Here is a 52,528-nt window from a genome sequence, read left to right as displayed (position 1 = left end):
TAAAGGCACCAAAATTTCCCTTTTCTGTTTATTTTGTGGTTGGGGGTGTGGGGATTTGAGGTAGAGGCACCAAATTTGCCCTGTAGCTGCAGGAGCCTTTCCTTAAAACGACTCCCAAGTTTCAAAAAGATTGGACCAGGGGTCCAGTTCTGTGGCCACCCAAAGAGATTCCCCATCTGACCTCCATTGTTTCCAGTGACAAGGGGGAAAAGATCTGATGTTCTTGTCTTGCCATTGGAAACACTGAATGGGGGGAACCCCTCTTTCCTGCTGTTGGGTCTCCGGCAAATTCAAAGCACACTATGTTGTTGTCACTTCTTTTCTGGTGGTTGTGCACCAGCCATATTTTAGTCTGGAAAAAATATATAAATTCATTTGCAAAAACCACTAAGTCCTCATGGGGCGGGGGGGGGGGGGGGGGCAAGCAATGGAAAATCCCATGGGCAGGAGCATGCAGGAGAAGGCTTTTCTAGGCTCCCAAAGATGGAGACTTCTGGGGAAGGGCTGCCAATCTTGGGTTAAGAAATCCCTGACTGTCTGGGGTGGAGCCTGGGAAAGGCAGAGTCTGAGGAGGGGAAGGAATGCAGCAGGAATATGACTCCACCCGGCCCACCTTTTGAAGCTGACATTTTCTTCAGGAAGTTAAGCCAGGTCAGGCGTAGTCAGGAAGTCCAGAGCTGCTACTACCTGGAGGCAGGCAATGGCAAACCACCTTGGAACATCTCTCACTAGGAAAACAAAACTGCAGCAGGATGAGTCAGACTGTTGCCCTTCTATTGCCCCTAAATTTCTCACTGCCCCCTGGATCCTTCCACTGCCCACTTTGTAAGGTAAAGGTATCCCCTGTGCAAGCACCGGGTAATGTAGACCCTTGGGGTGACGCCCTCTAGCATTTTCATGGCAGACTCAATACGGGGTGGTTTGCCAGTGCCTTCCCCAGTCATGACCGTTTACCCCCCAGCAAGCTGGGTCCTCATTTTACCGACCTCGGAAGGATGGAAGGATGAGTCGACCTTGAGCCGGCTGCTGGGATCGCACTCCCAGCCTCATGGGCAGACGGCTTCAGACAGCATGCCGCTGCCTTACCACTCTGCGCCACAAGAGGCTCTGCCCGCTTTGTACCGCCTACTATATACCTGGACAGAGGATATGTTGAGAAACAATAGCTTCAGATTTTGATACTTTTGTTTAATAAAGGTTTCTACGATTTTGTAGCAATACTTTTTGACTTACCTTTGTACACACTTCAGGGTAGGCGGATCATTAGTTTGGCCTCTGAACTGGCCCGTCCCATGGGGATTGTTGTGTCTCACACAGCAGTGGTTTCCAGCAGTATGATTTATGGCGGCTTCACACCAGCTTTGCAGCCCGGTGAGTCTGCTTTCAGCTCTGGCCAGCTCATTCTTTTCAGGTGACAGATGCAGCAGGAGCTGTGGCCAAAATCCTTCATCCAGGTACATACGGCTGTAATTTATTTGTACCGTCGAAGTTTGTGCCTGTATCTTCTGGCTAGGTTGGTAATACAGGGTTCTCAGCTGAGCACAGCACTGCCTAATTTTGTTGTGTCATTTGCACAACACGGTAGGGACTGGGAGCAGGGGAATCTTTAATAAAGAAAGAAATAACTGAGTCATTGGAAAACATCATTAACTTTTATAGCGCCTTCATTTTGGGAGATGATGCCTACATACCAGACGGCGGGGGCGGGGGTGGGGGATCTCCCAAGAAATTAAAACTGACCACTTGAAGGTGAAACCATAGTAGATATGTCAGAAGCACAGTACAGTTGCCATGGCTACCGGGATTTTCGGAGGGAGTTCTGGATGTGCCTGAATTGTACTCGACAATCCTAATTTCATAGGGAGGAAGGGCAGATTTTTGTTCATATGCCTCTTTGATATCAAAAAATCATACAAAACATGGGGATTGTTGGTTTTGTGGGGCTGCTTGTCCATTTTATTCTGTAAGCCACCTCAAGCTGCCATTGTCGGGAGAGGCGGGATATAAATCTAATAATAAATAAATAAGAGCCTCTTGTGGTGTAGAGTGGTAAGGCAGCAGACATGCTGTCTGAAAGCTGCGCCCATGAGGCTGGGAGTTCGATCCCAGCAGCCGGCTCAGGGTTGACTCAGCCTTCCATCCTTCCGAGGTCGGTAAAATGAGTACCCAACTTGCTGCTGGGGGGTAAACGGTAATGACTGGGGAAGGCACTGGCAAACCACCCCGTATTGAGTCTGCCATGAAAACGCTAGAGGGCGTCACCCCAAGGGTCAGACATGACTCGGTGCTTGCACAGGGGATACCTTTACCCTTACCTAAATCAGTACAAGCCCTGCAGCATCAGACCTGTGACCTAGTCAGACCAGTCCAACATCTTGTTTCACATGGTTGCCAACCAGGGAGGGCCAGCGACAGCTCACAGAGCCCTTCCCCTGTTTGGTAGGTGAGGTTGAGAGAGCTCTGAGGGAACTGTGGGTGGCTCAAGGTCACCCAGCTGGCTGCATGTGGAGGAGTGGGGAACTGAACACTGCTCTCTGGATTAGAGGCTGTCCCATTGAACCATGACACCAAGCTGGCTCTTGAAAAAAAAAGTATTTCTCTTGTGCGCTCATAACCATTCCAGAGATGTTTTTAAATAAAACATTAAAAAATCAACAATATAAAAAGACAACATGTAAGCCCGCAATACTTCATGCATGGTATTCTGCTGGTACCATCTTCAGAACTGGATGTCCAGGTCCCTCCTGGCCACTGATGGGGGATGAGGGGTAGGGTCCAGGCTGGGAAAAGTTTGTAGATTCGGCAATGGAACCTGGGGAGTATAATGCCATAGAGTCCTGCTCCAAAGCACCCCATTTTCTCCAGGGAAATTGATCTCTGTAGCTAGAAAAGAGCCATCATTCGAGGGGGGGGGGGGTGTAATCCCCAGGCCCTACCTGGAGGCTGGCATCTCTACTTCAGAGTCGTTCAGCTCTTCCTCTGCCATGTTTCCGCAACCTCACTGCAAAGTGGGTCAAGCCAGGCATAAATTGAACATCAAATAATTAATGCTGTGCAGAAGAGTAGCTAAAAACGTGATCTGGAAATCCTTTTTCAGTGGTGGGGGATTGAGGGCAGTACGAGATCTCTGTAAAATTCGAGCCAGATGGCTGCGATATTGGTTAACGAGCCCACCCTTCATTAGTCAGACACCCCTGCTGAGGTCACTGGTTTGCCGCAGCGGCAAACCGTTCAGAGAGCAGGAAGCAAATAACCAGATTATCTTTTTTGCAGCCTGAATGGAGAGTGCTGGAATGCCATCGAAAGAGCAGTCTCTGTGGCTTGGCAGCTCGGGGGGGGGGGGCAGCCCGTTTCATCCAGTAGCACTGATTTTGAGTGTCTTTTGCTAAGAGTGATCTGTTGTTGTTGTTGTTATCCAGTTCATTGTATGAGAGTATAGCAAAAGTGCTGGAGATCTCTTGGGATTACAACTATTCTCCAGGCTACAGATCAGTTCACTGCAAGAAAATGGGCACTTTATGGCATCATGCCTCACTGATGTCCCTCCCCAGCCCCAAACCTGCCCTCCTCAGACTTTATCCCTAAAATCTTCAGGTATTTCTCAATCTGGAGCAGGGACCCACAGCTCCTGGCCACCACCCAGATCCCTGGATTCCCTTCCCCCACCCCGCATAGTCCCTCCTGGCCCCAACCTGGTGGAATGAGCTCCTGGAAGAGCTGAGGGCCCAGACGGAGCTGTCTAAGTTCTGCAGGGCTCTTCGGCCAGGTCTCTGGTTGGTCAGGAACAACTTGGGCCCCTTCTCTGACCAACGTTGTATCATCAGACGAACCTCCACCCTGTGGTGATTGGCGGAAAATCAGGGAGGATTGGGGACTATGCTGCTGTCTTGGGTTTAAAACTTTTACGGGGTTGATTGGTTTTACTGGGTTTTTATTGGGGGTTTTACTATTTACATGTAAGCCGCCACAAGTCCTCGGAAAGTGGTGGGAAAGAAATCAAATGAATGAATGAACGAACGAACGAATGATACCAGCATTGAGAAGGAGGGGAAGAGAGAGAGAAACTTCTTTTCAATTTAGCAAACCAGAGAATTAGACTGAGAGACGCTGTCATTCCCTCCCCCTTCCACCCCACAGACAGACATAGATACACAGAGAGGTAGGAAGGGGAAGATAATAATATTTAAGGTGCCACATTCTGCTTGGTCCAAAAAGAGAACTCTCCAGTCCTAAGAAACCCTAGAAATAGGAGCTCCAAAAGGAGCTTCATCTAATTTCTGCCATGCCCAGAACCTGTGCTTGTGTGTGTGTGGGTGGGTGTGGGGGGGGGGCACGATCCACCTCTCAGATGGAGAGATGCCTACAGATCAGACACATAGTGTTGGCTGGAAGCCGCATTCCCCTGGCTTCTGTGTTCTTCACCTTTTCTATAGATAACCCCACTACCTTTGTGTGTGTGTGTATTGTGTGCTTGCTGCTTTGAGTGGAGAGGCTTCTTGGAGTAACTTATCCATTGCTTGCTGCTCTAATCTGGATCCTGAAGGCAACTGGTGTCGGAAAACTCCCTAAATTTGGATATCTAGTTCTCTAGGGGCAACAGTGGGGGTACAATGCCTTAAGATTAATAATCCTGACAGGTTCTAGTCTTATATAATATATACAACATGCAGTCTATCCCAAATATCACCTGTATGGCATCACTAGGCATTTTGGGGAGCAGCCCTCGTAGGCCAGCCTAGCCTGATAGGCTCAGAGCTCAGATGCCAAGCAAGGTTGGTGCTTGGATGGGAGATGGCCAAGGAAAACCAGGGTTGCTATTCAGGGGCAGGCAATGGCAAGCCACCTCTGCTCATCCCTTGCCTTGACCACCCCATGGGGTGGGACCTTATGGGGTTGATGGCACACCTCATTATGTCTGGACCATTTATGGCCAAAACCACCATGCCTGGGATTTAAAGACCTGCCTTGAATGTTCTTTCTGCTGAAGCTGAGGGGACCGGTCTATCGCCGGGAGCACCAGACCAAGGAGAGATACTGTAATTCGTTGTGCAAAGCAGCCTGGCATCCCTGGGCCCTTGGCCAACTGTGTCTCCATCTGGCACGTCTGTTCCTGGAACACTGTAAAGAGAAACATTATCTCCAAGAGATGGTGCGAGGCACCCTTCATAAACAGCTGGAGCACATCAGACCGATCATCCGTGTGGCCGAGGAGCGGTGTCTGGTGGCCTCTGATATCCCAGATGTCATAACGTGAGCAGAGGCGAAGAATGTGTTTGCCACAGGAAGGCAATTGAACTCTTGCTCACCCGCTCTGGAGAGATGCGTGCTCTCTCTGCCAGAAGACCAGAATGCAGAGCCATCAAATCAAAAGCATGAATAAAATGCTCCATTCATCCTGATCACCAAATAGGGATCCATTGTACTGTGGAGCTAGAGTTGGCAGCTCTAGGTTGAGACATACCTGAGAATTCAGGGAGTGGGATCTGTGGACAGCAAGGACCTCAGCAGGGTATAATAGCATATAGTCCACCCTCCAAGAGAGAGCCTCTTGTGGCGCAGAGTGGTAAGGCAGCGACATGCTGTCTGAAGCTGTCTGCCCATGAGGTTGGGAGTTTGATCCCAGCAGCCGGCTCAAGGTCGACTCAGCCCTCCATCCTTCCGAGGTCGGTAAAATGAGTACCCAGCTTGCTTGCTGGGGGGTAAACGGTAATGACTGGGGAAGGCACTGGCAAACCACCCCGTATTGAGTCTGCCATGAAAACGCTGGAGGGCGTCACCCCAAGGGTCAGACAAGACTCGGTGCTTGCACAGAGGATACCTTTACCTTTACCTTTTACCACCCTCCAAAGTAGCCATTTTCTCCAAGGGGGTTGATCTTGGTCATCTAGATCCATAGCAGGAGATCCCCAAGTGTCACTTGGGAGATTGGCTACTCCTGCTATAGAGGATTGTCCAACTTGGCTCTCCAGATATCCATGGACTACAGTTCCCATGAGTATGCTAGCAGGGCCTCATGGTAATTGTAGTCACTGGACATCTGGAGAAAGACAGTTTGACCACACATTCCTATGGGGTGTGGAGTGGGAATCTTGCCAAACGGGTGATTTCCCCTCGAAACAAAATGGCAACATGAGCCCTTTTGTGTTGAGGGTTATCCTGCAGGAAAGGGAAAACTAACAGAGCGATACGGCATATGGTGCATACAGCTGGAGATTATACCTTCAAGCTGTGCATTTCAAAATCGTGCACCTCTTTCCTACACTATCTTTCTGGTTACTGGGAGGGCAGTTTGCATGGCCCAGTTGGCCTCATCTCAGAAGTTAAGCAGGGTCAGTCCTGGGGACCAAGACCACCTGCCTTCTCAGCCAGGGGCTTACAGAAATATGAGATTCCTTGGGTGGCTGATGGTTTTTGGATAGGAACAGAAGAGTCAAGCTTCCTCATCCAGGGGTCGGAGTTTCTGTCCTTATCAAATGAGGCTTGACTCTTCTTAATGGTGGACAGTTTATTTGGAATAGGTTTTGGCAAGCCTGGGAAATTACAGGTGTGATGCAGTTGTCTCACATTGCGATGATTGCTCCGGTTTCGCTAACTTGAGTACCCTCTGCTGTAAAAGTGCAAACCTCCATTGTGAAAGAGTACCATGCCATAGAGTCACCCTGCCCAAGCATCCATTTTCTCCAAGGGACCCGATCTCTGTAGCTTGGAGATGAGCTGTAATTCCAAGAGATCTCCAGATCCTACCTGAGAGCTGGCCTCTTGTACCACACACAGGCTGAAGTATTCACAAAACTTCAACACCTCCGGTTTGTCAGAAGGACCAATGGATGTGTGTGCCGTGTGATACAGGCAGAAAACGGTTGTGTGAGACAGCCCACGAAAAAGGAACCAGAAAGGAGATTCTAGAACAGGGGTAGTCAAACTGCGGCCCTCCAGATGTCCATGGACTACAATTCCCAGGAGCCCCTGCCAGCGAATGCTGGCAGGGGCTCCTGGGAATTGTAGTCCATGGACATCTGGAGGGCCGCAGTTTGACTACCCCTGTTCTAGAAGGTTCTGCCCAGTCAATGAGGAAATGATGCATCATTTATAAACCTGTCAGAATCTGTAAATGGCCTCATGTATTTTTGACACCATGTCAACAAATTTAAAGTGAGACCCAGTATCTGATGAAACATGTTTGAAAAAGGGGCAACAAACGCTCTCTGTGACAAACCATCCTTTTGATCGTTAACTAGAAAGGAACGTGAAGTGGGGCATATGGAATGAAGGAAGAATCTCAGTGTGAATGACCCACATCTGCTCCCTGAACTAGCAGCCACAGCAGGGCAGAAAGAATGAGACTTTTCTTCCCTGGTAATTTCAGGGATAAGATGGCATCACACAAGCAAATCCCTTCACAGTCTAGTTGGCACCAAGCAATTTCCCCAACAGTTCATTTGCGTTGATGCTTGCCTGCATTCTGGATCTTCTTTGCGGCTGTATTGTGGAACCAGCAGATCTTCCACATTCAAACATGGTGCTGGCATGCCTCGTAAGCACAAGGGAAGCTAAGAGCCAAAATAAAAGCTGCGGTGGAAGAATTTCCCGTTCTGTGATGTTTAAAGGCAGTTGTAGGGAAAGGGAGCCGAGTCTAATTCTGTCTGAGTCTATCACTCACATGGGTGGGAGAAATTACTACCTTCTTCAGAGCTATTTCCCCCAATGTGAACAGTCTCTTCTCCTGAATTTTCTGCTGGAATGGCTTGATAGTGCCTGCATGTTGACAGAGCAAACAGAGCATTTTCCTTGATGGGGCAAACAGAGCATTTTGCATTGGGAAACTGGTGCAGGGAAAAGTGCTACCCAGTGCAGGTTCCAGATTTTGGAGAACTCTGGGCAGACGGTGTCTGGGGCAACCTTCTGCCCACCTTGCCGCCCTCCTCCTGAACCCCTTCTCAGTAGCCCTCCCACCTCCTGCAGCCACACTCACCTGCAGAGCATCTCTGCCCTTTCCTCCACAGCACTGGTTGTCGTGTGCAGCTGCTGTGCCCAGCCAGGAGAGCTGCCTTTGTGCACCATTTGCATGCAACGTCTCCTGGCCCCAAGAAAGTACGTCTGGCCAAGGAGTTTTCTTTCCTGGCTCCCACTTGGTGAAATGAGCTCCCAGAGGGGACCAGGGCCCTGTTGGAGCTGTCCCAGTTCTGCAGGGCCTGTAAGATGGAGCTCTTGCACAAAGCATTTAGTTGGGGCCAGTGATCCCAATGACATCAAATGGGCCTCCCCTGGATGCCCCCCCCCACACTGGGCCATGTCCTCTGAGAGGCTATCTTGGAAAGCTGCCTGGTGGTGCTGAGATGTTCAGATTTAAACATTGTGATTGATTTATTGTTTGAAGGTTTTTAAGATCCACGGGCTTTCTTCCCTTCCCTTTCCAGAGCACCTCTGATCAATAGATGTTGAGCAATGACTAAAAGAATAGCAAGTGAGTTTCTAAAGGAAACTGTGAGACTGGGATCGGGTCACTCAGCTCTCCCAAATCCCCTCCCTCCCCCGCAGTAGGTTCCTTTAAAGCAGGGGTATTCAAACTGCGGCCCTCCAGATGTCCATGGACTACAATACCCATGAGCCCCTGCCAGCAAATGCTGGCAGGGGCTCCTGGGAATTGTAGTCCATGGACATCTGGAGGGCCACAGTTTGACTACCCCTGCTTTAAAGCAAGATCTCTTCCCCACAAAGACAGATCCGAGCTCATTAAAAAAAAAACATTCTTGATTTTTATTATATTTATTACTGTGGAAATCAGATGTAAAACAGGAAAACATGGAAATTCCTACAGGCCTTGGGCCGGCTCGAAAACGCAACTTCTGTATTATCATCACAGGACTGTTCATTCATGCACGTTTCTAAAAGGTAATATCCAAAATAAATGCTACGGTACAGCTTTGGAGGCTAAAACTAGCTCTATTTTGTACAGAGAACATCACAGTGGGTGATTTTTTTTTTTGACCTATAAAAAAAGGATACAGCCACAAGAACGGAAGGCAGCTTTATAAGCCTGTCAGTCTCCTGACCGTCTGTAGACAGATTCAAGGCCATTTTAACACGGTCAGCGGTCAGAAGTTTTTAAGGTCGGGTCCCTGTGCGATTCCGTGTTAGATCTGCACGCCTTTCCCTTCTTTTGTGTGTCAGACCATTAAGGCCTCTGCTTGGGCATGAGGGGATACAGGGAATATGGCGAAGGCATTATCATTCAGTGAACTTTCACAGACAGATTCTAATTCCAACTTTCGTTTCCCTAGATGCTTTTATGGCCTTTTCGTGCATGGAGAGGTGTGCAGACAGTTAAGTTCTGCTTGACAAGAAGCCACAGCTAAACTTGGGTTCCTCGGAAAGGTATTTTACAAGCACAGGCTTGTCCCCTGCTTCTTGTACAAATCCCCCCCTCCCAAAAAAAATTGCTTATGGTGATTCCTTTATGGAGTTTTCAAAGCAAGAGACATTCAAGAAGAGGATTTGGTTTTTATATCCTCCTTTTCACTACCCGAAGGAGTCTCAAAGTGGCTCACAGCCGCCTTCCCTGCCTTGCCCCACAACAGACGCCCTGCAAGGTAGGTGAGACTGAGAGAGCTGAGACAAACTGCTCTGTGAGATCAGCACTATCAGGGCTGTGACGATTCCAAAGTCACCCAGCTGGCTGCATGTGGAGGAGTGGGGAATCAAATCCGGCTCTCCAGATTAGAAGCTGCTGCTCTTAACCACTGCACCAAGCTGGGGGTCATTTAGGTGCGTTGTCACTGCCCACCGCTTTATAGCAAACCCTGGATTTCCTTGGTGGTCTTCCATCCAAGGACTAACCAAGGTTGACCTTGCTTAGCTTCTGAGATCTGATGAGACGGGGTTGGCAACCGTCTACTCAAATGGAGACATTTTTTCCAAGCTAGAGTGACTGAAAGCCACCTGAAAGCTTGTAAGTCATGGTCTTGAGGGACATGCAAACCAGTGCTAATTCACCCATTCTTTGGGGAATACCTTAAAAAGAGCAGATAGGGAAACGAAAGGCACTGAAGGGATTATTCCTCCTGTTTATGGACTCAATGGGTGCCAAGCCCTGGAGACCCCAGGTCTACACTCAGCAAAAACAGGACCATTGGGAAGAGGGTCACAAGCAGAAGGGTCACCTAGAAAGCCAGAGGAAGTCAATCATTCCATTTTGGGCCATCCAAGCTCCCAAGATGCGGGCAGATAGGCTGTGATCATACCACTTCAGGAGTCCTTAGAGCTAGTCAATGATAAGCATCAAGATAGGTCACACTGACAAAGAGAGATCCTCTCCACTCCCCCCCCCCGCATTTAAAATTGATTTTCATTCAGTATTCATTTGGCTATTTGAATGACATGTGTGGGAGGGTATGTCCCTGTGTGTCAAGTCCCCTCAAGTTGCTTCTGACTTATAGTGACTCTATGAATGAATGACCTCCAAACAATCCTATCACTAACAGCCTTTTTTGTGTCTTACAAACTGGGGTCTGTGTCAGGTGACCAGATTGTCCCACTTTTGGAGGGACATCTGGGGACATCTGGCAAATTGTACTTATGCTGAAATTAAAAAAATATATATATTACAATACTATTTTTGCGTTCTATGAAAATTTTTGTTGCTCCGTATAGACTAAATTTTAATCAAGAGCCTGCCCCCCCCCGTCAATGGTGTCCCCCTTTACCAATGTTAAAATCTGGTCACCTTAGGCCTGTGGCTCTCTTGCCTGAATCAATCATTTAGGTACCTATTTTATTTTACTTTTTTTTTTTTGGGGGGGGGGTGGTTCTACAGGTTGATGGTTTAGCACAAGAGCTATCTGAATCCTCTTCCATCATCCATAACAACATCAGGAAGATTATTTGAATGGTGGCCTCCGTCTGGGAGAATCGTCTGGCAGGGCCGTTCCACTGGACAAGCGGCTTATGGTCCCATCGTTAAAACAGCCTTTTATCCTGGTCAGTGATCAATTCAGGCAACTAAAGCTACTTTGCATTCTGCCCTAATAGAGCAAAGCTGGTCTTTGTCGTTTCTTTCTCTCTGTCTCTCTTTTTAAAGGGTAACACATTTATCACACGAGATGTGCTGGTGCTGTGGACTTTTTGGGAGGTGGGGGGAACCAAAGGAGGTGGGGGAACCAAAGGAGCTCTATTGCTTAGCTACACACACATTTCAGCAGGCATGGGGGCCCATGTATTGTATTCACTATCAGTCCAAAATTTTTGAGTTTTTCAAAAAGGCTATAACGTAGCTGCCCTGTCTTGCCTGCTTTCATCACTCAACAACCTGGAAACTTTATCTTTTGCAATTGTTCTCAGTTTTTTCTTCTTCTTAAAACATAGCTGTATGTATTGGAAACACTAGAATTAGAGGCATAAGTCAGCTGGGTCCAGAGGTGGGGGTCCATTCCGCAGCTAAAAGCAGCTGCAGATTGTTAAGACGGGTCTCGGTTCCCTCCCGAAGCAGACACTTCCATTGTAGGGTTTTTTTTAATGGGATTTACCCCCATGATAAACTCCATCCATGGCTGGAGAGGTCAGCAAATAGATCTGCAGTTTAAAAAGAGCTGGGAATACACGAGTTTCCTCTCTTGTGAACTTCAAGTCCATTAAAATATGTTTTTTTTTCCATGGCTGTTTATGTCCTCTGCTTCTCCATCCCTCCAGAAAACATCCAAGAGGAGTCGTTCTTTGTGACCCAAAGGGTGGAAGGAAATGGACAGAAGGTTCCCTCAATGGGGCTTCGTTTGACAATCCACCACGGCGACAGAGGACGATTTGGGATGGACACAATGTTATCTGAAGGCACGAGAATGAACATCGGAGAATTTGTTTTCCTCATCCGAACGTAGGACAGCAGCCAACGATGCTGCGCACGCTGAGGGGAGAAATACATAAGTGCTAACACAGACAAACGCAGTAAGAGAAGCCAAGCATCAACCACTCTTACCTAAATACTGTTGACAGCTACTACCATTGAAGGAATCCACACAGAAGGTTCACATTTTCAGACATAGCAGGGAATCAAGATTACAGCATCCTGTCATTATGAAGCAGTTACCTGACGACATTATCAAGCATGGCAGCTTACAGATCAATGGGAAGGCGGGAAAGTGAATTGAAAGCAAGTTGCAATGAGAAAGAAACACGGGAATGGGATTTAGTGACGGCATGCCAAAAGAAATGTGAATTCTAGCAGCTGAGAACTAGCTTGGCCAGTCCAGGTTAGAGAACAGAAGAAGTTTTTTATGCCCTGCTTTGCACTGCCTCACAGGGTATCTGTGGGGGGGAGAGGAGGCGACTGTAAGCCGCTTTGAGACTCCTTCGGGTAGAGAAAAGCGGCATATAAGAACCAACCCTTCTTCTTCCTGAATGTTTCTCACAGTGTCTTACAATCGCCTCCCCTTCCTCTCCCCACAACAGACACACTGGGAGATTGAGAGAGCTCTGACAGGACTGCGCCGTCAGAACAGCTCTAAAAGGACTATAACTAGCCCAAGGTCACCCCGCTGGCTGCCAGGGGAAGAGCAGGGAATCAAACATGGCTCGCTAAATTAGGAGCCGCTGCTGTTAACCACTACACCACGCTAACTCAATTGCCATTACCCTCTTGTATTTACAGTTAGCCGAAACACATGATGGATGAGCGATTTTGTTCTTCAAGGAAAAGACTACAGAAACCCAAGGTTGGTTGCCAGTCATGTATTTCCGCTAGACACTCCCTAAAACTGGCTAGGATGAGCAATCCAGAGCAAATGGGTAACTAATTGGTGAATTTATAGGTTACAACCTAAGAGCCTGATTCAACTCCCAGAGGGCTAATTGCCCAGCACTGCCTTGTCCTTGTGCATCTCTGTATAAATATTGTTGGGTTTTAACACCTCTTTACGGCCTTCAGGCATCCAAAAATAAATGTTTACTATGATGTCCTTGGTCCTGGCTTCTTCTCATTTAGCTGCATGCACAGACAATGCGGCCAATCTGTACTGTAGAACCTTTTTATCACCGGGGACTGGTCAACGCTTGACAATTTTACTGAGGCCCAGGGTGTGTGTGTGTAGTCTTTTGCTGAGGAATGTCACCGCTGAGCCCCTGCTCCACTTGCTTTCCCGCCAGCACCCCTGACTTCCTGCCGCCCACTGGGGGCACTGCCAGAAAACATGGCGGCCGCTGGAGAGCACCAAAGGTGAGCCGGTGGCAGAGTGGCAGGGCAGCCCCCGAGGCAGCAGCCAGGGAGGAGGACGAGGAGGAGCCATGGCCCGGTACCAACTGATCCACGGACCAGGGGTTGGGGATGTAGACAATAGCTGCCACACTCCCTCTGCCTAGCAGAGATCTCTTTTCATGTGCATCCCACAAGTGTCGTTTTGACCAGCACTGGTGCAACTAACACTATGCCGGTTGTGCAGTGGGAACTGGCTTGGTGTTGGGTGCCAGATTAATGCACAAATCTGTTTTTTTTTAAATCATATGAAGTAAACTTCTAGCACCATGAACATGTGAAGCAGCCACATGCTGAATCAGTCCCTTGGTTCATCAAAGTCAGCAGCTCCCCAGGGTCTCAGAGCAGAGGTCTTTTGTATCACCTAGATCTAATCCTTTTGGATGGAGATGCCGGGGATTGAACCAGGGACCTTTTGCATGCCGAATGGCTGCTGTACCACTAAACTCAGCCTCTCTTCACATTGGATTTTGCTCCCACAAACAATATAAAAACAAAATTTGGGTGGGTTCAGGATGGAGGAGCTGGAAAGGTGCACTGTATGGAGTAAATAAAGACCGGACAGAGATGACATTTAGAAATTATGAGAAAGTTTTAATGAATTTAAATCTCAAATAGATTTAACACTCAGGAACAATCTGGAGCGAGAAATCCATAATTTAGTACTTAGCCCTTGTGCGATTTGTTTTTTGTTGTTTGTTTTTTAAAGAGAAAATGAGCTTTCCCCTTAAAAAACTGACCAGAAGGGATGGCGGATGCTTTAAGAAAAAAAAATCATAGGAAATGTTCTGTGTTGAGGAAGAAAAATCACACAAATAGGAAACTATTGCAAAAATCGTTGGCGATGCTACAGACTCACAGTATATTCCTACTTACCAGTCGCCGAGTACAATAAAGGCTGTACCCAAGTTCTCTCTTTCTGCATCAGTCTTGCAAATTTACAGTACAATGTATTCACCATGTTAACAGTACAGTATAGTAGTAACACACAAGATACGTTTTGGCAAAAAATCTGGAGTAGGACTTCACCATTGAGATATTATAAGGTATAGTAACCATGTTTGATAAAAGGCTGCCCTCTTCAACCATCTATGGAAACAGATGAACAGAATGGGCTTTCAAACGTTAAAAAAGCATGGATGTCCTATACCACAGGTGGCCAAGCTGTGACTCTCCAGATGTCCTGGGACTACAATTAGTGGCAGGGACTCATAGTAGTCATAGTCCACGGACATCTGGAGAGATGCATTTTCGCCACCCCTGTTTTGTACTGCTCAAATCTGAAACCCATATATGTTGAGAGATTCCACCGGAATAAATAAAATAGTTTCACTGCCCATGTGCACAGAAAGCTACAAGCTGCCCTTGGGCAATTGTGTACAGTCACAGCTCCTGTTTTGACACTCTGGCTCCCTCATAGTAAGACACCCCTCCAATATTCATTCATTCTAGCTCCACTTGAACAATAGCATTCAGCTGCTTTGGATACCGTGGAAGGGTTATCATACCTCTCCTAATTAGGAGTGACCAGCTTATTTATTCTGAGAAAAAGAGCTTTGACTCACAAATGCTTATAATCCCCAGATCTTCTACGGCTCTAAGGTGCTCCTGGAATCCGGTCTAGTTATTCTACCGCAGACCGGCATGGCTGCCCTCTGAAACCACATATTTAAATGGTTCCGCTCCTAAGGACCCATTGAAATTACTGTTAAGTAGGCTGCACCACACATCTGCACACCAGGAGATATGACGCTGGTGGAAGCTCTGGAGCAGGGGTAGTCAAACTGCGGCCCTCCAGCTGTCCATGGACTACAATTCCCATGAGCCCCTGCCAGCATTCGCTGGCAGGGGCTCATGGGAATTGTAGTCCATGGACAGCTGGAGGGCCGCAGTTTGACTACCCCTGCTCTGGAGCATAAGCTCCAGGAATAAAAGGAGCTACTCTGTTCTTAGCACCCCAATCCTAAAAACATGTCTTTTAGGTTTCAATCCAATTGATTCCAATGAAACTGACTGCAACAATTCAGCACTCTTCAGATTGCAGCCTTACAGCGACACAATGCTCATCGCTCTGACGGCGGAGTGCAGCTCAGCTCTAAGTAGGTCTCTTTGCAGTTGGAACTTTGGAATCTAATCCAAAACGCTTCTGCTGCAAGCTGCCTTCGAGGGCTGGAACTGGGCTTGAATTTTTTTAAACACTTGGAAGCCAGCTGGATTGGTGAACTGAAAACAAAACTCCCTGTTTGATGCATGTCTGGTCAAACATGTCTGGGCAGTTTGGACTCTGGTTTTAGGATGCAGTGCACCCCCACATCACTGCTGACATCGGCAGGGATCAGCCTACGCTTCCGTTGAGGCTTTTTCTCCTCCTGCACTCACCCCTTTGTTTGGGATATGCCAATTAATCTGGGGGAAAGAAGAAGAGAACAGCTGGGTTTGTGTCCCCCTGTTTTTTACTATGCAGCTCGGGGAGAGCCAGCTTGGTGTAGTGGTTAGGAGCGCGGACTTCTAACCTGGCGGGTTTGATTCCCTGCTCCTCCTCCACATGCAGCCAGCTGAGTGACCTTGGGCTTGCCACAGCACTGATGAAGCTGGTCTGAGTCTGAGCAGTAATATCAGGGCTCTGTCAGCCTCACCTTCCTCACAGGGCGTCTGTTGTGGGGAGAGGAAATAGAAGGTAAGCCATTTTGAGACTCCTTCGGGTAGAGAAAAGCAGCATATAAGAACCAACTCCTCCTCATCCTCTTCGGAGTCTCAAAGCAGCTTACAATCTCCTACTCCTCCTGTCCCCACAACAGACCCCCCGAGAGGTAGGTGGAGCTGACGGAACTCTGTGAGAACTGTGACTGCCTGAAGGTCACCCAGCTGGCTGCATGGGGAGGAGCAGAGAATCAAGCCCAGTTCTCCAGATTAGAGGCCACCGCTCTTAACCACAACACCAGGTTGGCTCTCCAGAAGGAAAAAGAGGAGAGCTGATGATGGTTGCTCAAGTTTCTCTTCCTTGTTGCATCCTAGGAAGGTTTTTTGCTAATCCCTCCATATGTGGGTGGCTGTTTCCCTTGGGAATGGATCATGTTTTAAATATTTTCTCCAGGGCTAAATACGTATCCAGACTATTTAGCTCCAGATTCTTATTTTTATTTTATGCAGCCCTGTGCCAGGTACAGAACTGTGAGAAGGATCATGGGTTAGTCCAGCATAAGCCATATAAACCTCTTCCACACAATCTGATAACAGCTGTTCAAAATACAAGGGCAACTGTTCAGTTTTTTTTTTTTGGGGGGGGGAGGTTTAGCCGCAGAGTGTTCTCTTTAAAGGGTTGTTTTCAAAGCAACATTTCAAGGATAATTTGCAGGGCCAGAATTCCTTCTGAGAGGTGACCTCCTACCTGACCACTAAAATAGCCTGTTTTTGCTGCAAGGCGAACAACTGAACAAAAAGTGTTAAGAGGTACATGTGACTGCATTTGAGGAGCCCTGCTGATGGCTGGAGACAATGCAGAAATCCTGAACTTCTAAGCATTCAAAGAGCATGGCGAGGAAAACAAATGTTGAGCTCTTTGAAAGTAGGGTTGGGAAATTTCCTTTATAATTCAGTTTTGTTGACCTTGCTGGGAAAAGTCTCAGAAAACACTCAAGTATGTTCCATCTTATAGTGACAGAAGTTCAGAAGAAAGCACATTGGGGATTTTGAACCCAGCTTTTCCTTGCTCCCATCCTTAGTAAACTTCCTTTGTAGGATGAATCCCGGGAATGAGGAGAAGCTACTGGTTAGGTTTAAATGGCTGTGGGCCATTTCGGCTTAACAGCTGACAGGCACACCCACCCTCCTGTTAGGCAGGAATGGCGGCCAGCCATTTAAAAGGAACAGCAGGGTGGGTCTGCCCATTAAATGGCCACAAGACATTAAGCCAACCAAGCAGAGGGAAACAAAACAGGTGGGTTAAATGGCTGCTAACCATTTAACCCTTTCCAGGGGACTCAAACTAGTTGGTTGGGGAATTTTTGGCTCATTTCAAGCCTTGAACTGGACTGGAAATTTACATGCAGAATTAAACTTGGTTGATCTTAAAGGTGTCACTGGATCCACACTTTGTTTTGTTTAGGATCGCACTGTAAGACTAACGTCTTTATTGTCTGCATTTCCGGATAAGTTTTTCAAGTTATTCTCCTTTCCACAAGGAAAGGCACATTTCTTTCTTTCTTTTTTTCCTGAGCATGCAATACCGGCTATTCAAGCCACTCCAGTTTGACTGATTCATCAAAATGAGCAGGAGAAAGGAGGCACAAGGAGGCATGGTAAATTGGAACTGGTGAACAATGGGACGAAGAATTCTAGAGCACGTTAATAGCAGAGCTGAAACATCTTTAACTCTAAAGTAAAGGTGACACTTGCACCGTGAGGCCACAAAGCACTGATTTATAAGCCACACAGGGCTGTCCCTGAAAACAGCAAACCCATGCTGAGCTCTCCTTCCCCTCCCTCTGTAACATGTAGTACAACCCATCCCACATAAGAAGAAAGGGAAGGTATAATGAAATGTGTACTTATTTCAGAGGACGAAGAATGAGATTCTTGACACAAGGGATGTCATTTTCAACAGAATTCCATTTTTTAAATAACACAACTTGGCCCTAAATATTCTCCATTATCAATCTGCGAGAGTGCTGTACCTGAAAATTGTGGGTTTTGTGTCTCTGAAATCCATTATCCTGATCCAATTCTGTTGGGATAATTGAAATATGTCCTGCTTGACTCTGAACAAAAATTATTCCCGAACATCTTTGATTCGTTTTGTGAGATTGCTGATTTCACTTGGCCCACTGGGATTGGGACTTCTGTTCTCTTGAATTAAAAAATAATCAGGTAAGCTGCAATTTGCATTTTTTATCTTCCTCACTTTTCTCTTAGTGGAGCTACCAGATCAATAAAAACCAAGTTATAAAAAGCCATCTCTTAAGCCAGGGGTAGTCAAACTGCGGCCCTCCAGATGTCCATGGACTACAATTCCCAGAAGCCCCTGCCAGCATTCGCTGGCAGGGGCTCATGGGAATTGTAGTCCTTGGACATCTGGAGGGCCGCAGTTTGACTACCCCTGGCTTAAGCCTTTATAAGCAGGTACATCCTACCAATCCATAGAAATGGACAGTGAAGATTGTAAATGTATTTTTATCCCACCCTTCTCCCCAGTGGGAACCCCATAGTGGCTTACAGCTTTCTCCTCTTCTCCAGTTTATCCTCACAACAACCCTGTGAGGTAGGTTATACTGAAAGCATGTGACTGACCTAAGGTCACCCAGGGAGTTTCCATGGCACATGCAGGGATTTGAACCTGGGTCTCCTAGGTCTTAGTCTGAGACTTTAACCACTACACAAGGCTGGCTCTAAATAGGGATATGAGTATGATTAATGAAATGATTAACATGAGTGTCACCATTCTCCAAGTTGCTCCTCTGAGCTTCCCTGTATCAGAAGACCTCTCAATACCCCCTTTCTTAGCAACATGGGAGATTATATGTCCCTAATTAATAGGTGGAAATTACAAAGAAGCAGATCTGATGAGCTGCAATTTAAAATCTTTTGTTATGCAAACAAGTAATGGAGTGTGAAGGGTTAATTCCTCACAGAGCCAAAGAGACTTGAGGATCAGTCTGCTCCAAGGTATCAACTAACCAGAGAAAGATTTGAGAGCTGAATACTGAAGAGAGAGTCAACTGGAATTCAGCCATGACCGAGAATAATCTAGTACTGACAAATCTGAGTCTAGCTCTGACTGAGAAGTACTGTGCTTAGCTCTGACTGAGAGCAGTTTAACACAGACGGGGTACTGGGAAGGTTGGCAGGAGGAGTGGGTAGTTAGGTAAAGACTCTAATTCAGGTCAGGAAAGAGAATGGATCATCTAGTGAGAGAAGAATTTTCCTACCCAGTAAAAGCAGGGAGCTAGTTCTGAAGAGAGATCCCTAGTCTGGTGTGTTTAGAAACTGCCTTTTAAATCCTGAAGAGTCAGATAAAAAAACTCAAGAAAAGCACTGGTGTGTTTAGTGAAGGAGTCTGAGTATTGGGTGTATTCCTCCCTTTTGGAAACCAAAAGCACAAAATATGTTCAATAATGCATAATGGAATGTTTAGGAAATATACTGGAAAAAAAAAGTCTCTCATTTTAAAGATTTTAAGTCAATGGGAAAAGCTTGAGAAACTCTAAGTTTCTTGAAACATATGTGCCTATACTGATTTTACCCTTGATTTCACTTGAGCTTCCCCCTCTATGCTGAATAAAATATTTTATTCTTCAATTTTAAAAAGTCTTAAGTGCTTTCTCAGTGGTTTAAGTTATAGTGGGATCTCAACTATTCCATCAGGTTCCTGGGCATAGCCAGCAGCAAAATCTCATAATGTGACAGGATGGGACCTCCATAGCTCTTCAGAAAAGAAAGAAAGAAAAAGATAAATAGGATTACGCAGTCAGAAAGGGAGAAAAAATGGAAGGAAAATCTTGCAGCTGAGGGAAGGAGGTGGGCTAGGTCATCAAAGCAGATACTGGGAGAAATTTCCTAGGAGCTCCCGAGTGGTGAACACATGAAGTTGTTAGTGGTCAAATGGCACTTCTTAATTTTCCATCAGCACCAAAGCTGACTGGATTTAGCCCGACACCTCTGCTATATGCTGAGATATTGTTTGCATTAATTAAAAAAATAATTAAAAAATTTACTCACAGCATTCATAATCTTTCTAATTCTTTCTTGTATTTAAACACCAAAATTGAATTCTTCACTTCTGGTTGGAGTGTCAGATAAAGAACCACCAGAATTATTAATGCCAGTCACAGAAACGCAGTGATGAACAAGAGCTCCCCCTGACCTGGCCCAAACCTAATGTAATAGTCCAAAAACATTCCAAGGAAATCTGGTACCCACCGAAATTGGTTGGGAGGGAGCTGGGTTTCTAAGATACTGCACCCCAAACTGAAGCACCTTTATGACGGCAGAGATGTCAGCGGTTTCCAAAGGCCCACAACATATTTAGGTCCGGTGTTACAGCATGGATTGAGCTCCCTGGGCAGAAGATCTATCTGCTCTTAGAGCTTCTTATCATGGGAGACAAGGGGCAGATGGTCTCTGACAATCCCTCTCCGAGTAGGCCGTTCACTTGGAATTATATTCCACCAGAACACAAAGAACTTGCAAGAAAGATGGAGCCAGGATGGAACTGTGGCTTTTGGTTTTTATACCCCGCTTTTCACTACCTGAGGGAGTCTCAAAGCAGCTTTCACTTGCGTTCCCTTCCTCTCCCCACAACAGACACCCTGTGAGGGAGGTGGGGCTGAGTGAGCTCTAATTGGGCTGTGATGAGCCCAAGGTCACTCAGCTGGCTGCATGTGGAGGAGAAGTGGGGAATCAAACCTGGCTCTCCAGATTAGAGGCTGCCTTCTTAACCAATACACCAAACCGGTTGAGTGTCACCAAAGAGAACATCTGCACTCCAATCAGGACAGGCTACTCATGCCCAAGTAATTGGTGTTCGGAAGGACCTTTCTCTGCCGGACACCATGGAGAGCTCCTACCAGTCAGAACAGATAATATTGAGCTGGGGGGCCAATAAATATCCCTCTCTTTATGCCTTTGTGTATGTATATAAAGTGCCGTCAAGTTGCAACCAGTTCATGGCAGCCCCAGCAAAGGGCTTTCAAAGCAAGAGAGAAGTAGAGGAGGTTTGTGATTGCCGTCCTCTGCAGAGTCTGCCTTGGTGGTCTCCCTTCCAAGTACCACCCCTGCTTAGTGGCTGAGATTTCACATGATCGGGCTACACCATGCTGCCTTCCCTCCCATCTATGTGCTCTTGGGAGTCTTTAAAAAAATTCTCAGTGTGTTTGGGGATTTAAGAAAAAACAGCTTTTTACTCTTTCTGTGCCAACCTGGCTCAGGCCTATTAAACTCCTACCTCCCTCCTGGCTCCCCTTTGGGGACCGGCTGCGACGCCGACCGTATCACTGTTGAATTACCCACATTAAAAAAAGCCAAACATTCTGTGTAGGATCTACTAGGGCTTTGTCAGTCACCTTATAAAAGGGGGGCTTGATGCCTCTTCACCCTTCCTTCTCGAAAGCAACCAGGACTGCTGCAGCCAACTGGCAATTTGAATTTGTGCTTCGTTGTGCTTGTCTTTTCCTTTGGCAACAGGTCCGGGGCCAAGGACTTTTACTTTAACGCAAAAGCTGTGTGTGCCAACTGCAGAATAAAGACAAATGAGAAGCAATGGCCGCAGGGAGTATCGTGAGTAAATTCTCCACCCTTCACCTCCCCAGTGATGAACTCGGGGGGGGGGGGGGGCTCATTTGCCGCGGATTTCTGGGTGCACACGTACAAAAATGGATACAGATGGACGAGCGTCACCATCCCCACCCACCTTCCCCAAACTTTCAGTCCAACACGGAGGATGCGGTGGGACGGACGCAGCAATTGGGGCGTCTGATGTTCTGCAGCATGGACTGGAAAACTCCGTGTTGCCGCCCCTTCAGTTTCCTGCTTGACGACGTATCCGAAGAAATGGATTTCCGGTTCTGGGCGCTTTGGGACTTTATCAGTTTCTCGTGTTCTCTGATCTGCCTCTGCAAGTGGTTCTGGATGGCAATCCCCAAGGATTCTGGGTCGAGGGAAGCGCCGTAGACTTCCCAGGTCATGCCCTGTTCGTCCCACACGACGTCCCTGACGCGTTTGGACTGCTTGGCCTGCACTTTGGCCTCTGTGCCTGGCCGGGACTCCTTCTTGTTGCCGCTGAAATTCAGTCTGTGCTGAGCAGGGGACGCAGTTTTGGCCTCCTTTCTGAGGTCACTTCCTTTGGCTACCTGAAGCCCCCGAGCCGGAGCGGGACTTCTCCGCGACTCAACGTCCGGACCAGCCCCCAGACGCTGACTGCCCGGCAGTATCACCTCTTTGCTTTGCTCGGGGACTTTCTGCTGTTCTCTCTTTCCAGGGCCAGGACTACAGCCTGCCTGCGGCCTGGCGGCAGCCCCCATTTTACTCCCTTCCAGCTCTTTCGAATGCAGAGGGATGAACTTTTCTTCCCTCTTTGGTTTTACGTCCACGGGGGAACCAGCCGGACCGGTTTCAAGGCCGCTAACAGTCTGGATTTGCAAATGCTGCGGCCGTTTGCTATCGCGAGCGATGCACGCAGCCTGTTCAGGTTCTCGGTGGAGAGATGGAGAAGCCTGGCTGTTTCCTGCGATGCACGGCCCGGGAGCCGGAGCGGCAGAGGGAGGTAGTTTGGTTTTGACTTTCGCGGGTTGCTGATTGCTGCTGCTGACAGTAATCTGGTAAACAGGCCTGGTCTTCGACGAGGCTGAAGAACCGGACGGTTGCTGAGCATCAACATGGCCGCCCGCCAGGCCGGCCTTTTGCGCTTCAACCCTGTCGACGGGTGTTCCTTGAGCACTAGCGGAGGTCAGCGAGCACGGATGCTTCCCGCTGTCCGAAGAAGCCGAGCAGACGGTATCGTGCACTCCCACCGGGGCGCTCTGAACCCTTCCAGCTTGAGTTCCCAACGTATCGATGGCAGCCGCCGCCTGAACATGCATTTCCGGCACGATTCCCGTAGGGGGAGCCGTTTGGAGAAGGGGTGCATAGCCGTCGGCCATTTCCTGTGGCTCCTTCCCGCCGCTTCCTGCGTAAATATCCTGCAACTGCTCTTGCTTCAGTTTTGTCTCGGGATGGGCGTTCTCTCTCAGGAACGCGGCAAAGATACTCGGGCTGGTGGAGGAGGATTTGTTTTCCATGTTGGCCACAGCCTGGACCCCGGCGTCCTGATGGTCCTTGTGCACCGCCTCCGTGACGACCGGGCCGCTGTCCATGTGCACCGTCATGGTACCCGTGTCTTTGAATTTGGAAAGCTCGGCCGCCACCTCCTCCCCGGTCTCTGTCTTGGGGGACGGCTGCGGTGCCCTCTCAAGACTGAGTTGACATTCTGCTTCTGGCACCACCTCGGCATTCTTTCTGTCTGCCGGCTGGGCATCCTTCCTCTCCGGCAGCTCTGCATCCCTGCAAATGGGGGCTTTGCCCTCAAGATCAGAGATGGCTTCAGGTTCCTTTGCTGAAAGCTGAGCCCTCTCAGGACCACTTTTTTCACCTACTGCTGCAGAAGCTTGTGGGGCTGAGGACTGAAGGCATGAAGAAATGCAGCCATGGGCTTCGCTGCCCTTGACACCATCTCCAGGGGTGGAATTTGCCTGCTCCGTGGCCTTACAGCATTGTCCTCTGTCACTGCTCTGCGTAGCCTCATTGGCCTCCTGAGTAGGAAGCCCCTTGACTGCCAGCTGGACTGGGCCAGGGTCCTCTACTGCAGCCAGGCCTCTGGACTCTTTGCTGCCTTCCTGCTCAGAGTTACTGGCTGGTTCCGGCATGGCTGGAGGGCCTTCTTTGGATGGGCTTAGGGACCCAGCAGTCAGCAGGCTTGCTTGATCAGTGCCATGCCCACAGCACCTCTCGTCCCTTCGCTTCTCCTCTACTGTGGCACAGCTCATGTCAGGCAAGTGATCCCCAGCCGGCTGTGCCTTGGCAGGAAGAGGAAAGCCATTTCCGTTCCTCTCTACGCTTGCTTGCTTGCACGGGCGTTTAGGAGAATGCGGCTCTCTCAGGCCATTTTCCTCTTCTGCAGCTGCAATCAAGGAAAGCCTCGCAGATCTCAGAGGATCCGGTACGGTCCCCATGGAAGTGTGGCCAGTCACGGCCAACGGACGGCTTCACGCGTGCGAGTCCGGTGTCCTGCTGAAAAGCGCTTACACAGACAGAGGTAGGGCTGCGGGGAACTCTTGCTCACAAGCAACCTGAAAAAGAAGAAAAGGGACACCGTTCACAACACAATCCCACGGAAGCAGTCCAAGCAGCTCGTGTCAGCACCATGTTCCTGAGCACATTTAAGATGCATGTGTATTTGGGGTGGGGAGAGCAGGATTCGCACTGTGGACTGCATCAGAATCAGGCTCCTCCCCTTTGCACATGCCTCCAGCCTATCTGAACTTAGCAGTTCTAGGAGGAGTGAGGGACAATGAAACATTGCCAGGGAAGGGCACATCTTTGTAGACAGGCTGAAAAAACCCTCTTCCTACCTACTTGTTTAAACCAGAGCCATATTGGGAGAGTGGTGTATACATTTTACTACCACTACTACTACTACTACTACTACTACTGCTACTACTACTACTACTACTACTACTACTAATGTGTTTTGTTTTTTAGAAAGACCACCTCTAGAATACCTGGAATAAGGACAAGTTTTTTCAGCCAAAACCTCCCAAGAAGGCCAGTTCCAGGTGGGTTTTTTTTAAAGGGGGGGGCTGATCAGACTGTGCCCAGCCCCCATCTGCTCATCACCAGGCCCCCCTATGCTCTCCTCCCCCCCCCCGCTGCAGAATCCATTCCTGTCCATGTATCATCCACCCTCCGACCACCTGTGCCCTTTTTCTCTGCACCGTTTGCACCTCCTTGCCCTGCCAATACTGGCCAGGGCGTGCAGCTGGGGGCATGTCACCTGTATCCCTGGGAGCGCCACTCCGGTGCACCATCTATATGCCCTTCCTCAGTCACACTGGGGAGATGGGAGCACAGCCACAGCGAGATGGGCAGGGAGGTGCGTGGGTGGAAGTCAACGGGCCTCGCCAGAAACCCCGGGAGCTGGCAGCTGCCCCCCCTCAAGGCAAGCTGGCACCGGCCCAACCTCGTAGTGTCATGAAGAGCAAGGCCAGGCCCGCTCCCGGCCCCGTCACACCTTGCTGTTCTCATTCAGCGGAATACTGTGGTGGGTCCTCCGATGGTAAATAAAGGGCAATTTCTCACACACAGGGGGGGTCCAAAGGCCCTTTGTTAAAAGCAGCTCCCACTGCCCCCTGGGATGTTTTGCTTTTCTTCTAGCGGCCAAGAATAAAGCGCGTCGAGCTGGGAAAGGAAGTACTGAAATTATTTACTTTGTAATTTTCTGCGGGACTCAAACGCACAAAAGACCTGCACTTTGAAGTCCCTCACCTGGGAGTTCAAACAAGATGGTTATATAAATGTCATCAAAACCAAAATTAAGAGTCTGCATTACCGGAGGGTGCGTCGAACTGTTCAAAGAAAGCTGCTTTCTAGGAGCTAAACCCCCCAAAACAGGCCAATCCAAGACAGAATACAGGTCTCTATAAGTATTTATGTGGCCCCCCAGACTCATTTCCTTGCCCTTCCATAGGGGTAGGCAACCTGTGGTCCTCCAGATGTCCATGGACTACAAAAAAGAACTAGGACAGGGGTAGTCAACCTGTGGTCCTCCAGATGTCCATGGACTACAATTCCCAGGAGCCTCTGCCAGCAAATGCTGTCCATGGACATCTGGAGGACCGCAGGTTGACTACCCCTGACCACATGGATAAAACTGACAGCCGCGGGCTGATCTGAATCAGTTTCCCAGAGCACATTGTGGGTGACCATTATTTCCGCAGAGCTGTGGAACTCCCTGCTGCTGGCTCAGCCTTTCTCTTCTTTAGCCTACGGGAGGGAGCTCTGTTTGAAATGACAAGCTGAGAGCAATTCCTAAGCGCCACGGCCCTTCTGCAAAAGAGAATCCTGGTGCTGTTACTGCTGCTCCTTCAAGGGACAGTGTTCATCCACAGAGTTGGCTGGTGACAAAGTGAATAATGTTTGCTTGCAATAAGGCTGTCAGTTTGATGGCTGAGGGGAAATGCGAAGGTATTGGGAGCTCTGTGCCTTGAGACACGTCCTGTTTGTGGTGTGAGTTTGCTTTTCAGAATGAAAGGACACTGCAGCAATCGCAGGCGTCGAGACATTCATGGAAAGAAAAGCTCAGCCCTCCCCACACGGATCCAGAGCATAATCTGCAGAGACAGCAAAAGCCTCCTCTATCTTTTTTTAATTGTGGGGAGAGGGAAGTCCCCCCTTCCCCTGTTATGTGGTACAGTTGATTTATTTAAAACATTTTTTTTGTGTTGCCTTTGCACAAGGCGGCCAGCTTGGTGTAGTGGTTAGGAGTGCGGACTTCTAATCTGGCAAGCCGGGTTTGATTCCCCGCTCCTCCACATGCAGCCAGCTGGGTGACCTGGGCTTGCCACGGCATTGATCAAGCTGGGCTGAGTCTGAGAAGGAATATCAGGGCTCTCTGAGCCTCACCTACTTCACAGGGTGTCTGTTGTGGGGAGAGGAAAGGGAAGGCGACTGTAAGCCGCTTTGAGCCTCCTTCGGGGAGATAAAAGTGGCATATAAGAACCAACTCTTCTTCTTCCTCAGTAATATCAGGGCTCTCTCAGCCTCACCCACCTCACAGGGTGTCTGTTGTGGAGAGAGGAAAGGGAAGGCGACTGTAAGCCGCTTTGAGCCTCCTTCGGGGAGATAAAAGTGGCATATAAGAACCAACTCTTCTTCTTCCTCAGTAATATCAGGGCTCTCTCAGCCTCACCCACCTCACAGGGTGTCTGTTGTGGGGAGAGGAAAGGGAAGGTGACTGTAAGCCGCTTTGAGCCTCCTTCGGGGAGATAAAAGTGGCATATAAGAACCAACTCTTCTTCTTCCTCAGTAATATCAGGGCTCTCTCAGCCTCACCCACCTCACAGGGTGTCTGTTGTGGGGAGAGGAAAGGGAAGGCGACTGTAAGCCGCTTTGAGCCTCCTTTGGGTAGAGAAAAGCAGCATACAAGAACCAACTCTTCTTCTAAAATACAGTCAAAATTATAAAATTCAGTTAAATAATTAGTGAACAATGGAGCCCTAAAAGGAGGCCTGATACCATTACTGGGGGGTATACCAGTCCAAACAAACCTGGTGGCAAAAGACACAGATAGAGGAAGCTAGACAACGCCCCCTGTGCAGAGAGTTGCCAAGTTTTGGTTTGCGTATCTCGTAACATTTATCCACCCTTTTTAGACAGAAAGGGTGGGGAAAAATGGATAACGAAGAGCCTGAAGCAAAAAACATCCATAAGTATTCGCCTGGAGGAAAATAATCAGTTAAAAATAGTTTTCTTCCTCTTGCTGATCCCTTCATCAATTGCTTCCTGCTTTTTTTCACACTTTCGCTCCCTTCCCACTGCCACAGCAATCCATCAGCGACAATGGGCACCGTGCAATCTCAACAAATTGCTTCCTCTTTTAAACACACACACACACACACTGATCATCCAACCATCCTTTCAAACAAGAAAGCACAGTGTCGCTCAGTCCATTTTCCACAGGATTAAGTCAAGTCATGAAATCTTCAGCGTTTGGAAAATAAGAACTTCTATTTGATTCTTCAACAATTAACGGTATGGATTCACTTTGCATGGTACAGCAAATGTACCTCTGGTACACATGCACTAGCCACTTCTGGTTCAAACGCTTCATACTAGTTTCATCCAGGATCATAGAATCATAGAGCTGGAAGGGGCCATACAGGCCATCTAGTCCAACCCCCTGCTCAATGCAGGATCAGCCTAAAGCATCCAGGATAAGTATCTGTCCAGCTACTGCTTGAAGACTGCCAGTGAGGGGGAGCTCATAACTTCCTTAGGCAGTCAATTCCACTACTGAACTCCTCTGCTGTATCACTGGCAAGCAATTTGGAAGCTTTAAATAAGAGTCAGTAGCTGTTATTGTAGTGTTATAACAATCTATTACCACTATCTACTAGAAGGGGTAGTCAAACTGCGGCCCTCCAGATGTACATGGACTACAATTCCCAGAAGCCCCTGCCAGCATTTGCTGGCAGGGGGCTCCTGGGAATTGTAGTCCATGGACATCTGGAGGGCCGCAGTTTGACTACCCCTGTACTAGATCTTCTGAATTCCTGGTTTTCATGTGTTTTTAAAACTCTCTATCCTGTTTTGGTGCAGGGAAATAAAAGGATAGGTACAATGAAATGGGCTCGTAACATGTAACCTGGGAATTCAGTGAAATAGTAGGTAACGGCAACACATTGTGATAATGGCAATAAATGCCGGAGAGTCGAGGAAGGAAAGAAAAATGGTGTTCCAGGGGTGGAAGGGGATGGCGGAAGCAGGAGCGTACAGTTCTGACGTGGGCAAAATCTTCAGATTGAGAGTCTTGCCATCTGCATGGAGTGAAAACCATCATTGGCTGTGAGCTTTCCCAAAAGGCTGCATCATATTCAGTTCAGGAAAAAGCAAAGTAGGGAAAACGCCAAAAAGTGAATAATGAAAGGATGAAATCGTATGGCTGCTCCAAAATTTATCCCACTCCAGTCTGGATGCCAAACCGGAGCAAAACCTCATGTGGAAGCAACCTCAGCTGTAATTATGAATTCAGATTCCTGGATTCCTAAATGAACATAGCCAATAGATGTCTTCTGATTTTTAAAATGTGAAATCCTGAATTTTTGGCGACAGGTCTGAATTGAAACCCAAGGAAGATAGCAAAAGAGAATATTTAATATTTACTGTGACCCTTTTAATGAGCTGTCCTCCTATAACCCCAGAAAGTAACTTAATAGAACACCCTGGTCACATCAATTTTCGGTTTTCTACAGCTATATCTCTGAGCAAACAAAAGGTAGATTCATTACCGGCAAGTTGTAATAAGAAGAATCCTTGAGGACCAAAATCTGTTTACCTAACAAACAATTGAACTATTGTCCACAGCAACCATTTCAGCAATGCATCATTTTGCTCAAGGCTAAGCTGGTAAGTAGGGACAATTAAGGGAAGTTGAAGGCTGGCTCATTCACACTGTTCATTCTTTGCGGTTTCCATCTTGGTGACAAAACTTCCCAACAACAGTGATATTCATAGGAGTGTCTGTTACTCGTTACTCTTGAAGTCACCGCTGACTTATGGAAACCTTGTTGGGTTTTCCAAGAAAAAGACATTCAGAGGAGGTTAGTCAATGCCTGTCTCTGATTGGGGACCTTGGGCTTCTTGGGTGATCTCCTAAAGGTAAAGGTAAAGGTATCCCCTGTGCAAGCACCGAGTCATGTCTGACCCTTGGGGTGACGCCCTCTAGCATTTTCATGGCAGACTCAATACGGGGTGGTTTGCCAGTGCCTTCCCCAGTCATTACCGTTTACCCCCCAGCAAGCTGGGTACTCATTTTACCGACCTCGGAAGGATGGAAGGCTTTCCTACTAATGATCTCCTACTAATGCGCTAACTAGGATAGTGCCTGCTTAGTTTCCAAGATCCAAAGAGATTGGGCTAGGCTGGCTCATCCAGGATGATCCTCCCTTTCAAACACAAGCAACCTATAATTCTTTATGTGCCACCATGTTGGCCACCAAGCAAGCATTGCTACGGGGTGGGGGGAGGGACTGGAATATATGCTCTGTAGTTCATGAACGGTGCACTAAACCTTTCATTTGTTTGGATCGTTCTTTGATTATAATGAATTGTTAAAGCCTAAAGGAAGTACAAAGTAAAGCTGGCTGATAATAAACGCTGGGACAATTACATTCCCTGTCATTGATTACAGGCTAATACATGCAATTTCCATGCAACCGAAGGGTTTCCTTCAGGCGAGATGTCTGGGCAGAACTACACAACTGAGTTAAGTATGCAGTTACTAGGCTGCAGTGTGTGTGTAAGAGGAGTATGTTGGCAAGAGCCTTGAATTGCAGTTCTTGATACAGATGAGCCTCTTGTGGTGCAGAGTGGTAAGGCAGCAGACACGCAGTCTGAAAGCTCTGCCCATGGGGCTGGGAGTTCGATCCCAGCAGCCGGCTCAAGGTCGACTCAGCCTTCCATCCTTCCGAGGTCGGTAAAATGAGTACCCAGCTTGCTGGGGGGTAAACGGTAATGATTGGGGAAGGGAATGGTAAACCATCCCGTATTGAGTCTGCCATGAAAACGCTAGAGGGCGTCACCCCAAGGGTCAGGCATGACCCGGTGCTTGCACAGGGGATACCTTTACCTTTATCAAGTATAGGAAAAAGATGATGGTGATGCTCAGGGCAAAGGAAGTAGTCAATCATCTATTCCAGAGAGGCACAGAGGTAAGCATCGCTGCATCCCCATGATCAGATGGGCACTGTTTGCTTTTAAACTTGCTCTATTTAGTTTTAAATGCAGAAGGGATTTCCTGGAGTTGAATTTTGGGTATGAGAATCATTTATCCAAATTTTGTACTTTAGGTGCTGCTGAAAGAGAAGCAGGAATGATCTCTAACCTACAGAAGACAAAGTATTTATAATACCTTCCAACTTTCAAGTTAAACGTTTGAGAGCAGTCAGATTTAAATGCTTGTTTGTTTTTTTTTAGCTTACAGGAGTTATCCTAATTGAAATAGATCCCAGGGGTGATTTTGCTGTGATTAATGAAAGACAGAAAAGCAGTACAAATGAATATATGGAACTGGACTCAGACTTTGTTCTACTTCTTCAGACCAACATGGCTACCCACCTGAATTACTCTTAATGTAATCCCCTCCAATATCCAGCCTATATCCTTGCCTGTAATTTAAACCCATTTTTGTGAGTCCTATCCTCTGCTGCCTGAACAGCTGTCTGCCTTCTTCTAAGTAACAGCCTTTTAAATACTTAAAGAAGTTTCCAACTTGTTTATTGTTGAGAAATCTCTGAAACATTCTTCAGACTTCTGGAAACCCCAGAAGTGGCAGGATTGTGCAGAATATGGTTGGGAAGCAGAGCTTCAGCTTTTGAAACATCAAGGTACAATACCACAAGTCTGCATATTGTTAGGAGACTCAATGAATTGTTTAGATTGGAGAGGAATATAAAGTAAAGGTATCCCCTGTGCAAACACCAAGTCATGTCTGACCCTTGGGGTGACGCCCTCTAGTGTTTTCATGGCAGACTCAATACGGGGTAGTTTGCCAGTGCCTTCCCCAGTCATTACCCTTTACCCCCCAGCAAGCTGGGTACTCATTTTACCGACCTCAGAAGGATGGAAGGCTGAGTCAACCTTGAGCCGGCTGCTGGGATTGAACTCCCAGCCTCATGGGCAGAGCTTTCAGACTGCATGCCTGCTGCCTTACCACCCTGCACCACAAGAGGCTCTTGGAGAGGAATATGGACACCTACTAATGCAATGTTGAATCTAACCAGCTTTTTGCTGGTTAAAAACAAGAAAAGGAGGAGTTTCCCATTGACCAAAGAAATAAGCTATGCAGGGGATTACAGGAGCTGCATGAACAAAAGCCATGTGTGGTAAGAAGGGAAATTGCGCGTGATGAATGAAAACGCTGGCTGGATGCAAAGCTCAACTGGGCTGGCGACTCGTTGCAGCGTTGAAGTTCTTAGCTTTAGTTGCATAATGCTTGGCCAAATGACGGACAGATTCTGCATAGATCAGGCTTGCTTTGATATTCTAGTGTTTCAGCAAGAACGGGTCTGACGTATTAGAGGTGAAGGAAAATGCATTATTCTGCCCCATTGGACATATTCGTAACTTCTGTTGGCAGGGCCTGCATGAGCAAAAAAATGAGGAACTGCAGTCCAGTGAGGGAACATTGCCTAGATATGCAGGGTTCTTTTTTCCAAAATGTTTTAACCCCTGCAGCCTGAGTGCCTGCAAATACCCATTTTCAGAGACAACACAATAGATTTTAGGGCAGGGTTGCAAGTCACAGGCTAGCCTCTCGCCTGAGGTAAGCAAGAATTGCCTCCAGGCTAAATGGAAAAAAAGCATTGGAAGAGCTTTTATCTCTTAGGTAGCAAATGATTAACACATATATGGGCAGGGCAAGCCAGTTACGGATGGTGTGATCCTGAACAGAGTTACAGGGTGCAGCTCTACTTAGGTTTGCACTGTAAATGATTTTTTTTTTTTTTTGCAGGCTAGTAACTTGTGTGCATGTATTCAATATAGGCAGGGATTCACAGGGATGCCTGAAATAGATTTACGGCTGGGCCTTTGTTAGTCTTCTGCATTACATAAATCTTCCAGGCCTTTCACACTCGCTGCATGGCCAGATAATCCTGTGTCATTCTAGTGATTTAGAACTGGAATTAGAGTATGCATTTGGCTTGTTTACACAAGGAAGCCATTCTGTGGGACACTGCAAGACGCAGCTATTTGAAGCACTCTCTCTTTTACAACGGAACTATTCCACAGAACTTTTGTGGAAACCTGAGCAAAGCCGGTTGGGCGCACACAGGGGGGTTTTACACTGCTTTTAAATGCATTTTTATATCTGCTGCAAGCCATTGTAATGTTAATGCATCTCTGAACGGCCTGTGTCTCTTAACTGTGACCTGGAAAAATAGCAGATACCCCAGGAGTTAAAATCTGCCTTACCTTGGTTGCTTGAAAAATCTGAAAATTATTGTCATTAATAGTTTGATTCTTCTCCTGCTTTTCCTACATGGAGCTCTCTGGACAAGGTATAGGGTTCCAGTTAAAATTTTATCCTCACAATATGTGAAGAAGGCAGAGTCAAAGAGAAGGGGAAGACAATGAGCTGTTTTTGACCTGGTGGAATGAGCTCCTGGAAGAACTGAGGGCCCAGCAGGAGTTCTTACAGTTCCGCAGGGCCTGCAAGATGGAGCTCTTCTGCCAGGTCTTCGGTTGAGGCCAAGGCGTGGAAGATCAGAGGGGCCCCTCCAGGTCAGGCAAGCTTATTCATCTATTTACCTGGATAGTCGGCACCCCCTTAGTTCACCCCTGAGGCATAGAGGGGGCTATTGGATTTGGGGATGGGATTTTGCCACTGGGTTGTTATTAAGTATCTGATCCGATGAAGAACCGAGAATCTTTTTTCCCTTGTCATTGGAATCCAAGCCACAGAAGGGCTTCAGCCAAAATGGACTTGGGCCGAATCCAAAATGGCCCCCTTTTTTTTGCACACGCCTACTTGTCCTATTGTACATTGAGAAATTTAAATAACCAATCTACAAATGAGATGTGAGTTCACTGTTCTTGAGACCATTTTTAATGTACTTTATTGTACAGCCTGTTCTATACACAGTTTTCGCATTTTGTATTTAGTTTTCCCACTTGGCCGTGAAACCTTGCTGAGAGACCTTGGTCCAGTTCTCGGCCCATCCTACCTCATAGGGTTGTTGTGAGGATAAAACAGAGGCGAGGAAAATGATGGAAGCCACTATCGTCCCCCCCCCCCAAATGGAGAGAAAAGTTGGACAGAAAGTAAACCAAAGCAAATCCTATCAGGTGCACGTACTACCTCTGATGTTCTTAATTTGCACAAATGTCATATTGTGCAAACAGGGGCAGGACGTGCACATATCTTGCATGTGCACACATGTCCTAATGAGGCTCCCACCAAAACCCCAGAGATTATTTCATGCAGACTGAAGCCACCCATGCATGCAAAAATACCTGTGTTGGGGTGACCACACACATTGGGCAGGGTCAGGCATACTTGTTGGGCCTCTGAGACCTAGGAATATCAGATCCAAAAAAAGAACTAGTACAGTTGTGTGGTACGGGTGGCCCAGGCTGGCCTGACCGCTTCAGATCCCAAAACTAAGGAGAATTAGTCCGGGCTAGTACTTGGATGGGAGGTCACCAACGAAGTCCAGGAGCACTACGGAGAGGCAGGAAATGACAAGCTGCCTCTCTTGTCTTAAAGCCCCATCAGGGGTGGCGGTAAATCAGCAGTGACTTGGCAGCATTTCTCACACCACATTACTAGGTTGCCTAACTTCTCTTATCCCATAGTAAAATGTTTGGGATGAGTGCTTTTGTTGCTGAAGCTTATTTTAGGTTCTGCCACAGTCTCCGGCATGATTCACAACGGCAGCCAGAGGGGTATTAACACCCACTTCCCTGAAAGCGAGTTGTGCAAGTCGCAGTCCTATATTAACGGTTCTAGAGAGGAGCCCAGGTTGACTCAGCAACTCAGCAGGTAGCATGCAGCTTGGCCTGCTGTGACACAACTTCTCAAGTGGCTCCCGAAAGTCTCACAAAATCCGAGTCATGCACTCGAGGTCACAGATAGATGTTTTCGTAATTACCCTGCAATGCAGACTACAGCTGGGTCAACACTTTTTTGCTTGTGGTAATGGGCTGCAGCCTGGACTGCTAGGCCCCATAAAATGTCTCCCCCTCCCCCCTCCCCAATGCTTCAATCTTAGGGCCCAGAGTGCCCCCGGAATTTATTTTATTTATTTATTAGATTTGTATAGCGCCCTCCCCGAAGGAAGAAGAAGAATGATGAATGGAAAAATTAAACATTAAAGTAAACTCATACTGATAGCCCAGTGGGTTGGGCGGAACTGCAGTGGGTGCCATCTGATCTCCAGAAAACAGACATTAATTCCTCTGGAAAAGATTGCTGCTCTGGAGAATAAACACTATAAGAGCCTTTTTCAGCTGTTTGACCATGGAGGAGCCCCCTGAAATATTTTTCAGGTTTTGAAGCACCCCGGAAGTGGTGACATGGCCCTTCAGAGAAGTGGGTGTGCAAGTAAGATGTGGGAATCCATCCATCCATCCATCCATCCATCCATCCATCCATCCATCCATCCATCCATCCATCCATCCATCCATCCATCCATCCATCCATCCATCCGTCATTTACCATTTTTCGATTGTGGAGAAAGAGGCTTATAAAGCAACAGGGGATGTGGGTTCCGGTGATAAATAATGATGTCAACAGCCAATTGGATTTCTGGGAAAGGCCACGTAACCCCTGGGGAGCTCTTGCATAACCCCAAGGTTACCCGAAACCCTGCTGGGGAATCCCTGCTGTATGGCATTATTCCTTGCTGAGGTCCTTCCCTTCCCCAGGCTCTACCCCCAAATCTCAAACTCTACTTGTAAGTCTCCAGGAGCGCCCCAAGCTGCAGCTGGCTATCCTATGGGGATCCTAGAGGGGATTTAAGGGGCTGCAGCATCACCTTCCCACAGAAGTGGCACTTGGTTATTCTCCCACCCCACCCACCCACCCCCGTCCTGTATTGCATACCTGCATTTTCACTGGTAACCTAGAAGTCAAATGACAGCACTCAAACTCCCAGAGCTGCCGTGAAGATAAAAATCAATAATGTTTGCAAAACACTCGGCTGCTCAATTCTTTTATGTCAGTTAATATAATTGCTGCCGAGTGTGGGAGCCTCGAAAACAGGATTTAAAACCCCAACGTTGGCATCTTTGATGTTTGCTCTGAATTACATAAGACTTAATTTTTTCCATGACTCATGAATATGAGCAGGGAAGGGCTTGGGTTCAAACCCAACTGCTTAGAGCAGGGGTAGTCAAACTGCGGCCCTCCAGATGTCCATGGACTACAATTCCCAGAAGCCCCTGCCAGCATTCGCTGGCAGGGGCTCCTGGGAATTGTAGTCCATGGACATCTGGAGGGCCGCAGTTTGACTAGAAGAAGAAGAAAAAGAGTTGGTTCTTATATACCGCTTTTCCCTACCCGAAGGAGGCTCAAAGCGGCTTACAGTCGCCTTCCCATTCCTCTCCTACCCCTGGCTTAGAGACTCAGCTACTTCAGCACTGTAAGTTGTGGTGACGTCTCTAAACCACTTGTAAGCCCGGCTTTTCTTTATCTATGCTCAAGCCACTCTTGCTGCTAGAGTTAATGTTTGAGTGGCCATGGGACATGCATGGAGGATACAGGTGGCATCGCACAGAAAGTGGTGGCTGAATTCGAGTAACATTTACCTAGGTGCACTACGGGAAAATGTGCATCATGAATGCAAAGGCACGCTTTGCAGAGATCGGCATACCTCCCAGGCACAGACAAAGCACCCAGTTGTGAATATTGAGTCACTGCCCTATTTGGTCCTCAAATCTCCTATTTGGTCCTCAGACAGTACACCAGTCATTGGGCTGTTATTAGTCTAGGCATGCTGGCCATGCTGTAGCAGATTGGATTCTAACGCCTACTGAGACATCTATGGATAGGCAAGGAAGCTCTGCTTCTAAGGAAAAATGGTCTATGTGTACTTCGGATGGGGAGGTATCGACCTAAAATGTTAACATAGGGTTGGGTGCTTTGGCGGCCGAAGCGGCCGAAGCAGCGACACATAATTATTATATCAATATCCTCTTAGCTGTGGCTGGCCAATGAGAGAGCCTGGAGGTGGTTGTTGCTCCAGCTCTCTCTCTGTGAGGAATTTTAACCCTTTACTTACTTGTTACTTCAGCACTAAGAACCTCACTATTATAATGCTGTCTGTCACAAGGGGCTTCCATACTCTTTCTCTGGGGCCCTTTCCCCACTTACACTGGCCACCACAAAATTTGTTTCACACTTGTTGGGCCAATTTCTGGATAAGGTAAAGGTATCCCCTGTGCAAGCACCAGGCCATGCCTGACCCTTGGGGTGACACCCTCTAGCGTTTTCTTGGCAGACTCAATACGGGGTGGTTTGCCAGTGCCTTCCCCAGTCATTACCATTTATGGATAGCTATATGCTATTCCTGAGGAGGCTGGCCTATGGGAAATGGATTTAGAAAGCCACCCCCCACACTAATGTCCCCTTTGTGGCCATGGCCACATTTTGTTAACCATGAAAAAGTCCCTTTGAATGATAATTTTGTAGAAACTGATTCTCTTCACAGAAACAGATCTTCACAGAAAAGATCTTCACAGGGATCTCCCGGCACAAAGTTCCTTGCCATTATATTCACTTTCTTCTTCAGTTTCCAAATTAAACTGTACGTCACTCCAACCAAATTGTCCCCTCAGCTTTGATTGAGAGGTGGGCGGTTTTTAAAATGAATTTTGAATCCTCCTCTGCTAGCTTGAAAAGGAGGTCACTGACAGATCCTTAGTTGCTCACAGAGCACCGTCTCTCACATGAGCTGAATTTAACTAAAGGGCCCTCCTTCGTTTTCTCACCCCTTAGGCCACTTTTTGATCTGGAGCTGGCAATTAAAAGCCAGCATGCCATAGCCTGTCCTTCCGCTCCGGTAGCCTCAGGAACCAGGGTCACGGAAGGCACATTACTCAGCTATGCTCCTTCCCAGCTGCTTCCCAGGACCCAAGGCCAGTTTGAACATTTATAGGCCAAGTGGAAGCTGCTGTTTGAACCAGGGCAGTTAATGCTGACTGGAATCAAAATGGGGAGTGAGAGGAGGCAACTGTTTCCGATAGTCATTCCATGGAAAAACCATGACAATTCTTCTCTATTATATGCAGGATTTTAAATTGGGAGGGGGGGACCCACATGTTTGCTCCTTTCCAGACATACCGGTGGTAAACCGTGACTGAAGGATCAAGCTTTTTCACTATCACACTTGTTGATATCTCTGGTGACATAGGTTTATTTATTTTTATTTTTTAAATTTATTTTATTTGTTTCATTTCTATACTACCCTCCCTTACAGCTCGGGGCAGCTTACAATAAACATCTGCACCTTTCAGAGTTATGGTTTGTAGCCCGTAGTAAATAGAACACAAGTACATGAGAACAGTTTGAAATTGTAACATTTTGAACATAACAGTACAGAAAATATCAACATTTCAGCTCATAACAATTCCAAACTTAATCGCTATTTAACAATTCATAACGCTCAGTGGCTGGTCAGGCATTGCCCTATTTTGTCTCGGTTTGGCATAGCTGGTGATTGGGAGGTGACTTCTGGGTTGGCGTTCTGCTGGCCTCAACCAAAGGCTTGGCGGAAGAGCACCATTTTGCAGGCCCCGCAGAAGTGTTTTAGAGCCCGCAGTGCCCTGATCTAGTCTGGGAGCTCATTCTACCAAGTGGGGGCCAGCATGGAGAAGGCCCTGGTTCTGGTTGAGGCCAGGCATGCCTCTTTGGGGCCAGGGATCACCAGTTTGTTGGCTCTTGAGGAGTGTAGAGCTCATGGAGGGGTATAAGCAGAGAGGCGGTCCCTCAAGTACAAAGGGCTCAGACTGCATTTGGCCTTGCAGGTGATTACCAAGACCTTAAGCCTGATCTGGAATTCAACAGGTAACCAGCAGAGCTGTTGGAGCGTGGGCCAAATGTGGACCCTCCAGGGCAGGGGTAGTCAAACTGCGGCCCTCCAGATGTCCATGGACTACAATTCACTGGCAGGGGCTCATGGGAAATGTCCATGGACATCTGGAGCACCGCAGTTTGACTACCGCTGCTCCAGAGTGTTCCTGTGGGAACCCCAGCTGATGTGTTCTATTCTACCTGTATTTTCTGGAGCAGGGATCAGGGTAAACCTGTGTAGAGTGAGTTGCAGAAATCTATTATAGAGTTGACCGTCATGTGGATCACTGTGGCTCAGGTTTCTGGTGCAAGGTTGGGTGCTGGTAGCTTGGTGCAGATGGAAGAATTCCATCCATGCTACTCTTGTGACCCATTCCTCCACAGAGAGGGAGGTGTCAAAGTTCACGCCCAAGTTCCTGGCTGAGTGGGCAACTGATAGTTGTACTCCACCCACGTAGGGCAGACGCGCTTCCTCATGGGGACCCTTTCTACCAAACCACAGGACCTCCGTCTTAGAGGGACTGAGTTTCAGATGGCTCTGTTTGAGCCAGCCTGCCACTGCTTCAAGACATCTGGTTAATGAGTCTGGGGGAGATTCAGGGCGGCCCTCCATCAGGAGGAAGAGCTGAGTGCTGTTGGCATATTGATGACATCCCAGTCTGAACCTCTGTACCAGCTGGGCTAGAGGGCGCATAAAGATATTGAACAGGATTGGGGAGAAAACCACGCCCCTGTGGCACTCTTCATGGCAGCCACAGGATTGGTTCTCTCCAATAGCTACCCTCTGTCCGCGACCCCAGAGAAAGGAAATCAGCCACTGAAGGGCTGTCCCGTATATCCCGGTGTCAGTGAGGTGGTGAGCCAATAGCTCTGGGTTCATTGTGTTGAATGCTTCTGTGAGGTCAAGCAATACGAGCAGCGCTGACAAGCCTCTGTTTAGCTGGTGGCGAAGGCCGTCCATCAGGGTGACCAGTGCGTTCTCAACCCCATGGCCAGGCTGGAAGATGTGATGTCAATGAAAAAAAAATAGAAAAGGCCTCATACAGCTGTGACACCCCAAGCTAAATACAGCCTAAAAGCCTTGTATGGAGTCCCACTGGCAGCTCTATGCCCTGCCAGTTTTCACTGCCTGCCTAGAATTGTTGAAATAGGAGGGTTTTCAGAACACCCGGCAAGTACGTTAAAGGGGCTGGTGGGCTGTGTTCAGATTGGTGACCTTGTAGGCCTGCGACAAGGAGAGGGATGGTGGGAAGACCATGCTCAAAAGTCACCTAGGAAATGCCTGCTCCACAGAGCTGAAATCCGTCTCTTCCCTCTTCTTAGGTTATCGCTGCCTCACTGCAAACATTCAGTTTTCCTACTAACCACCTTGCTACAGACGTCATCCTTTGCTACTCTCATGGAAAACAGACACACGCTCCCTGGTTAATATTCCATCAATAGCATGATCTTCAGGGTCTATTTATTAGAGATCTTGTTTTCTGCCAACATGGATTCTGACAGGCTTTCTGGATATTATGAAACAATAGCTGGAAATACATAAACTCAAGTTCTACCCAACCGGCTAACTTCACAAGTTAAGTAAGCAACTACAAACACGGGAGAAGGTCTGGATTGATTTTATTTACAGGCCAAGAGCTGGGCTGGCCAGCAGCAATATGTCAAGAACAATACCCAAACATAACAGCCAACTTCCTACTTAGCTAGAACAACATGGCACTGTCTAGACAAAAACTCAATTAAGTTGTGCTATAAACAGGAGGCTATTTAGGTTCAACCACCCACTGGGGTGCATGCAATTGTCTCAGTCATTCTTATTAATAATCCTACCAGTAAAGAAGAAAGGGCACCCCCTTATTGCCGGTGGCAAGCTAAGAGAAGATTTGAAACAGGCTGTGCTCGCTTGCTTATGTCTAGAAAAAGAAGAGTTGGTTTTTATACCCCGCTTTTCACTACCTGAAGGAGTCTCAAAGCAGCTTACAATCGCTTGCCCTTCCTCTCCCCACAACAGACACCCTGTGAAGCAGGTGGGGTTGAGAGAGCCCTGGCAGGACTGCTCCATTAGAACAACACTATTAGGGCTGTGGTGAGCCCAAGGTCACCCAGCTGGCTGCATATGGAGGCGTGGGGAAACAAACCAGGCTTGCCAGATTAGAAGCTGCCGTTCTTAACCACTACACCAAGCACAACGGGAAACAATGTGGTATACATCTATCTGGGCTGCGCCACTTCTGTTTGCGGGTGGACGGACACATGACAGGACATTTTAACTCTTCATTTTAAAGATGTCCTAAATACAGAAAACAAGCAGGCTGGAAGGAGAATGGGAGGCCAGAATCCTTCACCCTGATATTTATGAGCAGGTTTTTTTTTGGGGGGGGGGGTTGTAAGGGGGAGCATCCAGGGATGAAAACCTCTCCCTACAGTCTCAAGTAGCTGAGAGACTGATATCTAGTTCATCTAATGTTGATTCTCTAGATCAGGGGTAGTCAACCTGTGGTCTTCCAGATGTTCATGGACTACAATTCCCATGAGAATTGTAGTCCATGAACATCTGGAGGACCACAGGTTGACTACCTCTGCTCTAGATGACGTTGAAATCCACACAGCCAAAGGAAGCTCTTCTCTCCAAATATGTGAGACAGAGCACACCTCTCTCCACCTTCACAATGAAACCCAGAATCATGGTCACAGACTCCTCGTCAGGCTGGTTACGTTTTGGCTTGTGAACCACAGAAAGCTTCTGCCAAGTTCAAAAAACCAGAAAGAAGCATTTTCAAAGATATGTATGAACAACAGCATCCTGCTGCACAGGAAACTCAGATGTTGACTTCTAGAGACACAAGAGGATGTCACACCATTTACTGAAACAGAAACATCAGCTTTTTTATAAGCACTTGTATTAACATTTCTCAAACTTCCGGTAACTGGCAGATTCTTTTGTCAGTTTCTTAAAAAGGAACCAGGATCACTCATGAAAAGTGTTATTTTTATAACACTCAAGAACATCAGAGATGCCCCTTGGAGCAAACCAGTGAGTGGCCCATCTAGGCTTCATCCTGATTCACACAGCGGTCAAACAGAAAGTTCTTGGGCGGCCAGAAAAAGGACACAGAAGGTACGACTGCCTCAAGATGTTGCCTTAAAACAGAGTTATCCAGAAGTTTACCACTTCCAGATGGGCAGGTTCCACTTAGTTAACACCACTAGTAGCCACTGATGGACAAACCCGTCTAATTACCTTTCACTGAAGCAGTAGGTGCAAACTTAAATGGATTCCGGGGAATGGTAGAGGACAGGAAGTCCTGGAGGATCATTGTCCATGGGGTCGCGATGGGTCGAACATGGCTTCGCAACTAACAACAACAACAACAAGATAGCCCAAGAGAACCAGCTCCTCAGATCTCAGAAGTTAACCAGGGTTGGCCCTGGCTAATATTTGGTTGGGAGACCTCAAAGAAATACCAAGGGTATGATGCAGAGGCAGGCAATGGAAAACCACCCCTGAGTGTCTCTTGCCTTGAGCCCTATGGGGTCACCATGAGTCACCATGACTTGATGGCACTGACACACAAAAGAGACACAATTGCATTTGTTCCAGTTGTTTGCACATAGGCTCACATTGAAAGGATCAACTTCAAGCATTGTTGAAAAGTACAATTCTCAACCCATTAAGTGATATCAATGGGTTTAAAGGCTGAAGGGAAGTCTGCATAGGATGGCACTTTTATTCACCTGTGCATTCTCCAACATGGTCTCACCACCACCCTGCAACCTGGCACCCACAAAGTACAATCCTTGCTTACAATAAACAAATACAAATTTCACACAAGTATTTGGCAACACTCAAGAACAAATGGGTGCCACCAGATTCCTTTTTCTTCTGGAAGGCAAGCAATTATTTTGAGTCTCTGCATGCGAACGACTGACACAGCTGTGTGTTACTCACCCTTGCTGGGTGCTTATTGGAAGAGAGCAAGACCAGAACAGAATATCTTGCAGAGAGGCAGTGGGCAATCAGTACATACCCTGGGTTTTGCATGAGCTTAATTATTTTTTGGAAGTTACATGGAGAAAAGACATTTTTCAACACACTCTTTTCAACTGCTGAATTTGGAAAGGGGACAAAAAAAAGTTGGCTTTGAATTCAGCTCAAGGCATTTATGCCAATGAAATATTACTAGCTCAACTGTTCTTTGCTACATATGGTGAATTTCCAGATCTGCAGACTATGGCAATGAAAGCTGTTTTACCGGTGAAGGAGTGCCTGGAGGGCAGCCGTTCGTCAAGGCCCTGACACCAACTAATAAGTAACTAAATAGCTGTTATTAGAATACCAGTCATAACAAGTCTTTGTTTTAGGAAAGCAGCTGCAGAGTCGAAAATCCACAAAACACATTCAAAAGGAAAGATATTTGTATGTGTTCACATGATTATACCTGATGACAATTCATTGACAGATGACCTCAAGGAGTTTTCAACTTTTAGGAGCCTGTGGACACTTTTGAAATTCAGACACATGGCAGCGCGTGCAGCTACAAAATGGCTGCTGCAGGAGGGGGAGCGAGCCACAAAATGGCTTCCATGAGAGGTGGAGCCAGTCACAAAATGTGAGGGAGTGAGATCACGCATAACACTAACAGTAACTCATGAACACTTCAGGCAGTAGCTTCGGTGAAAGAACGATATTTTTCTTGCATATACCTTCAATCTTAGTGAAGATTTTTGGGCTGTGGTGGCAGCTGCTGCCAAAGCAACTTTCTGAAAACCTGCACAGCCCATCAGATCTCCAGTGACCAAGAGCCCCAGCAAGCCCCACCCACTTTCTAAAAATACCTGACAGGTGCCAGGAAAGGTATTGGTGTCCTCATGGCACTTAGGGGCATCATGCTGGGGACCGTTTCATTACCTGCTCAAAAGCTTTCTCACCACAAATTTCCACTCTTTAGAAGCTGTCATGTTTCTTTAGTTAAGTATTTCCTTTGTAGCTGCCAACATCATCTGTCGAATTAAATACAAATGCTAATTTACAACACACATATGAGAGGGGTTCAGCTATTTCAGTATTGTGCAGTGGGTTGTCCTTTAGTGTCAAAATAGGAAACACTAAAATAATAATGAGGAGAATAATAATAATGATAAACTTTATTTTTCTAACTCACTGTTTTCAGCCGACTCGGGGCGGGTAAAACTGGTATTTTATGTATTTTAAAAGCTATTCTTAAAATATACTGTTAAAACTGCCTCCTTAAAAACCTTATAAAGGGGGAGGGGGGCAGATTATCTGTTGGGCAGATTAAGGTTTTGGGAATGGAGAATTGATGTTTGATGCCAGTTTTCTTGGTATTAACTTCCTGGCCTCAAATATAGGCCTCAGTATAGGCCTGGCAAAACAGCTCTGTCTTGCAGGCCCTCCATAGCTGCTGACGGCCCTGATCTCACCAGGACAAGTGTTCTGCCAGGATGGGGGGCAGAACTGAACTGAAAAGACTCTGGTTGAGGCCTGTTTTACTTCTTTTGGGCTGGGCTTCCTGAGCAAGTGCCGGCCACTAGATATTAGTGCTCTTGGGGGGGGGGCACAGTGGAAGAGGCGGTCTCGTAAATACAGAGCTTTGAGAGTAAGAAAAAAACCTTGAACTTGGATTTGTTCTCTTATCTGGATCCAGTGAAGCTGGAAAAGCACTGGTGTAATATGCGCTCTCCATTGAGTCCCCATGAGCAGTAGTCCCCAACCTTTCTGCGACTGGGGACCGGCAGGGCAACTGCCACACCTGCGCATGCACCATGCGCGGCCGAAATCGTGCATTCGCAGCACCCTAAACCAGGGGTAGTCAAACTGCGGCCCTCCAGATGTCGATGGACTACAATTCCCAGAAGCCCCTGCCAGCATTTGCTGGCAGGGGCTTCTGGGAATTGTGGTCAATGGACATCTGGAGGGCCACAGTTTGACTACCCCTGCCCTAAACGAATGGCTGGTCAGGACTCTTCCATCATGAAGAAAAAGGAAGTGTCACGTCCCACTCCACACACACCCCTCCGATTTATTTTGAGGACACAGATTGTAAAGAGACATTGGAAAAAAACAGCCAAAATTACAGCCTGCCTTCCAGCTGCCCGTTGCTTGCTTCCTTGATGGATCCAAAGAGAAGTTTCAGGAGCAGTTTAATCATAGTCTATAAGTAACTGAGGGAAAGAAAATACACTAGATGAGAGGCCTCTTCATATCTGGCAGACTTAATGAGATCAAATGGGTGGAAATTGCTGCTGTGACATCTAAATGGTTACAAAACCTACATTTTCAACCCATGAATAAAAACACAGAAGAATATAGCAGTTCCCCCAGTCTCTGGGCTCCTTTAAACTTGGAGGCGTGTTGTGTCTCAGCATCACCTCTGTAGTGTGTTGCTAGCTCAAACGTTCAAAAACCAAAATAGAGGGACACGCGGAGCTAGCCTACTGCACCCCAGGGAGTTACCATATTCTGCAGGGTGCTGACATTCGGTTGCACGCTCTTGAGATGCAAAGACAGAAGAAAGAATCAAGAGTGGAATTTTTAAAAAATGGGTTCCTTCCTCATTGAAGAAGAGCTGGTTAATATACTCTGCTTTTCTCTACCTTGGGGAGTCTCAAAGCAACTTACAATGGCCCTCCCTTCCTCTCCTCACAACTGACACCTTGGAAGATAGGTGGGGCTAAGAGAGTTCTGAGAGAACTGGGACTGGCCCAAGGTTACCCAGCTGGCCATCAACCCCTAGTTGATGGATTAGAATCTGCTGACACCATGTTGGCTCTCTATGCTGGGGCAAGAAAACCTCTACTATGGAAACAGCAAAGGTGGTGAGGATGTCCACTCATCCCGTCCCTGCACCCCCATCCCAGAGTCCCTTCCCATGAGCCACCGGTCCCCCTTTCCCTGCTTCATAGCTGAGCCATGGTTAAAAAGACATCATATTCTAGTTGTGCCCTTTAAAGGGCAAGTTGGAGGGAGAGGAGGAGCCATATTGAAAGCACAGCTTAGCCCTGCCCTGTCCTCAGATTGGCAATGAATGCAGGGCCCTGGTCCACACACACATACACACTTCTGCCACAACCACCACAAACTTCCTCCTTTGATCCAGCTCAAAGGGAAAAGCCCCACAAGTCATGCTCAGAAACAGCAGATTGACAAGAAAGGAGATTCCCCAAAATACAGGAGCACCCAGCTGTCTGCACATGAAAATCCACACGTGGAGACAGCCAATTCTTACATTTTCTTTAATAACAGATAGCACCAAGCAGCGGTGTTCTTAGGAAGAGCTGGAAGGCAGCTTCACACGTTACACAGAAGCAAAACCACGGTGTTGGATCCCACAGGTCCTTTCTGCTAATGGCAATGTTCTCCTCTGGTGCAAGAAAACACAGAAGCCTCCTTGCTAGTGGAAGAGTTCTTGTGTCAAAAGTCGGCTATTACAATATACACTCAGTTAGAACCTACAGCCAACCACATGGCTTAGACTTGCATGACAACATGCTTGCAAATGCAGTTGTGACATTCACATTCTTAGCATTCGGCAGAGCTGACTACTGTTTTTATATTTTCGGTTGGATGCCTCTCACACCCAGAAAATGAAACAGGCTACGCATGATGACTCCCCAGTCCCAACACCATTTCATCGACATGATTTTTTAAAAAGCTTTGTACATACGAGACATCAAGATCATGACTTGAACATCTCCCCCACCCCTTCCTGGCCTGATGAAGAGTTCTGGAAACTCAGAAGCTTGGACGCTGCTCTGTGTCATATGCTTTGGCAACAACAACAACAACAACACTATAAAAAAACTATTGTGTGTCTTCTGCTATAAACGTTTTGGAGTACAATTAAAGCACCTTATGCACCAAGGCTGATATCAAACGTCCCAAGAACTTTCACATAAGGCTCATTAACATCCAGAATCACACTTTTAAATGTTTCCCCCTTCCCTTTAGCTTCTCTCTCAATGTAAAAAGTACTTTACTGACCAATATCCCTTCCCACCTTCTTTGTAGTATTATTCCAGCCTGCAAAAGTGGAAAATAGCAAAGAATATTTTGGTTTACTCGTTTTTTTTTAAAGCTCAGGAACACTCATGCTTTATATTGTTATTTTTTCAACATTCCCGTCCTCCCTCACTCTCTGCCACCCATTGGCATAAGGGCGGTGATTGGATCCTACACAACTTCCGCGTGACCCAAATCCGCATGCTTGCTGTGCCGACTCAGCAAAGCAGCAGTGTTTATCTTCCACACAGCCGGCGCTTCTACAGCAAGCAAGGAAAGCAGAGTAGTCACCTCGGAATGAATTTGCCTCCACCTGCCCAGCTGGTTTCATAATAATCATCTTTATTCTTGTATGCTGCTCTTCCTTGTCTGGCTCAGAATATAAAACAATTCACTAATACACGTACACTAAAACGTCAATTCAACTTGTTTATTTCCTGTATACCCTTAACAAAGGGTGCTACCTGGTGTTGAAGGATTGGGTAGATTCTCAAGTAGGAAAGGCTAGTATTTTAGATATTATTTTCCTGGCCTCATCTGTCAAAAACAGCATGTATTTACTTCGTTTATATCACTCTTTTCTTCCCAACGCGGACCCGGAGCGATTTACAGCAATATTCTCCCTGCTTCGATTTTATTTCTAAAACAACCCTGCAAGGTTGATTTGCTGAGAGTGTGTCACTGGCCCAAGGTCACCCAGCAGACATCTATGGCAGAATGGGGATCTGAACCCAGGTCCCCCAGATTGTAGTCCAATACTTGACATCACGTCAGTTGTCTTTTATGCCATGCTGATTAGGTCATATGAATTTATCCCAAAAGACCTCTAATGTGTCCCTGATCTACTACATGGGCTATTTTCAGGCATCTCTGTGTTCTATTAACATAATTCCAGCATTCAATAAGATGTCGCCAAATGGCATGAAAGCATCTGTATGACTCACTAACGACTAATCGACACCAATGTGGTAAAAGTGCTCCTGAATTATAGAAATTCTATTCACAGGCATTCCTGTGTGCGAGAAAGAGAGACTGCTATCCTCCCATAGAGGAGAAAAAGCATTGCGCATACAAAAGTATCAAGGACGAAGCTTGGCATTTCATTGAATATAAAGTCACTGGCAGTACAATCCTAACCAGAGTTACACCTTCTTTCTCTCTGCCCCAGAATTTATTAGCTTTATAACATAAAAGAAAAAGAAAGATAGAATACAGTGATATTAGACCTCCATATAGTTAAAGGTATCCCCTGTGCAAGCACCCAGTCATGTCTGACCCTTGGGGAGATGCCCTCTAACTTTTCTTGGCAGACTCAATACGGGGTGGTTTGCCAGTGCCTTCCCCAGTCATTACCGTTTACCCCCCAGCAAGCTGGGTACTCATTTTACCGACCTCGGAAGGATGGAAGGCTGAGTCAACCTTGAGCCGGTTGTTGGGATCGAACTCCCATCCTCATGGTCAGAGCTTCAGACAGCATGTTGGCTGCCTTACCACCCTGTGCCACAAGAGGCTCTCCATATAGTTAGGTAGTCCTAATTCAACGACAGTGTAGTAATGCCATAGTTCTTTGACTTCTTCAGGTGTGCTGTTCGCTAAGCTGGTTAACTTGGTGGGAGAGCCAGCTTGGTGTAGTGGTTAGGAGTGTGGACTTCTAATCTGGCGAGCTGAGTTTGATTCCCCATTCCCCCACATGCAGCCAGCTGGGTGACCTTGGGCTCACCACAGCACTGAGAAAGCTGTTCTGACTGAGCAGTAATATCAGGGTTCTCTCAGCCTCACCCACCTCACCTGTCTGTTGTGGGGAGAGGAAAGGGAAGGCGACTTGAAGTTGCTCTGAGACTCCTTCTGGTAGAGAAAAGCAGCATATAAGAACCAACTCTTCTTCTGAAATCAACGGGTTCAGATGACCATACTTTTACTAAAGACCGCATCGTGAGCTATACAGGCAGGAACACTACTTAAATTCTAGCCCTAGAACCTTTATTCCAATGTCTATTTTTTTAAAGAAGAGATTTTCTTTTACCTTTACTACAGAGGAATACTGCCATCTACCCTATCTTCTGCTGTCTGTATAAAACCATCCAATGTTCCAGAGTTCCCCATATGGGCAGATCCATCTCAGCAGTCATAGAAAGAGTCTTAAGGGATGAAAGGTCTTGTGCTTCTTTGGTCTTGTGCTGGACATCATGGAAGTGTAGGAAACTGATGGGTGTGGCGTTACTACAGCTAGAGTAACTCCGTTCTTCTCACATCCTACCAGTTCCACCCATAGCCCTGTCCTGGCAGTGCAGGTACTACACAGCCTATGGCTGAAAGAAAGGCTGCCTGGGGAGGCCCACCAGCTTCCTAACATCCTCTTGAAAAACATCTGGAGGGACACAGCCTCAGCAAAAACGTTTGTGAGCACTATGCCCTAGTTTGCATGTCATACCTCACAAACTATTGGTGAACCGTGGTGGGAAAGCAAAGCAGTGTATATTTCTGCTCAATGCTTATTTGCTGTTGGACAGAACTAAAAAAGACAGCCCTGCTGGATCAGACCAATAGTCCACCTAGTCTGGCATCCTGTCTCACACAGCAGCCAACCAGTTTCTTTGGAGGTTCAACCCACGGGGCAGACAGGCCGAGGCCTACCCCTAATGTCGGTTCCTGATGCCGGGATTCAGAAGTAGAGTGCCTCTGAACATGGAGGTTCCCTTCCATCACCACTGGCAGACAGGGCTGTCAGTGTCACTGACACTGACCTATCCATCATGAATCTGTCTTATCCTCTTTGAAAGCTGCCCATGCAGAGATAAAGGGGAGAAGGCCCACCACCATATCATGATGAACTATTTTGGCAATAGCTCCATTTAAGGCACAGATGGTACAACTCTCCCAGGGTGCCCCCTATCGCTTCCTGCCTGCATCACTGATTTTCCTGGACTCCCCTTCCCACCCTGTCCGCAGCCCGTCTTGTGGAGCTCTGTCTGCAGTCGGCTCTTGTGTATACAAGGCACTGAGTAGCTTATCGTCTTGCCTCACAGCACACCTTGCTCCGGCAACACCCCCCTCACAAAATTATCTACTTGTTCTCCTACTAACCTTGCAAGTTCACTTATAGGTGTGAAATTCAGCAACTTGTCCCAAGGTCACTTGAGTCTGTTTTGGAGCACAGCAGGGAGCCGGTCCCCACATGCCAACCCAAGGCCACCGGTGAGGACACAGCGGCAGCACTGCAGAGTTTAGCGAAGGTGCTTAGCAGGCCAGCCTGAGAATTAAATGATCATGTACTTTTGGGTAAAACCCCCCCCAAAACCCTGTACCCCCAAAAGACCCACGGCAAACGGAAGCAATGCCGATTCATGTTTCCCCCATCTCTCTCTCTCTCTCTGTCCTCTTCCCTTTTCCCGGGTACCAAATTCAATCCAAGCGCCTTCGTAAAGACAGCTGCTATTAAAAGCAGTCATTAAAAATCGGGAGCCTTAACAAAAGGACGTCACCAGACCACGGCTTGTTTTCGCCGTCTTGTTCCCCCCCCCCCATCACCTGTGCCGAGGAAGTATTTCGGTGCTGTGACAGTGGTGTTGCCATGGTAATGACTCTTCTCCATTGGATGGGGGGGGGGGGGGAGAAAGAAAACCACACACACTGCAGTAAAAAGAGAAAAGGAAAAGAAAAGACAAAGAGCTCAGCCCCAAAGCCAGTCCTCCTGCAGCCTGCTCTGACTTTCATAGTTCCCATTCGTTGTGATGGAACAGGTACAGAAAAACGTCCTGCGAAATGGAGCCCGTATCACAGGCATTCTTAACTTTCATCAAAGCGGGCGATATACCCACCCCCTCCTTTATAAAAACTGTTAACTTCGCACTTTTCTTTTCGTCTTAAGTACCAGCCTCCAAAATTGTGCATTTGCAGACAGCCTTAAAAATCCAACGTCCACCAGCAAATAAAAAAACGAAACCGACAAACAACTCAATAAGGCCCCACAAACGCATACGGTTGCCACGGCTTAGGTTTGCAGGAGACTGAGCTAGCTTTCGAAACAGGAAGAGGGAACTCAGGGTGTTTGTGTAAAGCTAAAGGAGGAAAACTTTTTTTTTTTTTTTTTTTGCACAGAAGCCAATTGCACAATTTTCTCCTTCCGCAGTCACAGATTTTACAGCCCCTGGTATGAACTACACTACTGGCCATTTGCGTACTCAGTGTCCGCCCATTGTAACTAAGCTGCATTCATACAAAAGGAAATTAAACAATTAACCCCTCTTGTAAGTGCTAAGCAGGAAGCTACAACCCTTCTCACAGTTTCTGCTTCCTCTTCCATGAGCGGATACAGCAGAGCAGTGGCATGTCCAGCAGAATGGTACAAACAAACAAACACACACACACACACACAAAAACCACACAACCACTCAATTTACCCCTGTTGGATCATTCATCTAACTAGCAGAGTTTTACCTGACCCTTCTTCTCTGAGGATGACACCGGCGGTCCTCGGCAGCATTCCATCCTCACAACCACCCTGCGAGGTAGGCTAAGCAGAAAGTCAGCGACTGGCCCAAGGTCAACCAACAAGCTCCACGGCATAGTTGGGATCTAAGCCCAGGTCTTCCAGGCTCTCTGACTGCTACACCACATCGCCTTTCATTTATCACAGTGCAGCCCGGAGCAACGAGAAAACAAACCTGAAGGTCTTGAGATCTGCAGAACATCAAATCAGCACAAGCGAATCTTGCAAAGGAGCTGGTTTCGTAAAGGCTGCAGAGACAGACTCATCCTGACCTTGTGCGGAAGGAAGAGTTCCCTCAGCGGCTACATTTCAGAATAAATTAGCCAGCTGTCAAAGCCGCCCATAAACAGTTCAGAGACATGGCATGAATCTGGGCCTCAGTCCAATCGGTTGTGTCTCTTTCTCTCTCCACCCCCCACTCCTGTGGTCACCTGGCCTGATACATTTCCTCCAGGTCCTACCAATGCCTGCTAAGGGAAAACAGCCCCCAACCCAAGGCACCACAAATTTGTGGGGGAAACAATCCTTTATTTGAATTCAAAGGTAAGGCTGAGGACCAGAACACAATAGATCTCCTTTCCTGCCGATTTCCAATCGCATCAAGCCAACAGGTCTGAGAAAAGGGCAACCACCTGCCCCCCCCCCCAAAAAAAAACAACACACACAAGATCGCGGATGGGGGGGGCAAGCAAAAGCCGCAGCATGCCTCCTATGGGGAAGAGCAGGAGGCCACAAGGCTCCCAGGCACCTGGGCGCCCCCCCCTCCCCGATTCCCCCCGCCGCCACCAACACGCGCCCGCAAGCCCTTTTCACACGTCTCCGGCTAGCCCGCCTGCAGAAGAAGCGGGCGCGAAGGCAAAGGCTACAGGACCCCGCTCCCGCGTCGAGCTCCCCTTTACGGCGCAGGTGGGCTCTCCCTCCCCAACCCAGGGCAATATTGGAAAAGAGCTGTTCCATGGGTCTTGGGGGGGGGAGCCCGGTGAAGAAGCAGCTGCCGCCGCCGCCTTGTCGCGCCCGCCCGCCTCACCTCCGACAGCTGCCGCCCGGGCGAAAGGCGAGACGACCTTGCCGAGAAGGCAGCTGCTCCGCTCCCCGCGCCGCCTTTCCGCCCGCCGCGAAGCCATCCAGCGGCCAAGGCAGGAGAGAGCCCGCAGACGCCGCCGCCGCTGCAGACGCCGCTTCCTCGGGGGGCCGCAGGGAAGAGCCGCGAGCCGGAGGGAGGGAGGGCTGCAGGCCGGCGGCTTCCCCAGCCAGCGCTCGGTGGCGGTGCCGTCCGGGGCGGCGCAGGGCAGGTGCTTCCCGGGGGCGTTGCTGCCGCCTGCCTGCCTGCCTGCCTGCCGCCTCTAGCCGCTCCCCCGACTTCGCGGCCGGGCGAGCCTGTGCTCTGCGGAGGGGGCAAGGCGCTGGCTGGCGCGGCCGAGGAACACTCACCCGGGCGTGCTGGCGCTTCCAGGAGGGTGGGACGCTCTGCAGGGCGGGGAGCCCGGAGCGGGTGGGCAAGGGGGCGAGCCCAGGAGACTGGGGCAGCGGGCCGAACAGCAGCCCCCCCCCCAGACCGGCCCCTGCCTCCCACGAACGCTGGGTCCGCCAGGAAATAGGGGGAAGAGTGAAGACGGAGGCGTCTCTAGGCATGTGCAGAGTGCGTTTCTCCTTGACTCCGGTCCGTCCGAGCGGAGCTAGGAGGGAAGGTTCGAAGTCCGGCTTAACGACCATCATAAACATCCGGAGGGATAGCGGGGGTGGGGGGGGGATAAACAAAGGAGAGGCTTGGGACAGTTTAAAGACTAAGGTGAAACTTCATGGGCTAGCCCACTGCTTCAGATGGTAGAATACAATCGAGGTAGTCTAAAGACTTTCAGTGTTGAAAATAAGTTAATGGCAGAAGGTTCTGCCTGGAGCAAACCAGGCATCCAATATTATAGCTCTTTTGACCCAAGTTTTAACTTGCCCCTCCTTCAGGGA

General features: G+C 47.8%; 1 protein-coding gene across 5 annotated transcripts; it reads right to left on the bottom strand.

Annotated features, from left to right (window-relative positions):
• Window positions 1-8,733: 8,733 nt before the first annotated feature.
• Window positions 8,734-52,019, bottom strand: GPRIN3 (GPRIN family member 3). Of its 5 annotated transcripts, none has more exons than XR_013224933.1 (3): window positions 51,594-52,018; window positions 21,298-24,057; window positions 8,734-11,896 (listed from the first exon to the last, which is right to left on the bottom strand). XR_013224933.1 is itself a non-coding variant. In XM_077300898.1 (3 exons), exon 2 carries the CDS (start codon window positions 23,938-23,940, stop codon window positions 21,658-21,660), a length of 2,283 nt encoding a protein of 760 aa, XP_077157013.1. In that variant the 5' UTR covers window positions 23,941-24,057; window positions 51,594-52,019; the 3' UTR covers window positions 8,734-11,896; window positions 21,645-21,657. The 5 variants fall into 5 exon arrangements, 4 of the variants coding, with proteins under 4 accessions (XP_077157013.1, XP_077157010.1, XP_077157012.1 ...); XM_077300898.1 differs by having other exon boundaries at window positions 21,645-24,057; window positions 51,594-52,019; XM_077300895.1 differs by lacking the exons at window positions 8,734-11,896; window positions 51,594-52,018 and adding an exon at window positions 50,742-51,316 and having other exon boundaries at window positions 18,320-24,057.
• Window positions 52,020-52,528: the final 509 nt, after the last annotated feature.

Source organism: Paroedura picta, chromosome 10 (assembly GCF_049243985.1).
Source record: "Paroedura picta isolate Pp20150507F chromosome 10, Ppicta_v3.0, whole genome shotgun sequence".
NCBI classification, from domain to species: Eukaryota; Metazoa; Chordata; class Lepidosauria; order Squamata; family Gekkonidae; genus Paroedura; species Paroedura picta.
Note: the sequence above shows the minus strand (reverse complement) of the source record. Positions and strands in the feature narration are given on the sequence as shown.

What these genes read in the sequence shown, in the direction of transcription:
- GPRIN3 (XM_077300898.1), bottom strand. Translation starts at nt 23,940, where the DNA reads ATGGGGACCGTACCGGATCCTCTGAGATCTGCGAGGCTTTCCTTGATT.